At 39.3% G+C, this 72,089-nt stretch overlaps 2 protein-coding genes and 1 long non-coding RNA gene across 3 annotated transcripts; 1 reads left to right on the top strand and 2 right to left on the bottom strand.

Annotated features, from left to right (window-relative positions):
* Window positions 1-17,234: 17,234 nt before the first annotated feature.
* On the bottom strand, window positions 17,235-20,692 carry LOC310923625. Its single transcript, XR_014592661.1, has 2 exons — window positions 19,878-20,692; window positions 17,235-19,783 (listed from the first exon to the last, which is right to left on the bottom strand). It is a non-coding gene; the product is annotated as an uncharacterized lncRNA (long non-coding RNA).
* Window positions 20,693-22,983: 2,291 nt separating this feature from the next.
* On the bottom strand, window positions 22,984-26,639 carry LOC310923627 (mitochondrial import inner membrane translocase subunit Tim21-like; the record flags this gene model as incomplete). The annotated part of the gene is made up of 4 exons (XM_083885551.1): window positions 22,984-23,221; window positions 23,322-23,384; window positions 24,550-24,737; window positions 26,539-26,639. 4 exons carry the CDS (start codon window positions 26,637-26,639, stop codon window positions 23,112-23,114), a joined length of 462 nt encoding a protein of 153 aa, XP_083741677.1. The 3' UTR covers window positions 22,984-23,111.
* LOC310923626 (F-box only protein 15-like) lies at window positions 26,126-50,931 on the top strand. Its single transcript, XM_083885550.1, has 10 exons — window positions 26,126-26,657; window positions 29,986-30,099; window positions 32,001-32,105; window positions 35,637-35,870; window positions 36,121-36,330; window positions 38,122-38,251; window positions 40,533-40,615; window positions 41,758-41,903; window positions 47,304-47,428; window positions 50,635-50,931. The coding sequence occupies exons 1-10, from the start codon at window positions 26,638-26,640 to the stop codon at window positions 50,902-50,904; spliced, it is 1,437 nt and encodes a 478-aa protein (XP_083741676.1). The 5' UTR covers window positions 26,126-26,637; the 3' UTR covers window positions 50,905-50,931.
* The last annotated feature ends 21,158 nt before the right edge of the window (window positions 50,932-72,089 follow it).

Below are 72,089 nucleotides of genomic sequence, written 5' to 3'. Positions count from 1 at the left end.
CAAAAAGAGGCCAACAATTCTTTTTCTTTGGGATTTATTCTCTTCTGAGGCTGTCATCCAGGCCTTGGCAGGAACTCAGAGTGAACTAGGACAACCCATCACCTCCCAGGGACATAGATGAGAAAAATACCATCCAACTTTCTTTCCAGTATGGCAGCAGATACTGCAGCAGTTCAGTCACACAAATGGCCCATTTGTAAGCTGCTGATCAATATGAGTTAATGGCAATTATGGGAGAGTGTTTCCTCTAAAACCCAGGGGGAGAACAGTCTGTACCTGCAGATGAAAAATATTTATAGTAAGAGCAATAAAAATACATGGGTTTTGTAGGAAGAATGAGTTGCCCTTATACTGATACCTAATTTTCATACACATAAAGAATTTTTGTATACATTTTTTACCATATCAGAAGTTGATACTGTACATGAAACCAAGCAGTGAGGTTGCTGACATTTGCAGAAGACAGTTTTTTTATGTTTGTTCCACATTATATATGTCCTAGAGAAGGTACAGCGTCACCCCTGCATTTCTTGCTTTCAAGTGTTTGAGTCTTTGCAGCAGCTTCTAATGCTGCTTCATGTAAACAATATGTATTCTTAGAATTTATCTGTATGTTTTGCATTCTTGTTCTCTGAGAGAGAACTTGACTGATGGTCATATTGACCAATGGAGTCAGGAGATTGTAACTTCTTTGGGCCAATTTTGGCTCTCTGTACAAAATGTATATAAGCCTTTGGAGTCAGATAATAAAGAGCCTTCCATGTTTCACCCTGCTACTGCCTGCTGTCCTCTGTGAGGGTCCACACCACGTCGCAACGTGTTGCCCCTCTAAGGGCAGGGGTAACAGTACAGAACAGCACCATTGTGCAGTTTCCTTCAGGTTTCTGCAGAAAATCTCTCTTGCAGCTTCGGAAAGTACTTATTTTACAACATTGCTGTGGCCTTTGCTATTGCAGCTGACAATCTACTGATTAATTTTAAATTAGTAGAATTTTAAAGCAAGAAGTTCTTCTCCTGTTAAACATGGCAGTTAATAATATGGTATGTGATGACAAATATGCAAGGGTAATTTTGGGTGAAAGATAACAACTTTCCCTCTGATGATAAAAATTATTTTTTCTTTGCATTCTAATTGAATAATTTCCAGTGGCATCTTGTGCATAAGAATCCTCCAGTGTTTCTCTGCCCTTGTTTACTAGTTTCTTCAGGAAAAAGACGATCCTGTTTTGCATCTCTGGGAAGTCCCTAACTGTTCCTTATAAACAGTCTGCAAATATTTCACTTACAACACACTTCCCTTTCATTTATTTCCATTTACCATTTGTTGGATATTGGCAGTGCTGGATGTGGGTGTGGGATGTGTTAGCTTCAGACTACTTTCATAAGAGTAGTCTGTCTCTCCCATGACTTCTCAGGTCCAAAAGCAGTTTGCAATATCAAGATACAGTGGAAGCTGAAAGGGTGGGTGTGCATGCATTGGCTTCCTCTAACAAACACTCTGTTGTGCAAGTATAGCAAAAGGTCTCTGGGTTTAAAATTCTTGGCAACCTGTGCAGCTAAATACACACTGAGAACAGCTGTTCAGGAGAGACTGACTAATTGTTGTGGCTGGTGCCTGCAAAGCAGAGGAGAAATGGGATATGGAGATGGGTATGATAACCTGAGCTCTGTGTGGGCAAGTCCCACTCATTTCCAGATTTTGTTGTGGGGCTGTGTATCCCGGTGAGTGCAAAGATGTGCTGGGTAGTTTTCCATATGTTTCTCTGACACAGTTCTCTTGCACTGACCTTGTGCTCTCCTGTGGGTGCTTTACCTGTAAATATGAGTTAAGAAAATGGGAGTCTAGACACTGAGGTCAAAGGTAGCATGAACAAGAGAGAAAAGTCAGCAGTGAAACTATGACAGGTTGTAGCAGTGGCGATTTGAGTCACAGACATTCAGGTTGTCCAGCCCACAGATTTAGGAAAGACTGTAGATTGTCCTCCCTGCACTGTGCAAAAGTGACAGGTCTCACACAGGGTCAGCACGGGCTTTTGGGCAAAGCTGGAGCAAAGCTTGCAAAGAAGCAAGAGTATGGAGCTGTACCCAGAGTGGTAGCCTCCAAGGATCCTGGAGCCAGGGGCAGCATGAACAGAAGCAAGAGACCAAACACTTCACTTTCCTGCACACTCCCTTTTCCCTCTGCCTCCTTTATCACAGATAAAGGCAAGTGGCTGCTGGCTGCATAGCTTCATTGTGGAAACCAATAGCAGTAAAAGTTGGGGGTGAAAAAAATGTGTTTGTGAAAATACTCCAATTAGTAAATACTTTAGGAAAGTATTTACTAATTTAAAAGATGGATGATCGTATTTCAGGAAATTAGCAGGGGAGTCTACAAGACCTAAAAGCTACTACGATTTCCTTTAATAGTCTTAACATTTTCTCCTTGCTGGCTAAGAATTGCATTAAGAACTATTGCAGAGCTTGTATATTCAGTATACGGTAATTTAAACTAGTATACACTTTCTTTTGAATTTTGTGATTATACACTACAATATTTTGCAGCTACACTAGAAAAAAGGTGCATTTTTTGAACTAATAGGCTACTTCTGCAGTACCAGCAAAATGGAGAAAGATTAAAAGTTGTTAACTCTCAATAGTTACTATGGTTTCATGCGTATGTTCTTTATGGTTATTGTGCAATGTAACACAATTTTATTATTATGCTTGCAGTACACAACATGTAGTCGATATAGCTATCACAAATTCCTCCGTGTTATTCAGGATCAGTGCCTGCAGGCTGACCTGTCAGGATGAACTCTGGGCAAGTCAGCAGTTAAATATCTGGGAACATCTATCCAGTCAGCAGTAGTTCAATCAAATCAGTAGGACTTTTGCCATGTCCTGCTGATTCTTTGGTAATACCCATAGGCTCTGAAAGACATTTCATCAGTTCTGAGAAACCATGAGGCATATCCAACCCAACAGCTCATTCCTCTGCCTGCTGTAGCCCCTTCATTGCTATGTTAATCTAACAAAAAATTGTGTTGAATCTGTTTCCTGGTCACACACAAAGACTTTGAGTTATTTGGCTTCAGCCAGAGTTAATATTATCCTCTTAGGGGCTGTGTGAATTTGGTATGAGTCATAGTTTGCTGACATATGGCATTGGAAAGAAAATCACTAAGCATCTAGCCAGATTTGCTGGTTATCAGGGAAAGTTTGTAAACCTGTGAGCATTGTTTGGAAGTTATCTTCCCATTTTATACTATGTCACTGTAGCTATGTAAAAAGAGATGCATGATGTACACAAAGTACTATGAAATCCTATACCTGCTCTTTGTAAAGATCAGCTGAACAAGTTAAGTTATGAATAGAGAAAAGAATTTTGATATTGTTCAGGAAAAAAACTCAAGAAACTGCATTTCCAGCTACCTTTCATCTATTTTTCATTCAGGGTAAAATGCCTGTCACTGCAACACTGCAATGTAGTGGGAAGCACAAAACATTTTTGAAGCAAAGACATAATTCACAGGACTGTTTTTTATGTGGTGATCAATCCCCCTCAAAATGGAGGATCAGCAGATCTGAGGCAGCAGACATCACTGTGTAGGGTTGATGTGATCCCTTCTGCTGTCATTAAACTCAAGCCTTCTTCTGAATGTCATAAATCCTAAAAAAACAACCAAAGGGAAGAGGTTTTCCCATTTCCAGAGAAGTGAGCTTAGGCTTTCTGTACTTCTATATGAAGTAAGAAGCCTTGCTTTACTTTTTTAGGAATTGTCATTTGTTTTGCCAAATTTTCATTGTCCTATGTGCCCTCCAAGACACTCATGTTCCATGGCCAACACATGTGACTAGGAACTCTCAGTGGAACCACAACAGTGAAGATTAAACAATTAAATTATACTTTCAGTTATAAATAATCCTCATCTTGTCTACCAAGAGTTCTTATGGAAAAAAGAAATACTTAAATTACCTAATCTAGTTTTCCTACTTCGTCTTCTTGTCCTTCAATTTGATTAGAAATAGGTTATAAACTTCTCTTTCCCTTTAGTTTATAGGCTTTTACTTGCAACACTGCATTTTAAAAACAGATCCACATAAATCTTCAATTTCTAGAGTCAAGTGATTTATCCAAGATTCTCAGTTTATGAGTTTGTAGGCTTTGTGACTGTGATGAAAATCAGAGCACATTGACATGTAATTCAAAGCCTAAAGAGATATATAAGTAAAACAAAAGGATTAGAAATGTTTTTCAAGAGCCCTGATCCATGATTAGTGAATAGGCAGTGTTTGGTTGCGATACAACAAAACAATCACATCATAAAAACTGTGGTTGATAAAGCTCCATTTTCCTAAAAGTGTAATGTTTTTTCAAAGTCTTAAATTCTGGGGTTGTTAAATCTAGAAATGTCCTTTGAAATGTAACATTTATTCCTTATGAAGAATCTTCTTTTTTGGAGTTTTCATTGAAACATCTGAAGACAAGAAGAGTTCTTTTATGCATCACGTCTCTAAGAGTCATCAGGGACCCAAGGATGACAGAAAGACATATAGGGACACAAAGATTGTTGGAATAGGTAAGGTTGGACCTAAGAATTCTACTGACACTTTCAAAGTCTCAGGAGAGCAGATAATGAGAGATCCATTTACATTTATTAAAAATATTACTGAATTACTGGTCTTCTAGAGTAGATAGAAAATAGAAACACTTAGTTTTTATATTTCACAGTTCTTCAGTAAGTTCTGAAGTGCTAATCAGAGGTAATAACTTTAGAAGTAATAATGTAAATATTAATAATTTTAATACCTACCAAGAATATTATTTACAGAAGCCTGAAACTAAGTTGTCACAGGCCACAGAAGTTCAGGTAGTAGCAGAAAGACAAATAGTTGTATCACTGAAATAATTAAAAAGCATTTATTTTTATATATGAGTGAGCATGTCAGGTCCTGAGTATTGCCACTGGTCACCCAGGCAAGGAATGCTGGCACTTAGCAGTTCTGCATGGAAGTAATAACAGGGCAAGTCAGAGCAGATGACAGAAAAAAGTGGGGAAAACAGTTACTCAGGGTGTGTGTTAGTCTGTTTCAAATTTTACACTGAAAATGTTCACAGCCTTCAGCATCCATCTTCATCTAATGGATGAAGACTTCATTAACACATACATCATACGTACTGCTGCTGCTCATGAAGGATAATAAATGCTGAATATGGCAGGACCTGTTTCCAGTAAAGCAATAAATTGTATTTTTTGTTGATCACTCTATTGCAGACTGGCACCAGGAGGACCAAAAAGACAGAAGCTGGCAGAATAGGATAAAAATTTTATGAGATAAAACCTCTAATTCTTTACTTTCAAGTCCCTCTAACACCTGTATTTGTACATCTTGACCTAGCTTGAGTGGGGACCTTGGACATGGTGACCTCCAGAGGTCCCTTCCAACCTCAACTGTCATCTCAGAGCTTTTTACTTCAGGGACAAGGGTCAGGCACTTCTACCTCCAGTGAAGCCCTTGGAAGAGCTAAGTTGGGGTGCTCCTTCCATTGGCTCACCAGGGCTCCCCCACTGTAGTGTGGGGTGCCTATTTTCTGGGTCTCCATCTTTAGTACACTGGACCCACATGACACATAGACCCCGAGGTTCAAACCCACTTCCAGCACTTCTTGCTCCTCTATTCAGCTGTGTAGGCCTGTGTAGAATCCTTGTTGCCTGCCCTGGGACCAGACATACCACGAGAGCACCAGGGATTTCAGCCATGCCAAACATTGCCCAGATTTTCTGACCACCTCCTGAAGGCACACGCCCTGTGCTAATCCAGCTGGTGTCTGGTGAAGAGCACGGTGCTCTGGGGGCTTGGAGGCTCCAGCTCTCCCCTCATGTCCCCCCAACAGCTCTCCACAGTTTGCCCCAGGCATCTTGCCTGAGGGGGCTTGAAAGCTGAGGAATTGCTGAGGAGATCCATCTGGGTGTCCTCCACAGCTCTCTGGGCTTTTATCTGCTCCTCTTTTCTCAGCACCAGAAAAGCTCCAGCACTTTGCATGTCTCTCTTGGCAGGACATGACATTGGGCACCATTGAGCCAGACCTGCAGGAGCAAAGAACAGCAGCATGAGGCAGGTGCCACAGGCAGGCCTGGAGGAGCCCATCAATGCCCCCTCTCCCTGGAAGATGTCAAGGACTCGGCCTGTGTGCCCTTCTGCCTCCACGGGCTCTGCTCTGCCTGCATCCAGCACTGGGCCAGACAGAGTGCGATGTGCTCGCTCTGCAGGCAGCTGTTCCAGCTGCTCGTGTGCTCGGTGCCAGCAGATGGCCACTCTAAAGAGTACACGGTCCCCTCACATGACCCCTGCCACAGCACCAGGCCCAGAGGGGAGCCCCAGTGCCCAGCTGGAAGCTGCACTGGCAGAGCACATTGGCAGAGTGCTGCAGCCAGCTTGGCGTTTTGCTGGCTCCCGCCCTCAATAAACACTCAAATGCCTTCCAAGAGTTGTTTTTTGTTTTATTTTCAACACCAGAGACCTACCTATTCTAGGCAATGCTTTCCAACACAGTGAGCTGCCCCAGGGTGTGTATTTTGCAAATGGAGAGCGAGCATTAGGAGCAGAAAGGTTGCACTCCTCCCTGCCACCAGTAGACACATATTAGGGCAGAGCACAGTACATAGGTCTGACTAAACTTATCTGGCTCCTTGAATTCCTGGAAGATGTCATCCCCATAACTGTGGGTGCTCTGGGGCCCTCTGCATCCAAAAAGATATAGCATTCCATTGGGTTCTTCACTTCTTAGCTTAGCTCCACTTTGGGGAATGGACTATTCTTGCAATATTTTTATATTGTGTCTAAATAGCTGTGGACACAGAAAGCCATGGAGCTAAAACTGCCACTAAGACAAGAATCAGATTTATTCAGATATTGTAGAAATACTATGGCATTTTAATTCTATCCTTAGAATCACTCTGAAATGAATGTGTAGTCCAAAGCAGCCACAGTACAACCTCTCTTTCTGCCACCACTCACCATAAGTCAGAAGATGACTATAATGCTTTTTACAGCTTGAAGGAATGACCCAAAGCCACATTTAGATTTTGTTGTGACAGACCAGGAGAGACAAAGAGCATGTCTCCAGCATCTTACTGCAACTGGCTCTTTTCTGATGTAGTTTTCTGACACTTGTTTTATAGCTGTTCAGCACTTTTGTTGCCCTCCAGTTCACAGAAAGGCTATTCCCTGTTGCTTGCTCTAAATGCTGTAGGAAAGGGTGAGATGCTGGAGAAAGGCTATTTACAAAGCTCCAGGGGATCTTCTGCTGCCCAGCAGGACATCTACATGGATATGACCCAGCAGCATGGGGCATGGTCACCCAGAGGTGCTTGGGTGCCCCAAGGCATTTGGTCTGTGCAAAGCAGACAAGTGCAATCATCACTTTTTTATTTATTGGAAAAGTTTACCTGGATTTTCATGAGAATAAAAGGGCAGATTTCTGCTGCACAAACTGTCTGCAGGCAAGTCCAAATCCCTACTTCAAATCTGAGGTTGCTGGAGCTGATAGAAGGTCTTGGTACTTTACATCAGGCAGAGGAAAAGCAGTGACATATTTTTTCCTCAGCCTTGGCCCCAAAAATGGGCAAACTATCTTGACTGAAGCTTTTGGAGTACGGGGGAAAATCAACTGATAACAGATGCTCATTGTGTAAAATTTAATTCCAAGTTGTTAAGCAACTGTAAGCACAACTTTTTCAGCTTTTATAGCTGGCGCTATTACTTTGTATTCATCAAACAATAATTGCTAATTCTGTTTGCCTTCTGTTCTCTCTGTATGCTTTTTGTTCTATTCCAATTTCTAACAACACACAATGCCATCAAATTTGAAGTGCAGCAGCTGGAGACAAAGAGAGTGTCGTTAATGGAACGATTTTCATACAAATACCATGCTCAGGAGCTAATTGGGAAGTTCACTTACCTGAAAGATGGAAAACTGCTTGGCAAACAAATGTCTTCACCAGACATATCTCCCTGCTCACAATAGTTTGACTTCCTCATCTGTCACTTACGAGAAGAGATAGACTATACTGAAGAAAAGCATTAAATCAAAGTGACTGAGGTCCATAACTCCTGCTCATGGGCAACCCACAGATCCTTCTCCAGGCTCCTTTTTCACAATACCTCAGAGTCCCCAGGTGCTGCTGGCCTCTGGCACTGCCAGCAATGCTACATGTGAAGGAAGATGGGGAGGAAGAAGAAGCGCTATCGGCCCAGGGCGACTGCCTACTTGGCTGGCTGTGCTTGTGACTTTTGTTGGACCACAGCTGTAAAGGGCTTTTTTGTCCAGTGCTAATACTTCTGAGACACCTGCTGACTCACTTACAGAGCTAATGTTTTACAAAGAGAAGCCAGAGCCTACCAAAATCAGCTTCATGAACAGGAGATATAAATATTGTGACTGGAAAATGCCATGATGCCCTGAGTCCACCCCACGGCTTTTCTGACTAAACTACCTGTCCTACACTGTGGCTGGGCTGCATCTGATACTGGAGAATCTCAGAGAGGTTTTAGAGATAATGATTGGTGTCTGAGAAGGTCTGGACAGCCAGGGAATTACAGACAACTAAAACCAGTTTCCCTGCTGAATAGGAGCTAATCTGTTTACACTTGGCAAGTTTGCATAAAAATGAGTAGCTCCTGTGAAGGTAAATATCATATATGATATTTATATCATATATGATATATGTGTTATATAAGAATACTCTTATATAACACATTTTTCTATGCAAACTCCAGGCACAATTATAGTAAAATTCAAATTTTAACAGAAGCATAAAAAATATGTGCCATATGAACATACAGTTGCATGTGCTCATGCAGTTGCCTCTGTTGAGTAGCAGTGTATGTGGAAATATTTGTAGAATCCATTAAATAGGACAAAAATTAATATATATTTGTTTAGCATTGCACACTATCGTGACACTCTTCCCAGTAATGTATTTGTTATTTGGCTTCTCAGGGCTGCACTGGAAATGCAGCCCCAGGAAATTAAAGATGTGAATTGAAAAGTCAAGAATTAAACCTCATTTAAAAACATAACACAGACGCTCCTACCCAGAATTTCAGTTTCCTTAATACAATCTGCTTTAGTTCTCCTTGGAAATTAAATAAATTAAATTAGGGCCACTTTAGGATTTTTTTTTTAAATTCTGAATGAGCATATCCAGATAAAAGTGTAAAGAAATTAAACTAATACACCTTAAAAGACTCATTCACATGCATTTTCTTGAGGTTGCTTGAAGCAACCTTACCTGATTCACATGTGGAACTCAGGGAAGATTTTAAAGACTGACACCTACAGCTCCTTTCTTATCATTTATTTTTCTCTGTGTGTTTTTGCCCACAGTCAGCAGATGTTAAATGAGTGCCCATTTCTCAACTCACTGACTTAATTAAAACTGCAATAATTTGCCACTGAGGTACTGATTTTGGGAAAGTGTGATATAAGGCTGGATACCTAGCAGGGAAAATGTTGCTTAATATGTAATATCATGGGGTTTTTTCTTCCCTCAAAGACACAAAAATGAGGTGTTGTTTTATATTCACAGTGTATATATACTCGTGTATATATACACTTGAGTAATTTCACAGGCAAAGAAATGAAGGAACAAAATGCCAAAAAGGTCTCCCCAACAACAGAAGTGTTTTCTAGTTGGTGAATAAAGTAGAGGGAAGCAAAGGCTTAAGAGGGGATGGAGCTTCAGTGTCCAACATGGCAGTGAGCGGCTTAGCCACTGGACTGTCCAGAGAATCATAGGGAGGATTGCTGGAGTCCAGGGCATCCCCTTGGATGACCTGGGATCCGAGGAAAGGAGCTTGAACCCTGGACAGGAGGGTGTGGAGCCAGTCCACAGGGGTTGGAGACCTTGGCACAGAGCCCAGGAAGACACTGGCTTTGATTTTAGTCCATGGGAGAGGCTTCCAACACTGAGAGAGGAATTACAAACCACAAAAGTGTGAAAACAATAATTTAGCACATCACAAGATGAAAAATTTAGTAGTTTTGGGGTTCTTAGAATAGAGGTAAGTGGAGGGACAAAATGGAGGAATTAGGGTGGTTCCTTGAGTTCCTCTCCTTCTTCCTCTTCCTCCATCTTCTGAGGTGATGATGACAAAAAGTAGTCTGAGACGATTGGGTCAAAGTAGAAATGACCCTTCTAGTATAGGCACTAGGCATTGGTATGAAATTGTAAATAACCAACATGTAGTTATCTGTATAAAAGCAAAGCGACACTCCATCAGCAGTCAGTCGCCTGGTGTCCCAGTCACTGTTCAGATCTTGGCTGGTGTGGAGAAAAATTTTGAGATATCAAATAATAAACAACACGAGAAACCTGAAAACGAGACCTTGAAGACTCCGCTTTTTTCCTTGTGACGCGACTCGGGGCTTTTAGAGGGCCAAGGACTTTTAATCATTTAATCACCTGAATCACCCAAACTGAGAGAGGATGGTGATGTGCCACCCAGAATTTTGTGACAACGTACTAGGGAGCACCTTCTGGGACTTCCTCATACAGTGCTGATGGGAAGCACCAAGCCAATTACCAAGCACACAGACCTCTAGCTTGTTTTCAGGGATCAATATGTGAGAATTTTGCAAAACAGGTCATGTCATGGTGGGTATTTGCAGCTTCTGGGTCACAAGATAAGGAGCTCAGTGTAGAAGGAGGTTTTGCAGGGGGTGACTGTAAGGTAATTTTGTGATTAAGCTTATTCTTGGGTAGCTGATCCTGGTCATACCCCATGCAAGTGAGGACATGCTGGGGAAACACACAGAAAGGGAAAATTGAATAATGAATTTTTAAAAAAATCTACATGCTTTGCATGAATGTTCTTTGAGGTATGGGTTTGTCTTTGACACCACAGCAGGTCAGTTACCCATGTGTCTGTCACCTTTACCATTTTTCTTACCAACTCCTCGGATTATGGAAGAAAATATTTATATTTTGTACTATGAGGCTACAGACTACCATTGTCAATCCTGTTTTTCAATGAGACATCAAAACTCTCTCCTTAACAGCTATTTATCATGAACTGCAGAAAAGAAGTTGAAATTTGTTGTCTGTGAATGTTGAGTGAAAATACCATGTTCACATCAAGCATTCACAAGCTCATTTTTAAACGTTAAAACACACTATATTCAGCATAAAATACAGTTTACATTAGAAACTTCAGTTTTCATTACTTGGAAACAAAAGCGATGGGCCCTGAAATTATGACAGCATAGAGCCGCAGCTATAGGGCCATAAATGAAGTGCTACAGGGAGCACTGGTCTGTGGGATGGTTTCTGAAAACTGATGAACTGCAAAAGTTGATGAGGACAGAGGATGCTATCTTGTTAAAAAGGTCTAATAATTAAAACAGATATGGAAATAACCACTGTGGGTTTGCCTCACACTCTGAGGGTCCAGCCTGGCAGAAAAGTGCCTGTAATTAATTTCAGTGAGACTGCTTCTCGAAGGTGTTTTGTAAACCAAAAGGTTTAATAAAGAAAAAATAACAAAATAACAAACTTTGCAGAAAACAAATAATAAGTTGTGCATAGGCACCTGAGAAACCTCAGACACCCTGCTAACACACCTTGAAAAGCCTAGAGTTCCCTTTTGTGCTCTTTCTTAAATTCTTAATATTTTAGGAGGGATAACCTGGCTTAGAGCCAATAGAGAGGGATAGAGGGTTTGAAGAACAGTGACAAGATCCAATAGATGCTTCTTTCTTGGCCCTCAGCCAACCCTTGTCAGAAGGGTAGGGAACAATCTGGGCTCTTTACCTTAAGGGGTGAGCCTTAAACTTTCCCTGTATGGAAAACACTTGCTGGGTGTGAGAAATGCTTTACTACAAACTACCTTTCTTTGCACTTTCCTTTTTGTTCTAAGGCTTTCAAGCCAAATGTTCTGGCAGTGCAAAGCTGCAATTCTTTGGTGTCTAGGAAGGTGGTGCTAAACTACAAATTATGGAAAAAGCTGAGGGAGCTGCATACCCTGCAGCTAAAGGACTTAGTGATGGTTGTTGCCGTTTCTTAAAATCCAGAAAGATTGCAGAAGGAATGCTGTAGGAAGAAAAAAAAAAAAAAAAAAAAAAAAAAAAAAAGGAGAAGGTGAATAAGCTTAGGATACTATTATTTATTATCTCCTGATAAGTTCCCAGTCCAGTGTCAGGAAAGCTCAATCCTTCCTGCAGCATCTCTTACTTTTATTATGTGAGAATCAAGATCTGCTTTCAACTTTGTGGCTTTTAGGCTGTTTATAATGTAGAGTGATGTATGTGCACATAGGACTGTGCCTGCTGTTTGCATCATAAGCAAGCTGCATCCAGCTCAGGATAAAATATATTTTATTCTTCATATGCATAAAGAATTTCATTCTGTCCTCAAGTGATGAGTTTTGTTCTGCTATGCATAAAATTCTTCTGTTTGCTGTTTTTAACCTGAGTTTAAAACTGAGCTTCTGCTTCTGGTCACGTTCTTTTTCAAGTCTGAAGATGTTTTCACTAAAACCAGAGATTAATTGCAGTGCAGGCATGTGGGATGTCCAGGAATACCAGGCTTGGGCTACTGGACACTTCCACCCTTCATCATCAGTGCTAATATTCTCAGTTTACTATGAAACTTCCTACATAACAATGGATTTTTTGGAGGAATGGCTTGAGATAAAGGTCAATAGTGTTTGTTTCCCTAATGTTGTGACACGTTATCAAACAATTTCTTTACTCATCATTTTGATAGACAGAAGTGATGAAATCTTCTTCCTGGAAAAATGGTTTCAGGTACTGACTTGAAATGTGTTTAGAAATCAAGGGTTTCTGAAAATTGATCCTTCTGGGGTCCTCAGACTCGTTGTTTTCTCCTGCTTACCTGACCAGGCTGTCTGCAGCTTCAGTTCCTTACCTGATTCTCACAACATTTGCAAGAAGTGATTATTATAGCAGAGAAAAAGACAACAATACTCACTCCTGGTCCACAGAAGAGAAGGGTGATAGAATTTATCATACAATCAGTATTTTCTGAGTGCCATCTGTGCTCACTACCTATCTGTGTGACGAAAAAAAAATAAATCTGTATCATTACTAATATGTCCTTATTTCTACTAAGGAAATTATTTCAGTGTGAAAGTGTGATTTGCACATAACCCTGTATGAAGCACTGGTAATGTACAGGCTGTTCCAAAAATACCCATGTTATTTCTGGTCTTTAAAATCCAGTGACATCTGCATGGAATTGCTTCAGAAAGCATGGCCTGAGGGACATGTGTGGTATGCAGAGGTCTGAAAGACCTGCCTGCAGTTGGTCGCTTAATAAGAGGCCAACCAGCAAACGGCTTCTTATTCCTTAAGAAGAGATGAATTAGAGAAGAATTAGACAAGAACCATTCCTGGGGCTCCAAGGGTGAGGAGAATGTATTTTTAGAAAGCATCAGATGTCTGCCATTTGAAAGCTGGAGACTCCCATGAGCAGGACACCAGCTGGCACAGCAGCAAAACCCTTTATAAAAACCATCACAATCACCTCAACATGGATATGTATGTGCTGGTTGCTCCTGAACTCTGTGACAAGGGACAGCAATGTAACCACATCCAAATGGGCACATAGCAGAGTATTTAATCCTCTCACAGAGCAAGATTGCTCACTGATTACAGCATTACCTGGTAATGTTCACAGAAGTGTGCTAAATGTAAAAACATTGATTTCAGTCCATGGAATCCATCTTGTTTTCTTCATGTTTCATTTTTTAAAGCATTAGTTTTCCCTTGATTTTGTGTATGCATTGGTATTTATGTTGAGGTGTACAGTTATTTTAGAGGCATTATGCAGGAACACTGTTTAGGACGCACAGAGCTTGTCCTCTGGGAAAAGGAAGTCCCTATGTCACATCCCTTGTGGGAGCAGTACAGCATGACAGCTATAGCCTGTGGATAAATGGGGCTGACTGTGACATTGATGGTTGCTTTAGGATACTTCCCACACGAAAAATGCATGTTTTTACAAAAGCACAAAAGCCATGTTCACATACTTCCACTTCTAATCCCATCCCAAAGGCTGACAAGCTGACAACTACCAGCAAGGCAGGACAACTTTACTGGCCTTTACCATTATAATGCAGGATGGCTTATCAAGAAGGAATTGCCATCATGATTCACTCAGTACAGAAGAGATTAGAATTGACTGGCTCTAATCTTAGCACAACTCACATCCTTTTGCTTATCTAATTTCTTCATAACTCACCTTGAAGTATTTGCCACTGAGAGATACCTGGAGCTTTTGTAGCTGTCAGTCATCCAACGCTTGGATGGGGTGCGGGATATCAGCTAAAAATGAAGGTGTCAATCGGACCCACCACCCAGAATTCAAGAGTTGTTTGTTCCATTCCTATGAGGATCACAGTGCTCTCAGGACCATCTCTGGAGACCAGCTCTGCAACATGACTTGGTCAGTAATGGGAAGCGTCTGTTTTGGAATGGCCCTAGAAGCTGGTTTATTTTGATGTTACCTGAAAAGCTTTCGAGATGAAGTCAGGAACATAAATATATACATATATGGAGATATGTATTTTTTTAAAATCTGTGTAATATATATTATGCAACATATATGCTCTACATTATATATTTATAATGTTTTTATGCATGGGTCTATATATGTATAAGGGCAATGAAGCTGACAAAGGGTCTAGAAAATATCTTACGATGAGAAGTTGAGGGAGATTAGCTTTTATTCTGCTAAATTAAATATAGGTAAAGGAGAGACATGCAGACACACAAGTTAAACACAGTAATTTGAAGGAAAAGAGAAATACATGCAGATGCTGGAAGGAGTCCCCACAAAAAAAGGTGTTAAAAGAGAAATTCAAGGAAAATAAGTGTGAAAAATACAAAAAAGTTAGCACAGCAGGACACTTTGCATAGATGTTTTCAGGGAAAAATAGTTGTAGATTATGAGGCTTTTATGCTCAAGGCAGTTGATAGAAAGCTGCTGTTTTAAATCTTGAGATGTCTCAGTTATTTCTCCCCAACACTATTATCCTAACTCCAGTGTCAGACCCCTGAATGTGGTTCTTTGCAGCCACACAGAGGAGACAAGGGCATCTGTACCTCACCAGGTATCACACCAAAAAGCAACTGGTGGCATTTTGCAAATCTGCACTCCGACACTGGGATTTGTCTCTGTTTTATTAAAACACAGGAAAATGCATGGTCCCAGACAGCATACAAGATAGCAATTCACTTCCAGCTCCTCTACAGAGGTTGTAGCACTAATGAAGCAAATCACATCTCAGGGAATATAGCCATGATTTAGTACGTGTATAACTGTAATAAAATGTTGTTATGGCTGAGATTGTTATGTTTTTAATGGAAAAAAAGAAGAATTAGGATTGAAATTGAAAAACAACCCAGTTCCCATAAAGGGTAAAAATGTGCTTGGATAAAAGGTTAATAGAGTTAATTGTGGGGAGTAATACAAGACAGCAACTCGTGCTAGAGAAGATAATTGTGATTCTGATAAAGGGGAATTGTAATTAAATAGAGGTTGGATAAACACGATTATCCTGAAAAGGTTTCCCAGCACAGTACGGGAAGGTTTTAAGATGTGGAGGCAGACGCCTGTACGTGATCTGGAAGTCGAGACACCACTGCTGCCAGCCCTGCTAAGTGCTCACCACTGCGGCACACTGCCCACGCTGCTGCTCTGGCCAGCAAAAGGCAATAAATTGAGCTCATTTTGAAGTTTAGTTCACCTGCAACACTTAACTGGCAAGTGATGTCCCTGTCTTGCTCACAACCCCCAAGATTTCTCATTTCTGCTGGTCCCCATTTCCACCCCCATCCTGCTGTGGGGGGAGCAGCTCTGGGTGCTGGCCAAGGTTGATCTGCTGCAGGGTGGCTGCGGGCTGGAGCAGGTGAGGGCATCCCTCCCATACTACGCTTTTTCCAGAACTGACAGAATTTTTTTACATGGATATTAAAACGAAATGCAGTAGTTTGATACTGAACCCTGAGAGGCAAACAGAGGCTTTCCACACTGATCTCTTTTACTGAAATGGGTATTTGTGATAAATATTTTTGATTAGCTGAGTTACAAATGTTCTACAATAACCTATATAGAGGAAGGGAATCAAATACAGCATATTTCTCCCAAGAAGAACAAAATTCCAAAAAGCTTTTTTGTTTCCTTTGTTTCCTTTAAATTGCAAAACATTTTCGCTACATTTTCAACTTTTAAGTATATATCATTAAAAAATATAAATAGACTGAATTTGAATACAGGATGGTATTAATTCACATTTTTCTAGAATTCCTATACATTATTTTACAGAACACATACACAATAAAAAACCCTGAGAATTTACTAAGAAAAACTATCAAATACTTCTGCTGTTCAATTATTTATTGTACTGTTTGGAATCACTGTATACCATAACAACATACATTCCCAGATGCCTAAGGAAAATTTCTACTGGAGTTCTATTATTTCCTATTTGGAGCAAGTGAACATCTCTCTAGGGACTCTCTAGGGCCTTTTTTCCCCCCTCTCAAAAAAAGAGGGTGAAGATCTTTTTGCTTTCAAATTTTTTGGCTTTGCTTTCAAACTTTTGTTTTTCCAGTGCCAACTGTACCCCAGATCTTCAGACAGACTTCACAACCCCATACGCAGAGACCAGTTGTGAGCCCTGTCACCTTTAAGCTTGACTTCTGTCAGTTTACAAGCTGGAGTGAATCATAAAAGTGGGCTTGGGTTCAAAATGTGTCCTTGATGATTTTTGGGCATAATCTGCAATGTTTGGTTGCTGACAATATACACAGTGGAATAATCCTGTAAGTATTAGGGTGGATAGCATCTGTTGTGATAGTGAATGAGACTGAGAGCAAAGTGAAAGCTGAAAGCAAACTCCCAGCACATTTTCTTTGGCTTTTTATCTCTGCATCTGGCACGTGATACAGTAATTGTCTTACTCACATTCCTGTCTTGTTTGTTTCTTCGCTTGTTAAATGAGTTTGTTGAAGTTTCTTGTATCAGATATGCATTTATTCACAACCATTTCTAAGATCATGACTCCATTGCCTAAATCAGTTGCTGAAACTTGAATTCTGTGCAAGAAATATTTAGGTAACAAGGTTATTTTTAAACTCAGTCATGCACAACAACACCTTTGCTTCCCAATCTACATTCATCTTTTTTTACAAGAGCTTCTGTTTATCAAAGCTTATTGAGTGGTTTTTTTTGTTATTGGTTTTTTAAATTCATTTATTTATTTAATTTTCTTATTTATTTATTTATTTATTGTTTGCTGCTGTTGTTGCTGTTTGGATTTTTTTTAATATATATATTTTAAAGTTTCCACTCAGTTCATTTCCTAGAGGGATTTTCTTTTTGTTGCTATACAGCAAGTATACACAGGATCTAGAATCAAACACAGGTCATAGAGATGACACAGTAACATTATTCCCATAAACCACCTCTAAGGATATTGGCTGCCTATGAAGCATACATAGGGTTTGGCATCCACAAAAATGAATGTAGAGATGGGAAACTTAAGACCAAGTTGTACACCTACTTAAAACACATTTTGAATAGTCTGCCACACAGTGTTTCTGGAAAAACAACCTTTCACTGGTGAGTAACATATTTCCGATTCCTAAAGGAGGGGTTTTAAGAATACTACTTTTATTTATTCTGCAACAATCAAAACTGAACTCTGAAAAATGTGTTTAATTTCTATGAAAACTTAATTTCTTTGGCTCTGACTTGCTAGCAGTGATTTTTTCCCCCAATACTTGAGTAACAATAACATGACACATTTACTTCAGAAAGTAACTGGCAGATGCTGTAATTTTGTTTTCCCAAGGGAAAAAGAAGTGAGAGCTTTAAAAAGGAAATAGTGAAATGGTTACTGCTTGTGTTTACCGACAACTGAAGGTGAATCTTTCAGTTATTTTGCTGTCTCCCCAGCCTAACAGCCTCCAGTGAGAGGATGGAACACTGAGCTCTGCCATGGAGAAGGATCTCTGCACGACTTTCTGGTAGTACAATGATCCAGTGAGGCAGGGGCAGCTCCATATGGAAAACTGAGGCTAACACTCTTTGGAATTACCAAAGCGGTGTTCTAAAACATTGTTTAAACTCAGTGAACACAGCTATTCCCCTCCAGTGCAAACTACCACCAGGAAAGATGATACTGCACAAGAGATCAATGTTCAGTATTCCAAATGTCTTGTTCAACTAATCTTCACCTAATTTTGATTACAGTGTCTCCATAGATGCATTTGTATGAAACAGAATTTAAGAAAGCTTTGTAAGCATGGGTGCCAGCCAAGTCCACAAAGAGAACTTCAGCCTCAGGAGAAATATGGAAAGAAGTAATCAGTTCACATAAGACTTCTGTTAGCAAAAAATGTTTGACTTTTATTTCTGCAGACAATCTATATTTCTAAAAAGCTTTAACACTCCTGAAGTTTCAAGAGGCTTAAATAATCTTGCTGGTGATAGGTATCCAGCTAGTAGAAAGTTGACAAACAAAGCTATGAAGTGTTTTTTTTTTTTCTTCACTGATGAGATGTTCCTAGAAAAAAGATTACAAAAAGCTTCCTGCAATGAGATTGGAAAGCATTTGAGCCTTGTATTTGTAATTCATTCAAATTAAGAACATTAAGGTCAGATAAAGGTGGATTTCTTCTGCTACTTTTTCTGTCTTAATTTTATCAAGAATATTCTCAGCTTTTTCACAACACAGGAGAAATTATGTCCTTCACAGCTGTGTCCCTCATTCATGAAATATAAAGAAGCATCCTGGTAAATCTCAGCTAGCAAGGTGATGCAGGCAGTAAAAGAAAATAATGTGGAACATTTTACGGATCAAAGATGCCATGATAAACACCACAGGTGTTTATCAGATGTAGATACAGACAAGGTGGCAAAGAGAAGTTTAAATTAAATATTGTGGTTTTCAAAACATTTTGAAGGTGATGTCCAACCCAAATCTCCCCTGACAGAGGTTGAGGCCATGTCCTCTTGTCCTGTCACTAGTTGCCTGGGAGAAAAGGCCAACCCCCACCTTGCTACAACCATGCAGAGCAGCATGGCAAACACCGGAAAGAGCAGATGGTAGTGATGTTCTGCTTGCTGGTAATTTATTTAGAAGACACCAATATTAAAGTGTTTATCTTCAGTTGTTTGCCATGGGTGTGTGTGCCTCCACCATTCCTACCCTTACATGCCTAGATCTCTTTTGCATCACTAACATTCTTACTTTACCTTTTTACTACAAAGGTATCCAAAATGAAAACAGTAGAGTTCTGTCTACAGTTAAACTACCTCTTTCTTTATTGCAGTGGTAGTGGGAAATCCAAGCCAAGGAAGACAAAAAACTCCCCATCCAAACCTAAATCCTTGAAAAACTCAGGTTTTGGGTGTGCAGAAGTATTATCGATCATTAGACTGTTCATTAGGAGGCATTATTTTCCTATGTCAAGAATATCTTCCATGATAGTTCTGCTATATTTCATTGGTTTCACTTTAAATCCCTTATCTGTTAGTGGAGGTCCTGAGAGGCTACTTCCCATAACACAGCCCTGAAGCTGTGAGACACAATTGGCAACACCACACAATTCATGTGTAGCCTGGCTACAACATCATTATCCAATGTGAGATAAGGCAGCAGCTTTGATCGTTGGCTATCTGTTGTCTTCTATAACAATGGTTCTTCTTGGATAGGTCTCAACGTCCACAATAATATAGTGAACCTTGAATTTTCCTGTTTCAAGATTCTGCAAAGAAAAAAATTCAGAGTGTTTTTTTCTCTTTGGTAGTTTAAATTCATGACTTGTCAGGTTGTCAGGTGTATCAAGCAATTGTACATACCTCTTTGACTTCCACACGGACCGTTCCCTGTTTCCCTGATTCAATGCCCTCAATATAGAACTTCAAACGCATATGTTTCAGTCCGTCCTTTACGTATTCAATGTGACTAAAAACAGCAACAGAAAACAAAAACCCAACCACCCAGCAAGAATACAGATTATATGCTAGTTAAGACTTCAAATTTAAACTTACTTAGAGGAGTTGCTTACTTATTTTGTAAGAAAGTGTATTCCAGTGGTGTCCTTACTCTACCTTGGGTTCCTTCTCTACTGCTCCTCTCAAGCTTTACTGTCAGTGCCTAAGGACTAGTGGAGTTAGAAGAGCTAATTAGCTGCTGAGGATTAAGAGATGAAATGCTTAAATGTCCTCACCCCAGTCCTCCCCTCAAAACTGAAAAGCAATCCAGTGCTGAAGACTATGGAAATGCCTTGTATTAATTCTAAAAAACCCCAGATTTGAAGCCTGACATCTAGAAAGGGACCCCACATCACCAAGAATTCCAGAGTTATTTTAGGCACCTAAACTAAGTTATCAAACCGAAACACACACAGCATATTTTTTCAAATTAATTATTAGGTTGGTTAAACCACATCAAAACAAACAGTTTACTATGTGCAAAGTTACTTTGGCAATAATTTTGTTCTGCTGAAATTGTGTAACTTTGGCACTGATATGAGATCTCCAACCTAAATGCTGGTATTCAGACTGGAGTTGGGTTGCGCTCAAGTATTAAATAAATAGCACATCACTTTCAAAGTGACCACTTTGGGAAACTAATGACCCCATTAGAGTTCTGGTTTATGTTTCCTACTGAAAATATTAACTGCTGCTTAGCACCAATCTCTTATGTCCATCAGTCATGCCCAGGTACACACTGTGAAATAAACTTCCAATATAGTTTAAAGTGACATGATGGTAGAGAGAACAAATATGAAAGAAGAGCCTTACTGCAGTAAATTTACATTCAGGGTATTCATACACAAAAAAAACCTGTAGATTTTTGAGACATTTAAGGTCATTCTTATACTGCAGATGCAAACTCTACAATCTTACACAGTTCTCATCTCAAAAATTTATTTAAGATACTAGTCATTCAAAATAATGGAAATTAAATACTAGGAAAGCTGATTCATAGTACATTTACTTATTTACAGACAGGTGCTCAAGATGTTTGTGCACGTTGATTTCATTTAGCAGCTTTACTTTAAACATTTTTTCACTGAGTCTGGTGAAGAGATAGAGCTTCAATGATTAAAAGCCACTTTCCTCAGACCTAACAAGGAATCTCAATTTCATGGTTCAACCTCTGTCTGGGCTTATGTGTCTCATCCTATATGAAACCTCACTGAATATATTCCTGCCAAATAACCCAATAAAGGCAAAGCAGGGAGGACTTACGTTTTGTAAGAAATAGTTTTCTTGTTTCTTTTAAAAGGAAAGTAATAAAAAGACACACTCATGAGAGGTTAAGGTGATAGACGTTCTGTTAAATATGCAGTAGAGATGCTGCTTCAAGTACCAAAAAGCATCCTGTGTATCAGCTCAGTATAGTTTCAGACTGTAAACTTCTGTCAGATTACTGCTCTCCTCATGCAAGCCTAGGCCTCTGCACTACTGTTTTCAGGCTCATCCCATTTTCTGGAGAGCTCTATGTTTACCATGATGACCATTGCTTGTTCTGAGGCATTCAGAATTGGCATTTTATATTATATGTACACTGTACTTAGTGATATATGGCACACAAGAGGCACTGCAAAAAAACTTCTATGTTTGATCAAAAGTGACAGGATATGTTACATACAGTTCATCACTCTAGAACTAACTTGTGATCCAAAAATATCTTTGCTGTGCAGAAACTGATGTCTTTATGGGGCAAACACCAAGGGGTATCTGACATGCTGTCGTCTTCCTCTTCTTGTTGCCTCTCCGTAACCTTTGATAGGTTCACCAAAAACACCAATTACCTACAAGAGAAAAGAGGTTTGAGCTGTCAGAAGGGATAACATACAAACAGGTATTCCAGTATCAGCTCACGCCTCTGCTGTGAATACACCCTCTTTTAACAAAATGCCCCTGGAGAATCTAACATGTCAAGAATAGGAGTGTTTATGAAAAAAAAAGAATTTAAGAAAAATGCCTCTGTATTCCAGTCTTTTTTTTACAGTTCTGTATTAAATGCCTAAAATAAATCCTATTGATATCTTCTATTTGTACTGTTCTCTGAGATGAAGATGTGGAAATTGACATTTTGTGTAAAAAGAAAAAAAAAAAAAAGCACAAAATATTTGCCTATGTCTCCTCCAAGAGAATGTTTCAAAGTTTAAAATGCAAATGCATTCCCCTTCCTATTATCTAAAAACCACGACTGAATAAGAAATTCAGTAATTTTTTTTTTTCAGATCTATAAAATCAGAGTAGATCAACATAGTCTTAAACTTACTTTAAATTTGGTTAGAAGAAGAGAAGTTTTACTGTGCAAGTACTGCAAAGAAATATTAATTCTACAAACTTGTTCCAAAGCAGTCTTTTTATTGTTACTAGAGCAACGACTTGTCACTTCATTTCTAGGTTACCTTCAAAGGCATCTGCTACAATCTTTTCTGAAGGATGTTTTGTCTGAAGTAGTGTTTTTTAAAATCTAGTTTCACACTGATTTTTTTGTTTACACCTAGCTATGATGACTGTGTGATCCCATGACTGTTCTCTGCCTGTTTTCCTGTTAGCCAAAGGAATGCTAACTGTGCTTCAAATGAAGAATTTCAATTCCTGGGTATCAGTGCAGTGCTTCACAGAATGACAGAACCATAGGGAAGTGTCACAATAGAGTAAGAGTGTTGAGAAAAGGCAGCAGGTTAGATCTACACAACTTAGTGGGACTAGTTGCCTCTCTGACATGGAGAATTCAAGTTCTATATTTAGCAGGCACTTAGGTAAGTCCCTAAGAGTTTCTGTATGGTGACACAAGCCCAGGCTCTGAAAGACAGACTGTATTTCCATCAGTTTTTATGCTGTGGCACACTCACTTGGCTTCTAGCAGGCTAGTTCAATGCTTGCACTGACCTGTCCTGATGAAGGCTCTGCTCTGGAGCTGACCCAGCCAATCCCAGCTAAAAGCACTGGCAGAACTGCTAAAGCACCACACGGGTCTTCAAGTAGCTTGTGAGATTCCTAGTGTGAAGTTTTGACTTGAAGAAAGGCAGTAACTACTGAGAAACACAAACTGATGACTGAAGTTCAAAAACCAACCTCGGGGTGAGATCTGCATTTCTCCAAGGCATCTCCATAGATCTTATTTGGACTAGAAGAAGAGAATAGCTCTTTAAAAATCACATAGAACAAGCCACCTGTAACAGAGACAACAGCAGATGAAATGAAAACTTATGAAACCAGATGGAATTAACGAGAAGTGTCTTCTGATAAAGAATGTAATTTAAAAAAAATAACCTGTAACACCAATTCCAACAAGCACCACAATAAAATAGGTAAAGTCTCTTCCAGCTTCTTTCACTGAAATAAAAAAGATAATAACACATAAGTTGCAGCCTTGGATAACACTTGTATGCCTTTCTTACATAAATGCTCTTCTGTTAGTCTGTAGTTCAAACAACGTTTTACCAGAAGAAAAAATTCCAGTAACAGTTTCCATAATGCCACATTGCTGTAAAACAGGCCAAGGAACATCTCTTACATTGTACAGGTCATGTTTACATGTCAGTGTTAAGCCTTATTACTTTCGGTTTGCCAGATGTTTGCAAGATCCAAAGTAGCAATGACTGCTACTTCTTGGGTACATGAGAGCTAGATTTTTTAGGAACTAATGAGGCATTTAGCACTGCAGTATTCACACTACCACCTAAACGCACAATCACTGCAATCCTTATGCAAAGAAAAGAAGTAAAAATAAAAAAGTGAAAGCTTAAAAGTCACACACACTGAAAATAACCGGTTTTATGAATTAGCAATCAATAGAACAGTAAAAGGGGCAATATTAGCCCCAAAACAATATTTTATTTATTAACAAAACTAACTGCTGTTTGATTAGTTTTTATCTTTCAATTTTGATCTAAAGTACAAGTGTCAGTATATACTTCAAAGTAAGTCATATGAGAGTCTCTCTTTCAAAATATTTGAGTATTTGGAAAGAGACTACTATCTTTTAGTGGCAGTGTGCATTTTAGTGGAGTACAAGTTAAGGAGGAAACGTTAGTAACTATTTCTCCTGCAGTCTTCTAATTAGTTGAAGGCGTTTTTTGTAAATCATTTCAAAGTACTTAAACTTTCTGAGGCTAATTATGCAGTAATCACTTTTCACTGAAGTGAATGAGTGAAGGCAATCCATCACGTGTAGTGACGATTTGGTTGGAGGTGAATTTATCCCAACAGCCCTACAGTCAGGCTGCATGTGATAGGTTTTCCTTCTGAAAAGGAAAATGAGAGTCTGCTACACCTTGTGCCTGATAATTACTTAAATCCACAGATTATTTAGAAGAAATCACATAATTTGTTCTGATTGTGCAACGCATATATAGAAATGTAATAGCTGCTCCAAACAATATGATGCGAAAAGAAACCGGCTCGGTGTGCTGAGATTTATTTTTTTTTTTTTCCTAGATACTTGATGTTTGGAACTACAAAACTTTAGCTGAGCAGCGTACAGCATCCTGCGCCTTACCTTTCTGAGCCGCCGACACCAGCGTCTCCTCGTTCAGTGCCCTTTGCACGGACACATCTTTGCTATCGCCGCCAGGCTTTGCAGCTTTCAGCCCTCCTGCCTGGGTCCCGATTCCCCGACGGGCGGCCCTGAGCAGCAGCTGTCCAGGAGGTCCAAGGTGGGCGGCGCCTTCCCGTCTCGGTCCTCTTCTGGGCGTGGCCAATCCCGGACGAGCCCCCAGTTGTTATGAATAAAAATGGGCGGAGAAAATACTAATCTCCATAAACGCCTTTATTAATCAGCTCTTATTGATATTTGCCCGAGGGGTTTGGTCGCCGTGGAGGAGGAGGGCTTTATCAGCTCTGCTGCATGCAATTCAACAGAGCTGGAGGACTGGCCCTCGCCTGGGGAGCAACCCCAGAGTCCTGACAGTTCTTTGTTTTCTCCTGTGGTCTCATCTCCGGTTTGGTCTTTTTAACTTACGGCTAGTAAGCAAAACCGGAGAAATTAGCTCTTCTGATTCCTCAGGGTCCACACGGCTGAGTATTAGTTCTTATCTGTTTTAATTTTACTTGGTTTTTATTTGATAAGGGTTTTTTTATGTCAGATTTCATCCCGAGACTCTTTTGGAGTCTTTAATTTGCATGCGGGATCACCGGGGCGGGCACTTGAAGCTCTTTGCGGCCACGTGGTAGTCTTTGCCGCAGCAATGGCGTTTCGGTCTCACGCTGCTTCACAGCGGCGGCAACGTTGTGGGGGTTTGGACCGGGCTTGTGCGGTGGGAGGTGGAACGTGGCGGGTGTGGGGTTTTTCTCTTGAAGCGGGGCAGCGGTCCGGCCAGCTCGGGGACGCTTCATCTGGCCGAGGCGGCTGACCGCGTGGCGGCTGCGGGCGGCTCGTACGGGGAGCATGGCAACTGCGGGCAGACGGGGCGGCCGGGGCTCTTTTCTCCGCTCCGGCACGGGGAGCGGCTGCAGTCAGGCTGCTCTTCGGCTGGAACTCTTTGTGCTGAGCCTGGGGGGGGGAAAGCGGCCGGCTCCTTTCCGCTCCGGCGGTGGCGGCGGGGGTCGGAACCTCCCCGTGCCAGACGGCCGACTGCTCCGCGGCTGGAGCTCCACTGAGGCGGGCGGCTCCGCTGCGGCTCCCTCGCCCCATCTCTGACCCGGGGTGGGGGCGCGGCGCCTGAGAGTTCCTTGATGGGAACGGGTTCTCCGTTTTTAAGGTGGTCTGGGAGGAAAGGTGCCACGTGCCACTGAGGTGGCTTTCCACTGTTACATTGTAGGATAAACATTTTATTTTTATCAGGCACTGTTGAGGCCACACCACTGAGAGTACTGTGTTCGGTTTTGACACCCTCGATTTAAGAAGGACATTGAGTTGCTGGAGTGTGTCCAGGGAAAGGCAGTGGAGCTGGTGAAGAGTCTGGAGCACAAGTCTGAGGAGTGGCCGAGGGAGCTGGGGATGTTTAGCCTGGAGAACAGGAGGCTCAGGGGGACTTGATCACTCTGCACAAATGCCTGAAGGTGGGACTCGGCCTGTTCTCCAAGAGGAAATGGCCTCAAGCTGTACTAGGGAGGTCTGGGTTGGATATTAGGAAGAATTTCTTCACAGAAAAGGCAATTAGACATTGGAATGGGCTGCTCAGGGAGGTGGTGGAGCCACCGGGTCTGGAGGTGTTTAAGGAAAGACTGGAATCTGCACTTAGTGCTGTGGTCTAACTGCCGTGGTGGTGTTTGGTCATAAATTGTAAAGTAATCTCAGAGGTATTTTCCAGCCTAATTAATTATGTGATTCTGAGACCCGAGCCCACAGTGCCCGAGAGCTCGGAGCTCGCCGTGGAGCCGGGGCGAGGCTCAGGCACCTCCGCCGTCCCCGTTACCGCCTCCCCCGTGCCCGCCCGGCCCCGCTCCAGCCCCGCCCGCCCTCAGCCAGCGCTCCCGGCCCCGCTCGGCCCCGCCTCGGCCCCGCCCGCCCTCAGCCAGCGCTCCGGGCGCCGCCGTTCCGGCCCACCCCGCCCCAGGGCGTGCCCCGGGGGGTGGCTGCCCTTGTTCCTTCCCTGCCCTCCCCGCGGGCGGTGCGAGGCCGGCGCTGTCCCGTGCTGGAGCGGCCATGGCGACGGGCCGGGGCAGGTAACCGTGGGCTCTGCCGGCCCGGGGCCGCCCGCTCGGCCTTCTTCACCTTTAACGGGGAGGGGGGTTTAATTGTTTTCCCTCAGCTCCCATTGCTCCTCTGAAAAACTTATTTCACGTGTTGCACGGCTCTGGTTTCCAGCTCTCGAGTCTTCGTGGCGAGGGCTGTGGGCATGGTACTCTCCTCTCCTGGCCCAGTGGACGCCTTGCAGTGGAGAACGCTGGTGTTGCCAGGTGCACAGAGGCCTGGGGTTAACACTTTTTTTCCTGCCTGGGGAGCCTAAACTTCTGTGTCCTTCAGCTTGGAGGAGATGCTGTAATGGGTACCCACAAAGTTAGTTTAGTGGCTGCTTTATACGTCCAGGGTAGTTTGGGTTTTGTGATAAATAGGAGGGTTTCGCTGTGGAAGGTGTGATTACCATAATTCTTACAGTACAGGGTAGGCTTTCAAAATTTTAAAGCATCAGTCTTAGAGGCAAAGTTGAGAAAACAGATTTTTCTGCTAACCCATTTCTACAGCCTTAGGTTTCATAGCAGTTTCATTCCCCCTGCTGTTTTTTGGGTGGGTTTTTTTGCCTTTTTTCAACCTGCTAATGGATTGGGGTAATATCCACCCTTTAAAAATTAAATTGAAATAGACAGCTGAAGGAAAAAAAAAAACCCACAACCAACCCATCCAAAACATCATTGTAATTTTTCTTTTTCCCTGCATACGCTTACAGAGGTGGAGGAGACACGTTTTTTCACTACTTAAAACTTTGTGTACATCATTTGAAATGTTTCTCAGAAGACAATTGTTTGCTGACCATCAAAAAACCAAGGCACATTGCAAGTATTATAGGGTATGAAAATGAAAATACTGGAAAAGTGAGCCCCACAGGTTGAAAGCTAATGAAAAAGCAATTGAAGTTGTGCCTCTTGAGTAAGATCATCTCAGTTCTAGAAGTCTCTAAAGAGGGGGTGTAACAGCTGTCATTGACTTTCATCTTAGGCTAATCTGCCCAAACTGTGTCAATGCAACCTAAAAGCATTTTGTTAATGCTAATTTAAAATCTTAGCACACGCAGTACTTGAAAAGTAATTTATGGATTCGGTTGCTGTTTGTTTCTTCACACCTTGAGAATATTTTTGTTTTGGCGAATACAAAAGTTCAGCAGATTTTTTTTAAAATTGAAGCTTACAAAAACAATAGCTATTACATTAAAGTTTTCAAGGCACCCATGGGCAAAGTGTTTCTTCCCTCAGATATTTCTCCCTGGAGTGAAGAAGGGAGAGGTTAGTGGTTAAAATGAGCAAGAAGGACAGTCTGTGCAGTTTATGCTTGTCCAAGGTAGCTTATTTTAAAATCCAGAATCCAGCTTCGTATCTGAATTATTTCTGTGCCTGGAGTTTGTGAAATTGCGTCCCTAGAGAGTATGCCCAAACTCTCTGCTTTCAGCATGGATTTAGGGCAGAATAGCCTGGGATGTGCTGCCCTGGAACATACAGAAGTGATGGCTCTGCTGCTGTTGAACACAACTTGTGTCTCTAAATCCCTTTAACAGCAGTTTGTTACTGCTTCATCATCTAAGTGTTTAGGGCCTCATCATCTAAGTGTTTTTGATAATGATACATTAGTAAGACCCTTTGTTTGATCTCCAGATTGTATTTATTACAAGACTACTTTTTTGTAGTTGTTAATGTAGTTGGTTAGCACCCAAGCTCAAATGTGCATGTCTTTTTGTTAAGCTTGTAACAATTCTTAGTAAAGTGTCTTGGATATTTTTGTTTTGTTTTACATAGCACAGTTGACAATGTAGGCCAGCGCTGTTAATTTATTTTGATTTTTTTTTTCTTTAAGCATAAATCAATCTTAAATCAAGAACTTATTAAATGTATATGATAACCATATACTTCAAAATTAGCTATTTCCCCCCCATATGGATTGGTTGCCTAGAAACCCCGAGCTGGTTTGACCAGGTGTTGGAAATCTGCTGGCAATTTAAAGCGTCAGTAATGCAGTGAATGGGGAGCTCTGCTTGTTCAGTGGCATCCGAGGGTATGAAGTGTAAGGATTTGGTTTAAGATTGAAACTCTGTCCCCATCTTTCTCTGTGGATTAATGATAGGATTTGTTTGCAATTACAGCTGACAAAGACCTTTCTATCAGAAAACTTGGAAAAATCTGTGAGCAGTTGGATTGTAAGAATTTGTGTTAGAAATATGCAAAGTTTCTTCCTTTTCTATCCCAACTGTGATGTGGAAATGTTGCCAGAGCAGGTTCTTTCACCATGGTGTGCAAGAGACCAATCCAGACATGGAGTTATTTGATGTATTTACAGTTCTGCACAGTGCTGGGTGGCATTTAGCAAAGGAAGGAATTAGTTCCTTGGCTACAAGCTACATAATTCTCTTATTAATTAATTTTCTATCTTCTGTTGGTTAACAATTCTCTTGCTTCTCATGCTGATTAGTTTGCATGCTCAGTCTTTCTCTTTTTTGAGTCAGTGGTGGCAGTCTCACATTTCTGGAAGCTGTAGCTGATTTCAGCACAATTGCTGAGTTGGCTTTAATAGTTTCTTCCTTATCTTGGGAGTTGTTCCAGGTATCCCTCTGGCCTGTAAATTCTGCATTCTTTGTGTCCACTCTCAGTGGTCATCCTTCTTCCCAAGCTTTGTTAACCTCTCACTACATCTGAAATCTTTGAAGCGTGTCAAGCTATAAACCTTACTAAAGCAATTCTACCGACAAGTAATTTGTCTGTCTAACACCTAGACATCCCTTAGACCTTGTTAGCTGCTCTCTGTTTCATGGGTTAAATCTCCTTTCTTTTTGTTTATGCTTGAAAGGATACAAATTCTTTTTGAACCTCAGCAGTTTCTGAGGAAGTTTCAACGTATTGTTTTTATCTGGTATCTTTTAATCGCTTAGCAAAGTTGAGTGGCTCAAAAATGTCTCTGGAGTAATGTTGTGAAACAGAAGAATAATCAGTGAGTTTGACTTGCTGCAGGGGCCTCAGTGGAGCTTGGCTGTAGTGGCCACAGGGGTGCAGCTGTCTAAGGGTAATAAACCTCTACCAGATTCAAACTGATTTGGGGGAGCAGCAACACTATTATTGCCTTTGCCTGCTGTGAGAGATCAATCACAGGGTTGACAGCTGTGAGTTTAAATCTGAATCTTCCTGATGCCAGGTATTTTAACTTGGGTGTAATTGTTCAAATCATAATGATTGCCACGTGGTGTATTCCCTGCATCCTGCCTTGGTTGAAGTGTTGTGTCTAGGTGTGCGCAATATGCGTATTTCTTCATTTTGTGAATATGTGTTAACAGCTTTTCCTTCTTACAAGTAGGTTAAGGACCTTTGCTGCCAGGCCTGGGGAATGTTCTGAAAGTGTAAATGCTGGCATTGAAAGTCTGTATTTGACACCTCCCAGAAAACTGAAACGAAACATGAGCTTTGAGAGGTGAGTATGTCTGTGAGTAAGTCACCCTGTAAACTGCCTTTTGACTGCTTGCAGTAATTGTATTCATATCTTGGAGATTTCTATGTCAAATATTCTGAGTTGAAAAGATTTTCTTTCCTGGCCTGCTTTGGGATCCTGTGTTCACCTTCTAATGTTTTCTGGCATGGTTCTCCTTTGTGTTATTTGCTAGGTTCATAAGGATTATGTAGGTTTTCCAAGCCATGTGAAGCCTTCAGCAACTTCTTTGGAAGTCATGGGCAGTGTTGTTCCTTGAGAATAAAAATTGTTATTTTATTACTTCAATAAAAGCCAGATTGGAATTAAACTTCATGTGTTTCTCTTGGTTATTGGTTGTCATCAAGTGTATCTTAGTGTATGGAGAGGCTGAGAATGGTGGATTGGGATAAAAGGAGGGAGGAATTACTGGCTGCTGCATATTTACTGCAAGGTAAATGTTTCTCTTGCTGTTTGGCAGTGAAAGAGTAGTTTCAATATAATTATGAGTTGTTTTCTTTTTGAAAATTAGTTACATTTTTACAAAAAATATTCTAAGACTATGTTACCTGAAAAAGCAATTAGTTTTATACATTTGATCACTACTGTGTAGTGATTTCTCTGTTTTGCATTGGATGGCCAGTTCAGCACCTCTATGCTGTCTGACTGGTGTGATAGTGAGAGAAAAAAGAAAAAAAAATCAGCTTCCTTCAAAGGAGAAAGAATACAGCTGTAAAAACTGCTGTTGAAAATTCTGGATCAAGTATATTATTTTAGCTAATTTGCAGCTTTTTAAGGTATCACTTCTAAATTGTCTCTGGAATGAGTGCACTAATTGCTTTGGACTTAGAGTTTATGAGTTATTTCACATAATAACAGTGCAAGTTTTTGCATGTTATTTCTATGTCAATGTAACTAAGATTGTGAGTTTAATACAAACATTGAGGTATTGGCATTGTTGTGCTACCCTTTAAAGCTCTCTGCTTCTGAAACAGTGTCATAAATCAACAAGTGTTGCAAATAACCCCTTAGTAAAAGGACAAGAGGCACAGATGGGGTGTTGACTTTCACAGCACCTTTTATTTTCAGCAGTGATTTTGATGTGGCCATACTCAATGCTCAAAAAAATTAAGAGTATAAAATGCGTGTATTTTAAACTCTGCAGCTATGAGCTACTGCTCAAATTGTATGAGGTTCATGTCTGCTAATGCAAAAATCACTTTGGCTCAATCCCAGGGTATGTTCTGCTTGTCATGCCTAGACTGGCTCCTGCATTTCAGGCAGCCTTCCAGATGCAGAGACATTGGCATTTTCAGGATATCACTTGGCTCTTACTTTGAAGTTCACATCTTTCTGCTGACATAAATGAAAACTGCACAAGACCCCTGAGCACGTACAGTTTGGAGATGATGATGAGGTAGAGCATGATCTTGCTGTTAGACTAGGACATTTCTGTCCTGGTGCGTTCTCAGGCCAGACGCGGCAGTCAAAAGGGAGAGTGAATGTATCTGCAGTTTTGCAAATGCTGGTGATTGTGGAATTGTGGTTAAAATCATGGTACAAGCAGTAAGGAACTGAAGCTAAATGAGATAGTTTCATATCAAACATAGTTAAAGTTAACAAAGTCTAATAAAACCTCAAACTTACAACTTTTTGTGTAATCGTGCTGTGCCACTGGAATAAGTTGTGATGAATTATTTTAGGCAAATGCCACATACCAAAGAGTGAAGTTACAGCCCAAACTCCACAATTTAACTCTTTAGGTGATTTTTTGTTTCATCTGTTTACAACCTGCTGCTTTCCACCTCTTCTGTTTTTGTCTGGTTTGAAATTAAAATTCTCTGCCATTGTAATTTCTGGAGTTTGCAGGCAAGTCTAACAGAATTCCTCTTTCTCTTCTTTTCTAGCATGCCATCAGAAATGCTGCTGAAGATATTTTCCTATTTAGATGCTGTGTCCCTACTGTCTCTTGGTTGTGTGAATAGACGCTTCTATGAGTTGGCCAATGACAAGTAAGGAAGAGAGAAGGTCTCAGTTTGTGCCCTAGTTGTGTTTACCTGAATTATGAGTCTTTCCAGTTCAGTTTCTCTGATGCCAGAGCACCTCTGGGCAGTTACTCTGCTGAAATTGCCCTGCACAGCGTACAGTACATGTTGCATGCAATTCTAGCTGTGCAGGGCCTGTTGTTTATTGGGGGTTATGAGGCAAAAACTAAATCCAGTGCTTTGAAATGTTGGTGTTAGCACTTTTTTAATTTTAAAATTTCTATATATTTATTTGTATTCACATGGACCTGCAGAAACTTTTCGGTTCAGGTGATCCTTAATGGTGTGTTGCCAGTAGCTTTATGGAATTGTAGCTTTGACAATTTTGAAGTCCTGCATACTTTATTCTTTCATTAGATTTTTGAAGAGGAATTGATTCAATCAAATGATCCACTAGTGGTTTTTATCTGTTGCTCTGTTTGTGACTCTTTGGTGACGTCTAAATGAGAACAAAAGAGACAAAGATAAATACCGACACGTTTTTTAATAAGGATTGCTTATACAGAGTTCATAAATTGCTCCAACCAATATCATGATAATTTTGTGAAAGGGTAAAGAGGAGACACTTGGGTTGGTGTGTGATAACTAGGATCTGGGCATCCTTTTCTTTGTAGGATTCTACTGCATTAGTGTTGTTTGAATGAGAAAATGTCTTCCTCTATAGGAAGTTGCTGTACCAGGTATGAATCTATTTCTCCCTTATTTACTAAAAATTGTGTGGTGAATTAGTTGGTTTACCTTGGCATTAATACCTTTAGAACTGATGAGTTTAAAGGGAAGATCTGTAATCCAGATTTAGGTTTTGAGGGTAGATAAAAATTGCATAGTTGACACAAATTATCAATCTTGGTATGTGTTTTCCACTTCAGGATGGTGAAGCAGGATAAAATCACTGTGGCTGTCCAGGGGAAGATGATTCATCTGTCTCCATCTCGACAATGTCTGTTTCCATTTTCTAATCTCAATAGAGATTAGTGTGCGTGCACAAATGAGACTTTGGAAAGAGTTAGTTTCTCTTATCTAGGAGCCTGACTGGTTCAGGGGGGACCAGGTAATTTCTTCCTGATGGATTTTCCTGGACCTTCTCAAGACCCTGAATCTTGCAGTGAATGAACAGAAGTTTTAATGGGAGTCACTGCATATTTCTGTGACAAATCTGACTGTGGTTTTTAGGATATTTCTGGTGTCCTGGATGTACAGGGAGCTGTCCTTGTTGCAACAGGACCATCAGTCTTTCATTGTGCTATGTCTGTGCTGCCTAATGCAGTGATTTGTCTTTGGGCTGTTCACTTGAACAGTTCTTGGCACTGATGTCTCTCCAGTGTAACTATTGAGGACAAGGAAATGTTTATGACCCTCCCTTTCTGTACCCTCCTTGTCACAGCATGGGATATTCCAGCCTTCCTACCATGCAGTGTGGGAAGTTCATGGGTATGGTCTGCCTGTGAAGGCCTGAGGATTCTGATCACCAGCAGAACGTGCTTGTGTGAGAGGAAGTGAGAGCACAGGGCAAAGTCTTTGCCACTGTGGTCAAGTGATGACTGATGATGATGTGTCTGATTCTGGCATCTGAGTTAGCAGTAGAAGATTTGTTTGGTTTGTTGTAGTCATGTTCAGTAAGAGACCTTGAGATGAGTATTAACAATTTGAGGCAAGAAGGGCAGGGCATGTATTCTGCTGTGAAAGAGGCAAACTTGTGCTTCCCTGTTGGATGCCTTTTTGATTTATCTGCCCTGACTTCTTCAGAAGTTGAGGATGAAGGGGAAGTGATACCTTCCTAAACACTTGTGATTCCAAGTCCTCCTTCATCTTCTTCTCTGTCTCCCTGCCCTAGCTGAATTTTTGAGTTTCTTGAACTAATTTCTTTGCTTGCCCAACACTGTTTTGGGAAAGGAAGATGCAATATGTTTCTGAGAGTGAGGATGAACATGGTAGGTATTTGTCCTTAGTCTATCTTCAGTCAACTAAATTGCCTGAGCCTGCAACTTCAAAATGCAGGAAATGCCTAGTACTAAGCCCTGTCTTTTCAGCATCATACAGTAAGGTGCAGAGTATCTCTCTCCATCAAAGGATATCTTTTTTTGGGAAGGAGTTTCTAGTTATCAGGAAAGTTTTATAGGAGGTTATTTTACTGGGTGTTTTAGGCTGGTGAAGACCAATTGGATGATACACAGCTCAAATTCCCCATGTGATGTTATGTTAAGGACATCTCTCCTTTTTTCATGACTGGACAGTTCTAAACTGCTTTGGAGTTAAAAAAAGAACTTTCCCCCTCCATCAGAAATGTTTTTATACTGTCTGGTAACTTGGCTACCCTTTATGGTCTTAAAGTAGAAGGATTTTAAAACTTTGTTTCAGTTATGGGGATTGTTCTTTATGTTACCCTTCCCACTCTGCTTTTGGTGAATGGAAGGTTGAAAACTCATGTTGACTGTGAACCCACCTTTACCAGTTATGGTAACTTATTGGTCTGTGTGTTTTAGACACTTTTGTCTTAAAAAATGGCAGTGGGGAATTCTGTCTATATCTGCAGAGCAGCAGGCTGGAAGGTTTTTGCGAAATTCCTGGGTCTGCTTGCATCAATAACCAGAGCTGGCTCTCAATATGTGGGGAGTTATTCTCAGTAGCTAATGAATTGAGAATGCTTTTGATGGGTAGGAGGCAGTGTGGGATGGATCTAGTCCTTGAATACTTTAAGGAGAAGGGAAGATGCCATACCATACATGCTAGTGTAAGTTTGCCTGAGGATAAGTGAGAACTGGTAGCCTTGCCGATAAATGGTAGAAAATGTCTCAACTATTTGTTGCCCTCACTAGTAATTTTCTTCAGTGCAGTTATGTACACTGTGTGTCTAGCATTTCAAAATTAGAAAACTTATTGGCAACCTATATTCACAGATTATTGATTGAATTTTTGTAGGTTCCTGGACTCAATGTTCTGTGAATTGTCCTAGAGATACTGGGGTGTGCTAGAGATACTGGGGTGTGAGGGGCTGAAATGTGAACTAATAGTTTTCCTGGCATGAAAGAGATGAACCCATCATTACAGTCACATATTTCTTTGACTTCAGAAAGTCATGTCTTCTCTGGGCTTTTCCAAAGAGAGTGCAGAAAGGATTGAAATTACATTAGTACCACCAAACAAAGGTGATTCTAATTGTCCTCCTCAGCTGAACTGAGAAACTTGAAGTCTACAGATGGTCTTTCTTGAATAGGAGATATTAAACCACTTTTTCCACTAGCTGATTTTCTATGAGGAGGACACATCATTGTTTTAGGGTGGAATTTTCAAAAATTTCTGCTTAACCTTTATCAGTTTTCACTTACTTGCTGACTGACTGTGCTGTCACAGAGCTTCATCCTGGATCCCATATTTTTGAGAAGACAGACAAGACTGGTTTTTTGCTAACACTGTGCTCAGTGGTAGCTGAGATGTGCATGTAAAAATGAAGTGACTATTCTTGAAATTTACTCCTCTTTATTCTATTTTTATTTTCAGTGGAATTTGGCTGAAACTTTATTCCAATTATTTGCAACCAAAATGGAAAATGAAGTCTAAACAAACAGAAGCTGTTTCTTTGGGCCGTGCTGCTCTACATGATAAAAAGCCTGGGTACTGGAAGAAAGAATACATCTTCAAACAAACGTGTGCCTTCAAGACTAGAGTAATGCGACTCGTTAAATTTCTAGATCCTTACACAGGTCTTCCATGTAAAACCAAAGAAGCTATGAAGTAAGCAATGCCTTGTCACAAAGATTTACTTCAGAACAATGTACAAAACATTAATGGCTTGGAGTAGTATAGAATTAGAGCTATAAAATGTATATCATAATGGAATGATGCAATGATAATCTATAAATGACTGAAACTGAGTCGCAGTTAGTAGAAATGTAAAAATTCTGTTGAAAGCATAGTTTAAATTTTATCACTTTGAGAATTTGTTTTTAAACACTCCTCTCCCCTCTCAATTCCTAAATAACAGAGTCTCTGGCTTGAGTTGGATAATTGTTCTAAAGGACAAAAATGGAAAAGAACATGTAGTAGAGAATCCAAAACTATCATTTAAGGACACATCTGTTACCATACTTTGGTATGGTACAGACTGGCCATGCTTGGACATCCTGTCAACCCTAAAACTGTTTGGAGTTACACCATTGCTTCCTGACCAAAACAGACCTCCCAGCAAGAATGGGTGAGTTTTAATATAGGATTTTTGAGGACTTTTTGGGTGTAACTGATTGATAATATGTCTGTAGGACCTATCTGACATTTGTTTGATTCAATAAGTTAACCCTTCATTTGAAAGCCTCCCCGCAGTAGTTCTTTCTATGTTCTTCTCTTTGGTAGAGCTTTTTAGAGAGGAATAGTAGAAATAGTATAATCCAGCAAGCTATGGCATTAATTCATAGGTTAATTGGCATGTGATATGCAGGCTGATAGGTCCTGACTTGGAAAGCTGAATCTAAGCCCTAGAGCATGAAAGAAAAATGTAAATCTAGAAGACTTTATTGTGAGAAATTTAGCTTGGAAGAGTTAATCAGTATTTATGTGGCTACAGTCAGGTATTCTATGTTGTTAAAATTTATTTTCTGTCTGGTAGGTGTGTATATGAATTTAGGGAACTTGATGTTTAACTATGTGTGCAGTCTTCAGTACATGCATATGAAGTCACACAGTCCACAGCATGTCCCTTGTTTTTTAATTTACATGTGTACAGTGGTTTTTGTCATTATATTCTAAAAAATAAATGAAAAGTGTTTATTTGAGGTATTTGGTTGCTGTCAAGGAGTTTTGCCCACATCTGGGCCTGTGTGTATAGTAGGTACAGAGTCAGCTGCCTGCTTCTTACACAAAGCCCCTGGCCATAGAGCTCTGAAAAGAGGGAATTGGTCACCTACAAAACATCTGGTTCTTCAACCATGAGCAGAGTATATACTTATAAAACAAATAAATCAAGAGAAGCCTTTTGTATAAAGTTAACTGAACAAGTCTTGCAGTCAAATTATGTGGGAAATGTAGTTGTTTTACCGAGATGATGATTCATATGTAGAAAATAAAAAAGCTTGCAGGCAGTTGATGTGTTTATTTCACAGAGTTACAAGTTTTAGAAATTGTGACTAGAGATGAAGTCAGTGGTTTCACCAATTTCAGTATGTCATTGTTTAGACTATAAGGCAGTAGTGCAGGGACAGGCCTGATTGACTTAAAGATGGAAAAGGTTGATGTTGATCAAGAAGAAATGTTTTACTGTAAGGGTGGTGTGACACTGGAATGGGTTGTCCAGGGAGGTTGTGGATGCCCCATCCCAGACAGTGTTCAGTGTTTGATTGTAGGTGGTATTACAGTGATACTATGTGGAAGTCTAGGAACTGTTTTGAATATAGTAAGAGCCTGAGTCTGAAAAGGATTTGAGGAAGACTTCTTCATTCTGAGTAGGTAATGCAAACTCTTACTTACTGCCCTTTTTTAAAATGCATCATTAGTTAATAAGAGTGTTCATGAACTTATATTTAAGATTTTTTTGGAGCTAATGGCTTTAATTATAGGTAAAATATAGAAAAAAATCTAAAAAAGGAAAGCTTCCTGTAGCACATACTTTTAATTTATTATATGTACAGTTTGATACTTTCCTTTGAATTTTGCTTCTCAGTGATTTCATCTAGTATCAATAGAGTATGAAAAACAAGTTATAAAGTAATTCTGTATCTTGAAAAATTGGGCAAGTACGTAAGTTCTTTTTTTAAGCATGTTTTAGAAGATCATAGTGTTTTTTATTTCTTTTCTTGTTAGGGGTTGAGATCCTGCTAGTACACTGTGGTTGTTCAAATGTATGGTTTATGATTCTGCATGGCAAATGCTTTCAAAACCATTTTCATCATGTGCTGCTGGTCAGACTTTACAGTTAAAAATGAAATTAAACTGAACTTTTACATGAATAAGGAGACACAGCCTTTTTACTTCATTCTGTATGTTCTTTTCAAAGACCTCGTCGATTTTCCTTGATTGCTGAATACCCTCTTGGCAACCTGACTGAAAGTAGTGTCGCAGTTGGTGCTGATGAGCTTGTCCAGCTCTTCAGTCTGAGTCCAGGACTCTTAGTAGGAATTTGGAAGGTAAGATAACATTTTGTTTCTGTATTTTATTATGATTTGAATGAAAAAAAAAAAAAAATTGGCTTGTAGTTTGGGTTTGAGGAGGGCTTTTTTTTTTTTAATCTTCCTTTTTTTTCCCCTTTGGATTTTGAAAGATCTTGTCTAAACTAGTAACCACAAAACACATGTAGGGACAGTAAGTGGAAGATTTATTGTATCCTGAAGAGCTGTCACAGGAGTATATATACTTTTTTTAAAAATCCACTTCTAATTAAGAGATCAGTTATCTATCATTCCATATTAGATGCTGTGTTCAATTTTATTTATTTTACAGTCTTCACATGCCCAAGTTTGATATGCTAGAATAATTTTAAATGGAATGGTTTGAGAAAAGAAGTGCTTCTTCCTCTGATTCGTGCCATTACCTGCCCATGCCACTCAAAGTGATGAGTTCCCACATAGCAACTTAATTTTAATCTACATCACCAGGTAGCTGTATCCTGCTCCAGCAGCAGGAATGCTGTAAATGGTGCCCTTTTGGAGGTATTAAATTCTTGGTATTAAGAGTCTAGGTTAAGCAGTTAGCCTCTGTAGGGTAAGTGTAGACATGAATGTCTTTAGAGGGCAGTGCCGAACATCTGAAGTCGACTTCAGAAGGAATCTGCATCTTTGCATGGGATGCACTGGCACCTCTGTGTCTGCCTGTGGCTATGTAGCTCTGGGTGCTATGGAGGCCTGTTTCAGGTGTTCTGCTCTTGGTCTGAATTGAGAGGTGGTAGCCCTTTTTTCCTCCCCTCAGCCATGCTCTTGATGTAGACTTAGGTTATTTGGAACTTTCCTAAGGGAGGCTGTGAGCAGTTCCTCAAAGTTGTGTCTAATCTCCAGCTGCAAACATGCTGCCTCAAATGTACACAATCGCCAGAGGCAATGTTTAAAAGTGCAGAAGGACTATTTCTTTCACTCCTACTTAAAGGTAAGAGTGAAAATCCATTTCCTGGAAAACTTGAAAACCTGACTGGCATAAACCCATTATTGGTTGTTTCAGTCTGTGAAAATCTCTGCTAAGTGAACAGCCATTTCTCTCTTATCTTCAGACGTTTTGTAGATGGGTGCCCCTGTATTGTTGGCTCTCTGGTCTTGCTCATGCATTGGCCCCATCCACACTCAGAAAGAGAGATCTTTCAGCACCTGGAAATGGTTCAGTCATAACCAAGTTTCACATCATTGTTAAGAATCGAGTGCCTCACTCCAGTATATTTTCCCTGCTTGCTTTTCTGAACAGCAGTTCTTATTCTCTGTGTAGGCAGAGTAATATGAGGTAGTTAAGTGTCAGTGGGTGTAATAATTGTAAATGCCACACGTCTTGTTTTTTGCACATATCTGCATAACAGAAACCAAGGGCAGGTTACGTGGGCCTTCTGGTATTTGGACAGAGAAAGACTGAGAAATTATGAGATTGATAGATCTCCCTAGTTAAATCTTTTATAGCTGTAATTTTGCACTTTGAAAATACAGGAGCAGTTAAAAAGCCAAAAGTCTGAATAGAGGATGTCATTTTCTGGTAACCCAGAGAGATGAAAACAGTAGTTGCCCACATTTCAGGAGAGTAATAGACTTCTGGCAGGGAATTATTTTCCTATTGACTTCTGTGTTTGGAAATGCAGGATTTAAAAAAATGCATTTAAAGAGAAAAAAAACTTGATATCCTAGTATTGTGTTCTTGAAGTAAATATATACCTCTGTCTCTAGTTTTCGCATTGATGTTTTCTCTGTATAGACATCTGTAGAAGGTTATGTTTTTAATGTTTTCCTAGGACTAAATAGTCTGGTGAAGACATGTTTTTTACTTTGAAATTCACAGTTTCTATTGAATAATTCTGTATTCCTCACTGATGTTAGCCCTCTTTGGAAATAGTTCTTTACATGGGAAAATAATCTTGATGTTTCAGCAGTTGGGAGTAAGTGCAGTTTGATTTTGTTTAGGTATCTTTTTAAAAGTGGTTATTAGAAGCTAGGGGCAATTCTTGGAGCTCTCATAATTTTTGCCTAGACATAGGTAGTTTCCCTCTCTTTCCCTGTAATACAGAAATTCTGTAATCTTTTATGTATATTCTGTACTCTTGTGAAAAAACAGTAAAGGTTTTAGGAGTCCAAGTATTAAAGCAAGCCATTACTAACATTATTACAGTAACTGGCAGAGTAATAAGCGGCAGCATTTATCTATGAATTTTAATGCTCAGAAAGACCTTGTGAAAAAAAGAATTTCCAGATAAAAATACATATACTTTAATTAACTTTTCAGGAGAAAAATGAAATTGCTTTTGTTATGGCGAATCTTCATTATAATCAACTTCTTGAGAGAAGCATTTTGGGTTCTGCTACTGTGTAAGTTTGGTTTTCCTTTGTGGGAAGTAAAGATAACCTTTTGAATAAAGCTTTGAGTTTTACAATTAAAATTGCCTGCTGGTAAGATGCTTATGTTTAGGCAGTAATTAACTATTCTTGTGTAATATAAACAACAGTTACAGTAAATACAAAAATGTAGAAGCATTTTCATACTAAAATATTGCCATCGTTATGCTATTGTGGAGATAATTTAGTTAAAAAAGTGTACTAGTACTGGCTGTATTGAGAAAGTTAGAAATACACTGCCCATACTTTCTCCCTTTTCATAAGCAGTCTTTTTATTTCCTCTTCCTATCTGAAACAGTGATAGAAAAGAGGGAGACATTTCAGGAAGTAGAGAAGTAATCTTTGGCTGTGTAAGAGGGGAGAAAAATTCTGGTAAACTGGTGAGGTGCTTGCAATTATCTTTTAGTCCTATTCAGAGAGTAGCAGGGTTTCCTATTAAGTGTTTGTATATGTGTATATTGCAGTGTATAATGTAATACCTGTTTATACATTATAAACTGTTTAAAAATACAATTTTTTTTTTTTTTTAGCTTTAGAACAGTATTTGGGGAATTTATTTGCCACTCCGCTTTCTAGTCAGATACTTTTGTATCTACCAGTAGTCTTAAATGCCCACTATAACTCAGTGTGGCTCTTCTCTCACAGAATGTAAGATTTAACACCTTCTCTCTTAGTACCAGATTGGATCCTGTGTAGAAGTTGCTCAGTTGCCTCTGGCATGTGGTCACTTCAGGTCATTTATGTGCAGTAGTTATTTAGTTAGGCACAGGCAAAATAATTTCAATATTTGCTATTTCAGAGAAGTCTCTAGAGCTAGTGGGCTTTTAGATTTGTAGTTAAGCTGATGCTTTTTTCTTTGTTGAAGACAAATCCGTGTTTTGAAGTTTAACAGATGTACCTTTTAAAGTTGACTGCCATATTTTCTCCCTTTGGCTGGGCTGAACAGCTGATCAGCAGTTTTAGACACTGTATTAGTTTAAAAGAAGTGTGATGAACTAGAGATGTTTGATTTCAAAACTGTCTTAAGATGACAGTCTCAGTGTAGGGCTGTATGTTACATCTCTATTAAGTCATGTTCCCCCTTGCTAAATTCTATTATTTTTCTTTTTTTCAAGTCAATATACTCCTCCACCTAATCAACCTTTACTGGATGATATTGACTCAGAGTATGGACTGCATGAGTACAACCTGCATCTTGACCTTCATGGCAGAACCTGCATGTACCTGTGTGGATCATTCAAGTGCCTCTTCTGCAGAAAACGTAAAGTTGACAGAACAATAATGTTTGTTTTAGAAATGATCCCTGTCTTTCCTTCTTGTATCCAGTTTCTCTCTTTTAAGGGGTGAAACTGAAATGGAATTTTAAGAGTAAGATGTCTGTTAGTTGTGTGGTTTCTTTATATCTGCATGGTGCTTTGTGTGGCATCCTAAGGCTGCTCTGTAAGAAGTCTGCCCATTGTTACATTTTTATAGTGTCAGGCCTGGGACTGAATTCTTCAGATTGTCAGGGTCTTTTCTTTTAGTTCTCTGCTGCATTAATAATGCGGTGGCATAGCTCTTGGTGCAGGCTGATGTTTCTTTCAGTTGTATTTTATAAAGGAGAGACAGTTTGTCCTCGTACAATTTGGAAGCTTATTTCTGTAGAATTCGCCTTGAGTATACTTTGGATGCACAGACAGATTGAAAATATAGATAAATTTGTAGAAGTTACTGTGAACTTTAAGATCTATAGTTTTTTTTTTGGTGAGCTTGAGGTTGCCTGTTCTGGCATCTCGTCATTGTGTGGTAAACAATTTCAGTCATTTTTTTTAACTGCTGCTTCATTCTGTTTTCAGCACTTCTTTCCATGAGACGTGATTGACCATCCCTGTTATTCTCATACAGCCCAAATTCATAATTGTACTGAGGTTTTGAAAAATACATGTGTGATCTCTCTTTTGACATAACTTCAGCATAAATTCCTACAGCTACATAGCTGTCTTTCTGTAAGCAGAGACAGATTAAAATATTAAAATTAGACATTGTCATGAATTTAATTTAGAATTAAGTACTGTAAATTAATTATTGCTCCCAAATAATTTTTTTTTGTATCGGCAGTAATTTTTTTTATCCACACTCCTGAGCAGTGCGGATTGCAGAACATGTTGTTTTTCGGTCAGTAGAGGGCACTGTTGTCAGACGTGAGCGCTTTTACCGGGCTACAGAATTTCCCCGTGATTTGGTTTGGTTTTTCTCGTTGGTGTTTGGTGATTCCAAGAGCTGTCATTTAGATGGCAGCCTTGTGCAGTGTGGAGTGTAGTAGTCCTTGAACCTGAAATATACCTGAAATACATTTTTCAGATTCCAGAAAAGTTGCAAGCTTAAACTAAATGAATAATTCTACGGCTAAAACTTCAGTGAAAGTCTACGCATGTAGCAAGAAATCTTACCTGAAGTGTTGTGTAGTACAAGAATCCTCTTTATATTATCAGAAAAAACCCCAAAACGTCTCAAAATTGGCAAGAGGATTGAGTTTTTGGAATTGTGTTGGTTGTTCTGGTTTAGCTGAATGTCATATTTTGTTTTCTAAAATGAAAATGTTATGCTCCTAGCAATACAGTTGCACAAGAAAAAGTATTATGTGGCATACTTCCTTTCTTGATACCACTTTCTTGCTGCTTAGAAGCTACTTCCACAAAAGATTAAGCTGATAAGCTGATCTTTATGCAAATTTTAGGAAATGTCCCTGAGCTACAGTTGTGATGCCATCTCACTTTGCAAGTTACAGAATCTGTTTTATGCTCACGAGTGTTTTCTGAATTACTGGTTTTGTGACCTTCAGCAGTGTGACAGCCACCAGATTCTGGTCTCACAGGACATCAGGCAGCTGAAGCCATGGTTCTGCAGACAATAAGCTCATTTGTCAACTTGTCCCTTCCATGTGCTCACACAATAATTCCTTGTGGAAAATGCTTGACTTCCTCCTGAAATGGTGTAGTGATGCAGCATATGGTTGTCTGCTCTCACATTTTTCATTCTAAGTTGTTGTTCATTTTTCTCATTTTGGTGAACATGGTGTTGCTGAATGTGGTGGCCAGGTTTGTCCAGACTGGTTGTGTTTGCTGGTTTGTGTTTTGGTTTTAGGCTCCCTTCTAATAATATTCTTTGTCCCTTCCTCTGGGAGGACTCTGAAGCATGGAAGTCTGCAATGTTCTTGTCTTGCTATTTTTGAAAATTCTCTACTGAGTCCAGTTTTATTTTAAATTATAGACATGCCCATGGCAATTTCTACAACTTGAGGCACAGATCAGTTGTCAGCTATTATACTGTTCTTTTACTTATTTATTGGTTTTCGTTAGGGAGCTCTAGGCCTTCCTAGGTTACCAGAGAATGCCCATTTGTATTTTGCAGAATAACTGATTTATTTGTTCAATATTAATATTTATCTGCTTTTTGTTAGTGTCTATTAGTATTGAGCTTCATTTTGCTACTCTGTTTGCAATTCTTTTTGCAGAATTCTTAATATTAAATTTAAAAAGTTATGTCACACTTCATTGAACCAAGTAGATGGAGTGTATATGGCTTCAGATTTTTTTTCTGTTATTAATACTTACATTACAGTAATTAGCTGGTTTGCCTCTGTTTGGGCTGGGGTTTAGCATTTTGTTTTATTCTCCTTTTCATGTAAACAGAATTGGCAATATGGTCTCACTGGCAGATAGTGTAGGGTGAATATGCTAAATACTTTGTAACTGAATTGAAAATATTTAGAAAACTTTCCTTGTTTTCAGGAAGGTATGACAGGCTTTTCTCCCAGAAGACTCCCAGAAGCTATGAATCCAGCTTCTTAATAAATACTTTTGAAGTGTATTTACCTAGGTTTTCAACTTTTTAAGCACAGCTTTGTACCCACATGGTAGTTTAAGCTTTGACTTTTCAATGTCATTTCTTGTTGATGTAAACTGATGTGATGTGCTTGCAAAATGTGAGAGTTGATTTTTGTGTATTTAGAGAGCTTTTAAGATTTGTTTGTAAAATTTCATATCAAGCTTTTGAAATGTTTTGCTTGACCTTGAAGTTGAAAGTTTTTTTTAAACTTGAATTTGCAAGTTTAAATAACCATTTCAGTGTCTTAAGGCTGGTTGTTGGCACCAGAATTAGTGTTAAGCACAGCTTTTCCTCTGAAAATACCAATCAAATGACAATTTGCAACAAAGGCTTGGTTAGCAAAACAAACTTCCTTGGCTTTTAGCTAAAAAAAGTACTCCGGAACTATTGGTCTATTTGTTTCTTTCCCCTGAAGTTTGTCTACATGATATATGTTCTTTATTACCTTTACTTGGAAATATTTGTTCCCTATAACTTACTCTGCTGCTTTGCTGCTATGCGTGTCTTGCATAAACCAAGGACTAGAGATGTTATAAGGGGACAATGAAACAAAGTCTGGATCAGGCTGAAGAAAGCCCTGTCCAATTTGCTTTCTCTGTGTTTCTCTTCATATGTTTAACATAGCTTGTTCTGTCCTTTAATTTCATTTTCTTATGTGACTGGGGTGAGGAAGGGAAGACTTCAGTACTTAGCCTGCAGTTCCTTGCTTGTTTCTAGGCAGACTTTTCCCTCCTCTGGAATATAAAGACTGCAATGGAGCTTTTATATTAAAAAAACCCATATATAAAGACTGGATTAACCAGCCCATGAATAATTAGCCTTCAGATTCTTGATCTGTTGCCTATTTCCATTCTGGCTAAAGTTAAGAAGTAACTATAATACACCTTAGCCAGCTGATCTATCTAGCAGTGGTGTATTAATGTCATGCAGTGGCAGTGATGTCCTGGGCTTCATTAATTTATTAGCAGAATGCTTTTTTCAATCCATTTTTAATCCATTCAAACTTCATTTGATTTGAATGAGTAAGAGAAATGGCCACTTCCATTCAGACTGGAATTGTGGATAACCAAATAGTCATCTTAGAAAAAAATGCTTGTTGACTGATGTTTTCAAATCTTGTTCAAAAACTCAACTTTAAGTGTGGTCTTTCAGTGGTTAGTTAGTAAACTAAGTAAAATATTTTTACCTTGAATGACATTTTGTCATTGAATTTGATTTACTGAGGTTTTGGAACTGAACCATTTGGACAGGTATCAAGTTAATGCCCTTTTTCTACTTTGAGCTGGGTCCTGGAAACGAATTCTGCTTACATTTTTCTCACTGATTTCTTTTGCACTTCACTGCAAAGACAGTGGGTATCATGGTCCGGACGATTGCATTTTCCTTCAACCATACAAAGTATTTCCTACAAAATATTTCCTGGGCATGGTCACGTTGGTTACTGTATTCACACTCCTATTCCAGACAGTGTCTGTATTGAAAAACCTGCAGCTGCTGTTCTCTGTCATGTGCTGGGCTGCTTCCTCCCCAGAGTAAGTATTCTCTGGACTCCCCACTGGTGAGTGATGCCTTTCCAGCATTGGTTTGTGCCTTGGCTCTACAGCACCAGTTCAGAGAAGTTTTTGGCCTCTGTGTTGAAGTGTGGGCTTTCTTTCTCCTTCACTGCCTCTAACGATCTGCTTCAAGCAGCCACCAAGCAGAGGTTTTGCTGGCACTGCCTGCTGGATGCAGCCATTTAACTCACAGCCAGCCTTTCTGATGTTGCTTCTTCTGTCTGTGGCCTCATGCTGCTACTTCAGCTTGATCAAAGGAGAATCACAGGCAAAACACTTCCTTTTTCACTCTGTCACTTCCATCTTAAACCTCTGCAAGTCCCTTAGCTTGTTACCTTACCATCCAGGACCTGCTACTGGATCCTGACAGGCATTATATTCCTGGGAATTCCTTCTCGCCCTTCTCATTTGTCTCCTGCAAGTCCTAGATATTTTCTTTTTTGTACTGAGGTCTCTAGTGCTTTTGTTTTGCTCTTTTGAGAGAGAATCTCTTGTTCAAGGAAACTTGTCTAAGGGATGTCCTACCAAGAAATCTGCTTGTGTCATGTGATGCTTTTATTTTCACTTTTCTTTGTAGTCAGATTGTGTTCATTATAATGTTCCCAAACTTATAATTAGAATGTTGGAGTCCCTGGTTCCTCCTCTGATAGCAAAGGAAAAAAAAAAAAAAAGTCAATCTCTTCTGAGAGAAGAGATACCAAAGAAATATGGATATACGTAGTAATAAAAAAATCACAAATCATAGTAGTTCTGCCAAAAAAACCCCAAGAACCAGGAGTTTTGGAAAGCTACTTTAAAAAAAATTAAATTCATAATTTAAAAACTTGATTCAAATCAAATCATAATGCATGTCAATTTAAATGATGCAATATCCTTTCTAAGGAGAAATTGTTACCTGTATACCCTTTTTGTTGGGTTGAGTTTCCAGTTAGAGATGGAAGTGTTGAATATGAAATTTACTCCTTGCATCCTTGTGTAAGTTCTTTAGGTGCCATTCCTATTTTTATGCTAAAAAATACAAAAGAATTTTTAGCTGCTATTTCTGCTGTGGATCACAGAATCAAACTTCGAACTGCAACTTAATTCCTCTATGAAGTGCTTGATATTTAGCTGTTGGTGTATGGCAGGGTTTCTTATTGGTGAGTGAGATGAAAAAGACATGAAAAGGAGAACATTTACAGCGTACTTGGACTGAATTTGATTTATACTGCTGTAATGTTGTATATTGTTTATATTTTCAGGTGACATTGAAAATGGATACCTGAGGCTCAGAGTTGTAAACTTGAAGGATAATAGGAAGCACTTTCCTATTACTGGGACACTTGGCATATGCTGGGAAACAGATGTGTTTAAAGGCAATGTAAAGGTCAGAAATATTTTTTTGTTTGTGGAAATGCTTATCTCAAAACAGAATTATGTTTGTGCATCTTAAATATGCTAATTTTAAAACAATTTTTTGATATGTAGAAGGTGTCTGTTACTAGACAAAGACCTGTGTTCCAATATTTTAAAAAATAAGTGAATTTTGAGGAAAAACATTTTCTGCTTTCTCTCATAGTGTGTGGATTGCATGCTAGACTCATTCATGTAATGTGTGTTATCACTCCAGTGCTTTCCACTCAGCAAAGATGCTGTGGCTGACCAGCCTTGCTTGTAAATGCTGGACAAAAAAAAAAAAAAAAGAAAAAATACTGCAGATGTACTTTTTGTGAGGGCTTTTTTTGGGTTTGATGTGAGGGTGGGTTGGTTTTTTTTGTTTTGTTTTGTGGTTTTTTGTTTGTTTTGGGTTGGTTGGTTGGTTGGGGTTTGTTTGTGAGCAATAAGCCTTGAACCTCTGGGGAAATACTCTGCAGTTCTGTGGTGTGTATGCAGTGAAAGTTAGGAACTGCTGGGGAATGTTAAAATGCCAGTGGCCACAGGGAGAAACTACAGACCACATCCACACAGTCAGCACCTAGCTCCAGTCAGGTACATCAGTCAGCTGGATTAACTTTTTATTTTTTTAGAGGAATGCTCACACATTCTGTTGGATAAAATTCCTGAAAGAGTTACTTCAAACAAAGCTTCAGATTATTTCTGTACCTTTTGCAATAGTGGTGAAGGCACATATTTTTAAATGTACTTTATCGGCGTGAATGTTTCAGAAGTTGTAAAAATTCTGATGAATGTAGTTTAAGCACTACTGAAAAATCACTTAGTTCAACACTTGATTTCAAATTTGGCACGTCTTTTGAAAAGACCCTCAAAATTAATAAAACTGCTGTTTCTGCCAATCATGTATAGATGTGGAATGAAATATTGTTTGATAAGGTGAGACTTTTTTACTGAGGCATGTGTTGACAAAACAAGGGACAATATTTTTAAACTGAAAGAGGGTAGATTTAAATTGGACATTGACAAAAAAAGGCAAAAAAATTCTTTCGCCCATGATGAGCATGGTGAGGCAGGGGAGTTGGAATTAGATGACTTATGTAAGTCCCTTCTAACCCAAATCATTCTGTGATTTTAACCCGAGTCTAATCTGTGATTCAGCTGCTTGGCAGGATTTTTTTTTTCCATGAAAATACTCCTGAGTAGTATATAAGAATTTAGGAAGTTATCTGACAGAGGAAACAGCTGTGGCTGTAGTCTTTAGTTTTTCAGTTTTAGTCTCCCTCCTATGTGCATACGGCATAAATTATATTGAGTGTTTGTTTCTACGACAAAATAAAGAATACAATTTTTTTAAATGCCTCATTTTGGGGTGACAGATAGAATTTGTCAGCATATAGCCATGGGTTGAATTCACTGTGGTCTTTACCATAAGTGTCTAAAATTCTTAAAATGTGTGGAGGCCGAATAACATCAGCCACAGAAGTAGGACATTCCAGTACTTGGAATTTATTTGAATTTTGTTTAATACTCTTAAGGAAAACCAAAAAACCCAAAAGCTTTCTTGGCACTTCTGGGTTTTTTAGTAAAAAATTTAATTGCTGAAGTACAGATAGTTGGAAATTGTCATGGCTTAGGAATGGTATTCTCCAATTTAATGTTCTCACTGTAACCACTCCAAATCACACTCTCTACTGGCTCTCTCCCCTTCCTCTGCTCTGTGCTGAGCTGGAGGGGAGAACTGGAGGCACAAAGGTAAAGGTTGAGATAAGAGCAGTTTACTGGAAACAGCAATGGGAGAAGAAAATGGAGAGTAGCAGCAACAAAATTAATAATAAGAAGGTACAAGAGAGGCGAGTGATTAACATGCAAACATGCATGTGAAGGGAGGAACTCAACCTGACCATGCCACAATAGCCTGACTGAGAAGAAAACCTTTTCCTTGCTCCTGGAAATGAGATGAGGTGGTATAGAACAATGTCACTGTGTTAGCCACGCTACCTCCTGGCTGCTGCAAAAATTAACCTGATCCTGACTAGAACCAGGAAGGAAATGCATGGAAACCTCACCATCCCACCACCCAACACCATCCCACTTTACATTTTGTAATTGGCCTTATATATGCAAGTTGTCAGACCAGAAAATTGTAATTCTTTCTGGTTTCCAGTGATTCTGTAGCTCATATAAGTTTATGATACCATCATTATCAGGTTTGGTTTGAATTTTGTATTTTCAGCATAGTCTGCATTAAAAGGCTTAGGGAAACTGTGTGTATCATACTGCCTCATGTTTGTGCCATCTGCCCTTATGTTGTTTGATTGAAGTAAAGTAATAGTGAAAGCAATGTTAGAGCAACAGAAACACAACTATGTAGTACAGAGAAATAAAGCATTCCAAATGAATTTTTTTGGCATGGAATATGTTGGTTTTGGTTTATTTCTGCTTTTGGACCACAGATACAACATAATTAAGATAATTTGATTCATTTAGTGATTCAGAACTCAAGAGAATAAGGAACAGCTGATACTAACCATGACAGACAACTCCTGTGCTTCTAAGGGATATGGGAAACTATCAGTTTGCAAAGACAAAAGAATTGGCATTAACATTTTTAAATTATCTAGTTGTGTAATCTTGTAAAGAAATATTTTCAAGAATTTGTAAGAGGAGGAATTACATCAGGATTATTACTATTACCTTTTTGGGAACTGAAGCTGTGAGCCTTTCAAAAAGTACTGTATACAGCTGGCTTGGAAGGGTAATTTTGCGTGCTCTGCCTTGAGTGGTCCCTGAGTATCTTTGCAAACATTGCTACATTCACACAAGTTTAGCAACTGACATTAAGCTTAGGTTGCTTACTCATATTGAAGGGACTATAATCATTTGAATGGTAAAGTAACTAATAATTGAGAAAAACAGATGTTAAGGGCTGAAAAATGTTCAAGAAATAATGTCTGATTTGGTTTGGCAGTGGTACCTTCTGTACTGCAGTGTTTCATGTCTGTGGGTTGCAATTTTGATTTCTGTAGAAAACCTCTAAGTAAGTATTTCTTGCAATAGGTCAGTGAACCATTATCAATTTTATTTTGAGGTTTTAACCTTTGTACAAAACCCTCTGAACCCTTTATATTTCTTCTAACATCAGGGACAGATCTACTTACTGGGCCATGGGGAAATAATCTCTTCTGCTTGTGTTTGTAGGACTGCTTTGTGATGGATCTGACTCTCTTGGATGAAACTGGAAAGCCCTTCTGGTGTTTTAGTGCTCCAGTCCACATGGGATTGTCTACCAAGTCATCTGGCCTTTATGACTACATGGGTCATATTTATACTGCAGACTATGCAGATTCAGAGGGTAAAGTCTGTGTTGAGTTTGTGTGGTTGGAAGAAACCAAGGAATATATTGTGGTCAGTTTGGTGCTTTATGTAAGCACCAAAAAGGTAAATAGCTGGTATGGAACAAATTACTGACTTAATTAGGTCACTAATTTCCTTGCTTTAAAAACCAAACAAACAACTCTCCCACAATAAAAAAAACACAAACTGATATTTAAGATTGACACCAACGAGCAAGACTGCAAATTTTCCAGTAATAAGCGCAATTGCCTAAATTTTTTTAATAGGCAACTGAGGGATCAAAGAGACATATTGATTTATGTGAGAGGCTTTCTTCTCTGTTGAACATTAGTCTGTTTCTCGCTGGCTATATTTAAATTATTTTTAGGAAGTTTTTTTCTTTATAGACACATGTTACTGTCATTAAGGAATTGCTTCTTTTGAGAGCCATACGGTGGAGATGCCTTACCTTACATAAGCTGCACTGGTTTTGAGAACGTTGACTTTTAATGCTTAGTAATAAAACAGCATGTGTGCTGTTTGCTCCAGGTTTGTTGGAGTATTACTGGTAAATTACAGGCTTTGTTAAATGCTTTTTCCAGAAAAACGTCACTTAAATATATTTTAGTAAAAGATTGAAAGGGTAGATGGGAAGTCAGGTTTGAAAAATATGTCAGTCAAGGCATTTGTTAAGGAAGTAATGTGTAAAACCTATTTATGACGTTTCTTTAAATTCCTGTTTGTTCTGTTTTCCCATGTTCTAACCTTGTCTGATTTGAGCCTAGATACTTGCCTCACATATTGGCCTCTGAGTAAGTGTCCCAATTATAAGCTAACCTCAGCTGGTGTTTGTTCATACTGAATTTATGTAACATCCAGTTGTTTTGGAAACAATGTATATCTGATAGTTTATCTAACAATATGAATACAATTGAAAATTGAATATATGTGCCTGGTCTTTCCAGTTCCTTGGAGTAAGTTTAGGATCAAATTTTCTACTTCCTGTATTTAAAAAACAAAAAAACCAACCAACCAACCAAACAAACAAACAAACAAAAAAAAAAACAAACAAAAAAAACCCAAAACAAAACAAAAAATTACACGATACTGAGAGTCCAATGTCATTACCTGTCAGGGACAATTACATAGCTGACTGCTCTGACTTTATTATGGTAATGATTTCCTTAAAAATAAATACTCTTTATTTGTTTACATACGTTAATTGGTTTGTACAATGTTTATATGTAAGCATGTCTTCCATGCTACAGAGGTAGATAGATGTTACAGCCACAGAGTTGTATGTTAATTTGACTTTCAAAGGCAATAAGCTGAGGCTGTTACCGTTCTAGTTCACCTTGTTAACTTTACCCAAAGAGACAGTGGAAATGTTTCTACCTTTGGTCGTTAGCCAGAAAAAGAATGATCAGCTGCATTTTGTTGTCTTTCTTACTGGATGCTGATGGGAACAGGGATCCCTTGAAGTGATATAAAGGTTTTAACATGTGGGCTGGGTGTGATGAATGCCAGAACGACGGACACTGAAAGTGATCTGCACAGACAAGCAGCCAGTCTGGATATTTGGTTTTGCCCAAATTTAACGTTTGAGATACCAGTTTTAGCAAGGAAATGGTAGCTCAGTCCTAAAGTTTTCTTAGGCATTGGCCTTCCTGCTAAGCTTGTAAACAAAAATGTAGAATTATTCTGGCTATATTGTTCCTTTGAAATGTGCAAGTATGTTCTCTTCCCTGCTGTGAAGCTATCAAAGTCAATGGGCACCCAGCAGCCATCAAATGGTGAGAGGTCTGTCACTGTTCATTCCAGCTGAATTTTTATTGTATTGCCAATGTTTCTGGGTTTAGAGGTTTTTTAATAAAAGTAAAATACTTCCTTTAATAAGCAATTTCAATTTATAAAGTATTTGAGTATTTTATACAATTGAATGTTTTATAGAAAATTCTGGCATCACTATTGGAAGTGAAAAAAGAGAATGTGCTGTCCCTACCCCTGACAGGCTAATCTAGTAGCCTGAAAGCTTACTAACTGAATTGATTGGGATGAGAATAAGTCTTTAGCAGCTCTGTCAACCTAAAAGGTGATACAAGGCAGAGCAGTTTCCTCAGGTTATTGCTGGGCTGGCTTATTTCTGCTGTTCAACAACGTGTATTCAGCAAAACCCAGGCAAACTGTTCCAAGATCTTAAAAAATGGACCCAACTGTTGCAGAGCTATTCTCCTGTATCTTCACTGACTATAATTATATGAAGGATGAAGGATGTGTCCTGAAACAGGCCTCAGATGGACCTAAACTTGATACCATATTTATGCCACTTCTTTGATTTCAGTTGGTTTTAACTTGCACAAATTCAGTAGGTACCACCTGTATGATCAAACCTAGTAAGTTACATATGCCTTAACTGAAGCTTCCATTTCTTCAATTTGCATCTTCTTTTCATTATATAGGTAAGGATATACACTCCACAACCTCCACAAAGGATAAGAACCTCCACAGAGGAAAGGGTTTACATTAGGTCAACTGCAGTGGTCCGTTTCGTGAAAGAAAGCATCTCTTCCAAAAACTGATGCTTTGATAAAATCATCTAGTCTTCTAAGTTCCTTTTTATATACCTGGTACAAAAGGTGATAAGAGTGAGTTGCACTCTACAGTAAAAGATTCTTGTTGTATAAAAGACAATTATTAGAACAAGCAGGAAAGATGGAAACACCAGTTGAAATCTGGTCATGTCACAACTGGTTGTGACAATAAGCCTTATAGCACGTTTTTTCTTTAATGCCTCAGGATTTCTTGCAGCTGCTTTTAATAATTTTGTGTTACGTACTGAAGACGGAACAATGTGTTTGTTGTAGTTTTATCCTTTATACAAGTAGTAAGACAATTTCTGTGAGAGGAAGTATGAACACCTGCAGTTAAAGATTTTACTTGTATCTGTACACTTCAGGTACCAACTCATCCAATTAAAAATAGAGCAGCCCCTACCAACATCTAAATGTGTATGTTTAAGTACTCTGCAACAGATAGAAATGTGATATTTTTAGAAGGTGATTTGCATGGTAGGCAAGCATATAAACAGTACTTATGTTTATTTTAGTGCAAATATAATAGTGCTCATTTAACATAAGGAGTTCAAATTGCATTGAAAAGGAATCAGTGTGAAAGAGTGATTTAGTGAAAGGGCTTTCATTAGATTATTGTAACAGTAAAGGAGTTGTCATTTAATAGAGTTACATCTAAATGTTAATCCTGCCATTTATCCTTGTTTTGCCAGATGTCTACTGTGTACCTAAATGCTTTTGTATTCTTTTTTTTTACAAAAATATTTTTAGGAGGTGTTTCTAAAGAGAAAATGTCTTCAATGAGCAATTCATTAATATTTTTTGGCATTTAATGTGATCTTCCATTGATACAAGCTGGAACTGTTGGTTTATATCATCTGAACAATTGTCTTTAATTTTAAGAGTGCCACTCTGGAATCAGAGTGTTCTTTACTGCAGTTGGCTTACTATAGTGGGAAGCTAATGGCAGCTGTATATTCTGAAGTCTTTGTAGCATAGGCAAGTAATCGCAGTATTTTTCTTCCAACTGGCCTTTCAGTTGCTTTGTTTTTTCTTCCCTTTTTTTGCAATTGCTTTTATAATACATTTCAGTTCCAATGTGCTTTTTGGTACCTTTGATTTAATGTGGAAAGCAACTGTATGGTGGATAGTTGCATTGACTTTGCTTTTCCCTGCTTGGCCTCTCTCCCTCTTTAGGAAGTGTGTTTTGATTTGCATTCATCTCACTTCGTGTTTAGGTATAGTCTTGATTTTGTTGAAATCAACACCATGTTTTGTTCTCATTGTCAGTTCTTGCCTCAAAAAGCAAGTACATATCTTCCTTTTTTTTTTTTTTTTTTTTTTTTTTTTTTTCCCCCCCAGGTACATGGCTACCTGATACTAGGGATTGGGTGCTCAACAGAAATTCTGGAACAGGATACCATCGGCTGAAATGCTTTAATTCTGTTTCACATTAAGAACCTAGGCAAGTGATCAAGTTTTATATGTTAGGTATATTTGAATGATTTACTGCCTGGCAACAGTTATGTAGTAGCCTACCTTGTATTTACCAGACTGTTCAATGTATTCAAACAGTTGGAAGGAGATTTAGGTAAAAGCATTTGGTCTTTTGCCTTTGTTGTGTATTATTATGGCTCAGTTGATCTGCTGTATCTAAGTTTTGATAACTGGATCTGAGCTCAAAAGTAATTGCATTAGAAACTGTACAGAAAAATAGTGTTTCAAGAAGTTAAAATGAGAACAAGTGATGTGTTTTAATGTCTGTTTGTGTGTAGTGAGTTGGAAGGACATTAGTATGAAAAGTTAATTCCTGTCTCTTGCATCCATCATAAATTAGAGGGAGAAATGGTGGCAACAAGGATGACTAGGGAGTTGAGTGTGGTGAGGAATTTAGCATTCTGAATGTCAAAGCACTGCTTATTCTATTCTTTCTCAGACTCTAAAATGGCTTAAATTTTTTTTCTCAGTCTGTGCCTCTAAAAATGTTAGTGAAAAAGGAGTAATGACACTTTGCATTAATGCCACTCCAGTTGTAGAAGGGTTTGTAATGAAGTTTAAAACTGTAAGGCTTTTAAATATATTGAAGAAAATTAAAATGGAAGTTATTTTTCTGGGTTTAAGTTGAAGAGAGATGAACCTATTGAAGGGAAATGTGCTTCTGAGTCAGACACTGATCATCTCTTGATAGGTGGAATTACTTTTGTTCTGCATATAAGCCACTTAGAATATGTGTTTACAATTATTTCCATCCTGAATGAGTCATAAAGTTAAATTCAGCTGTCTTGATGAAATGTTACCCTAAAAATGCAAGGTAGAGAAAAATATGTAATCATCCTGTTATGCCCTGTTTATTCACTGAAATACTATAAAACAGTTTAATCTGCAGGGATTGGAAAGTATTTAACCATTGAACAAAAGATACCACCATTAAACCCCTCAAGCTAATGCAAATGCTTAGCATATCAGAGCTCAGAATCATCAATATCTCCTCTGTACCAAAGAAACAATATACTTAGAAATAGGGCAGAAAACCCCCTCTTGATTATTGTAATAAGTTAGCTGAGACTCCATTTTCTTCATGTGGGAAAGGACAATTCTTTATTCACATCACTTATTTCATACAGTTTTCACAGACCTCGTGTGCAACACCTGTTGGCTGGTTGTTTTCTTACTACATTTCTTGGTCAGAAGGTGATTTGTGTGTACATGCTAAGATTCAGGTTGTTTACTTTTTTCCTTTATCTGTTTCCTCATGGAACAGATCTTATTGCTTACACAGATGCACTTACTTTGCAACCCAATAATACGTAGTCGTGTTAAAGAACTTTTCATACCAAGATTGTTTTCTAGTGGGAACTTGAAAATTGCCTAATTACGATTAGAAGAGATGACAGGCTAGCTATTAATTTAATAGAGCAGGCCTGATTTTATGAAGCCTTTCTTTTATAGTTCTTCTACCTCTCAGAACACTTGATGTTTGGAAGAATCTGAAAATAAAGATTATAGATTAAAACAAAACAAAACAAAACAAACCACCAAAAAAACCAAAACAAACCAAAACAAAAAAACCCCCAAAGCCTTAGTATACTGAAAACTCTCCATGTTTGGAAAAACCTGGAAATAATGAAGTTAGCTATTCTTATTTGTGATTGTCAGTGCTGCTTTGTTCGTTGTTTTCTCATTTGTTTTTGATACCTTGGTTTACAAATTCACCTTTTCTGATAGAAATGTGCAAAGACAGGTGCACATGTGTACCTGGTGAAAATGTTCAAGAAAAACTTTGAAAGAATAGTAAAGTACTCTGTAACTAAAAAAAATTTATTCTGGGCTTGCTACCTGGATGAGATGGTAAATAAAACAAATTTTTTGAGAAAAAACCCTCATCAGCGCAACTATACCACATGTCCACCATGCTTTGTTCTAATGACATGTATATAAGGATCTTAAAATTTCAGTTTTAATTCTACTGCAGCGTAATTAATGGAATACTTGTGTGTGAGGAAAGGCAGAACTTTGTAAGACTAGTCTTCTGCCATCCTGAAGAGACATGTAATGAACAAGTAATGGTGTAATACAATTACTTAGTAATTTTTTAATTTCAAGTTTTGCACCTGCTTTCACATATTTTAGGACACATGGTAAAGACTGAATTGGAAATAAGACTGTCTTTAAAAAACAGTAGAAGTAATTGATAGTGTGCTCTTTTTTAGAAACTCAGAATTTCGTGTTTACAACTTACATACTCAAAGCATAAGCAGAAGGCAGTTATTTTAGCCTTCAATTTTCACTAGTTTTTGTAACTATGTAGGAATTTGTGGAGCACACGGATTCTTACCCATATTCCTCAGTATTTCTGAAGGATCATAACTGGAGTCCCAATCATAAGGACTGGGACTCCAGTTTCATGCAGCTGGAGACTTCTGTCTGTGGGTTGGTTACCTCTGTCTGTGGGTTGGTTTAGGGTATTCTTTTTGATTGAGGTGGTAGTTAACCTATTTGTTGTTAAACAGTATGTGATCAAGTTTGCTGCATTATTTTATGCAGCTCTGTTCTGTTAAGAGCCAACCTGCAGTGAATTCTTTCTAAAAAACATGGATTCAGAATGTATCCATTACTGATAAGTACATTGCCTCATTCTCATTAGCCAGCAAGCAGAACTGGAAAAAAACTGTCACAAAGTTTATCACTTTCGAGAGGCAGAAGCTTTTTTCTGGCGTCTCCCCACAATCACTGTTTGCAAGTAGAGCATAATTGCTGATGTATGTGGGGCTTTCCATTTTAGCTACTCGGTGCACTTATATGTGGAATTTAAATTTACAGTCACAGAGCTCTCCTTTATTTCTTCTGTTATGCCTTGGTCCCTCATTTTGCACCTGCAGTGATTTTGTGCAAATTGTGTACTGTGATATTACAGTGCAAAGAGGAAAATGTCTGCAAATTTTGAAATCCAAAGAGAGTCCCATCTGCAAGTCAGACTGCACATCCATATTTGTGTTACATGGGACATTTATTCCAGGATTTATTAAAACTGGAGTCTTGGTTGGAGCTTTAGCTTAGCTCTTTATGTTTATTCCTACTAATTCAGCAGTAAGGATTTCCAGTGTAGATGCCCTTTATAATGGCCTATCTCTGTGAGAGCTCAAATAAATTGTCTTGAAGTGAAGCTGGAAAAATTACATTCAGGAAGAATAAGCTTAAAATTTTTGATTTCTGTTGATAGTTTTGTCTTGACTGTTGAAAATTCTATTTAAGCAAATGGTTTGTTTCCAAATAATACATGGATAGCCAAATAAAAACAGTCTTGATTTTTGCTTTTTTTTTTTTGCCCAGAATCTCTGTAGAAACTTACTAGACTACCTCAAATTTATTACTTAGTCTACTGAAAGCATTGTATACCATCCAAATGTTGTAGCAGCTACTGTAGCTTTCTTTGAGATTCCTCTTCAAAAAAGTAATTTATTCTGTTCTAAAAAGAATAATAACAGAAGTTGATTTATCCCTAATGAATAATTATAAAGTATTTCTGTCAAGCACTTGTTAGATTAATATTCTCATAGTGTAGACATTCTTATTTAGGTAGAGCATAGATGTGTGTATCTGTTTGTGAAAACTGATGAACAGGTAATATTAACTTTTTCTCTCTGTAAATAATTTGCTGCCTCCTTTAAATCTTCAATTTGAATCTTTTTCTAAGGACCGAGTTTTTGGAAGTTGTTTTTTTTTTTTCAAAACCCCAATGTGATTTTAAGCTACAAGATGTCTATGTCTCCTGCCTACTTCCCACATTTTCTCTCTCTCTTTTGTTTCGTTTGTTTGTTTGGTGGGGTTTTTTTTGGTGTGTTTTTTTTCGTTGTTTGTTTGTTTGTTTGTTGGGTTTTTTGGGGGTTTTTTCGTTCTCTCTCTGGAGGCCTATGTCACATCATTGTAGCAAACAATTCTTAGTTTATTCCCTTTGTGATTTTTTATTCTAGCCCTGTGGAAGCACCAAGCATTAGACATTCCCGGCATGTCAGTGTAGAGCAATCTAATCCTTTCATTCCCCTTTTCTTGTTTCAATGTGGTGCAGAACATACACTGGTGTGCACACAAAGCCTTGCTCATAGAAAATGGCCCATGACGGTTCACTCTATTTCTGTCACAGGCAGCAGCTGGCACCTGTATAAGGTCACCTGCAGGTTAAGCATTCATTTTTTCTACTATTAGGGTGCTTTGTAAGACACCTAAATAGCTGGTCTAAGATAAGATGGTCTGGCCATCTGTAATCTCTTTCTGTTGAATGACTTTGTCTTGCAGATGCTTGCTTGCTACTTTCATTTCCTCCTATTTCCTGTAAAGATGGTGTGAGAATGCAAAGACCTTCTTTGTAACTAAGGGGTTATAGTGTAGGCAAAACCTAAGAACTTTTAGACACAGGTTACCAATGTTTCCTGTGGTATGCTGAGACTTACTTCATCTGAAGAGCTCAAGTTCCAAAGTTTTGCTCTTGGAGGAAAAGGAATGTTTCCCCCCGCCTTGGCTTCCTTCAGGTATCTCTTTCCCATGAAGGTGGCAAAGGACTGTAGTAACAGGGAACTCCGCTAAGGTTCATGGCAGCAGGTGAGATACATCTAAGGTTTTTGAGCCTTAGACATGAACTTTCTTGGATCAAGGTAGAGTAAAGAGCTTGTTGTGGGACAAGTCCCAAAAGAGTGAAGGAGTTTGAGTAGAAGCAGAAAGTAATTTTGGATAGCCCATGGAACACACTGGTCTGTTGTAATCCTTATGGAGGGGTGAATTTCTTTTATTTCCAGCATATCTCTCAGAATGCAAAGTTTGCCGAGAAGCAGTTTACTGAGCAGTAATTTGATGGATTTTTTTGACAAGCCTTTCTGTGATTTGTGTTGCTAACAACCCATCTCCTTTGCTGTGAGCCACTCATAAGAATTCAGGGAATGTGATGTAGGACTGGTACAACAAATGTAGCCAACATATGCTACTCTTTGCAGCTTGGAAACCGCAGCAGGACTCTGCAAGATACAGATCACTGTATGTAACAACATGGATAAGGGCTGCAGCTGAAGGTGGAAAAAAGTTCTGCACTTCAATCCCTACCTCTTCTCTCTTATTTTGTTCTACTACTTTTGCTTCTTTACCTGTTTCTTCCTACACTTACATCAGATTCTGCCTTTGTCTTATCATAATCCTGGTGGTATTCATAGAGGGGATTCATGGAGGGGTTAGTTTATCTGCTGAATTATTTGGCAGGTTTGCTGCTGGGAGCTGCCTTATCTCTTTTAGCCTCATCAGTGTCAGGCAAATTGTCTTGCCATATAGCAACTACCATAAATCTTGTTTGATCTCTTCCCACAAGCGTGGAGCTGTCTTAAGCAGTTGTGGGGGCAATTCCAGATGTCCTTGATGAAAACAACGGTAGCTGCCCAGTAGATTACAGCAACTGAGAGACGGAAGATTGCAGTATAATATAAACTTTTAAAACAGTAAAATTTATACAGGGTATGTCACTTGGGTAGCATCTTCTTACTACTGGCGGAATTGGACAGGTTATGGAACAGATTTCAACCATTTGTAAGGAACATGTGAACTGAAACATTAATTTAATATATAGCTGCAATCTGGCAACAGTGATACAGTGAACTTTCTAGTCATCTGTTCTCTAAAGAACATAAATCATAAACCATCACTTTTCCCCTGAAACTTCAACTAATGCTCATTTTCACATTGTACTCCATAACTTTGAGAGGCAGCAAGAGAAGTCACACAGGCATGTGAGATTTATCTCATCTAGCAGAACAGGGGAGAGAGAGAAATAGGGAAGGAATAAAAGATGGGATGCTTTTGTGAAGAAGTTCTATTTAGCTTCTGTGGCACCTTCCTGATTGTCATGGAGGTACACAAAAGCAGTAACATTCCCCCTTCTGTTCCCCAAGCCCCTCTCACTCGGGGGTGCCTGGGTTTGCTTTGCCCAAAGGATCACTAAAAGGTATCCAGTAGGAAAATCATTTCCACAAGAGGAATGTCAAAGACACTCAGTCCCGGGAAAGTGACCTTGTCTGGCATCCCAGCCAGGATGGGTTTCCTCTCACAGACCCACTACTCCCAGGAAAAACCACACTCTGGGTGGGTTTCTGGCAGGGTGTATATAACCTGGTCAGACTGAAGCTTGTCATGCATGGTAACAGTCAAGAAACTTCTCTGAGACTCTCTGTGTCTGTGTCTGTGTGTTCCTGCCACTAAAAAAGGTTCGCATGAAGGGGAATTTAATGGGAGCACATAAGTGAGTTTAATGAGTTAGCTTAAAAGGAATTTTGTAATTGACACTGAAATTGGTTAATTTTATTCATTGGATTTAGAAAACTCCTGTTGATATTATAGGTGATGCTTTTCTTAGTTTGCATTTTGAGTGAATGTAAGGCTGTGGAAAGTACTTCCTTTAGGCAGAGATACTCTAAGTGGGTCAAGAATGGTGTGGGGTGTATCAGCAACTTCACCCTGGGAGTGTCACCTTCAGACACAGGCAAGTAGCTGCCCAGTGATGTCCTTTCAGCTTTGCTTTTAGAGATAGTAAGGATGATGAATCAAATTAGATCATCATCCAGAAATTCCACTCCACAGTAGTAGAAACCTGCAGGTTCATTACTTTCTTCAGTTAACTGTCGGGAGAGAGGTTTTGGCATGCAAGCAGTTCATGCCTGTGTTGCCTGCTTTTCAGTTATGTGGCCTATCTTATTCTGCTGCCTTGAAATTTTAGAAGTATTTTATATATATTTTAGCATATTTTATCTGATAATGAAAGAAATCTATATTGAATTTCTTTGACTAAATTTTAAACAGTGAATTGAAAGGTGTTTTCTACAAAATCTCTTTGAGTATCTATGCATACATCTCGTTTAGATTTTTGTGAATGAATTCACCATCTGCTTTTCCTCAGGACCCAGGGGTTTTTTCAGTGAGAATATTGACAGAAGCATATCTGTGGGAAAGGGTTTGATCCCAGCAGGGCTTAAGTGATAAGCATAGTTAAATATGTGAGCGCACATTTGAAATGTCTGAAGTTCAGTCAATACATAACTTACTTTCCGTGTTCACGTTTCCCTCATTGAGTTTTTGAGAAGGTGTATCCTTGTGTTCGTTGGAAATTTTTTTTATCTTTGTAGCATTACGTAGGATGCATTGATCTTGTCTTAAAGCACCTGCAGTTCATGTAATACAATGAATGGTAAAATACATCTCCTTGTAATGGTTACCTTCTCAGATTATTATGAGAAGGGTAATTTTGTGGAGTATCTCTGAAAAACACTTCTTTTCCCCTGAGCAGTGAAGTTTAATGATTGGAAATTGATGCTGAGAGGAATTCTAAAAGTAGCTGAACTGCTGCTCCAATTTTTCTGGGTTAGCTGGGCAAAGCAAAGTGTTAATGTCCTTTTCCATTTTCTTTTTTTCAGCCAATGTATCCTGAAACTGCAGCAGTAAACCCAGGGGTAGTCAGGCAAATGTCCTTTCTGCTCTCCCCATGTGGTTACGTAAATGCTCTCCCCGTAGGGTTGCACTGGTGAACAATCTTTAGTTTGTAGGTCAGGATTATTTGGTGATATGTGCTTGGTTATCACTGCCCTAGAGTCACTCATTGAAGAGCCACTTACTGAGTGTGCAGTTCTAGTGCACACTCATTGTTGACTCTGGGGATTTTGCATTTTTGTCTTGAATAATGTTTTCACAGATTTCAGTAAATATTCTGAGTTGGAAGGGACTCACAATGATCATCAAGTCCAACTCAAGTGAATGGCCTCTATTGGAATTGAACCTGTGATTGAGCCTGTGACTTTGGTGTTACTCAGCGCCATGCTCTAAACAGCTTTTTTATAGCAATCCATCTATCCTCTGGCAGTTCCTCTCTATTCCAGGCTCCCTATTTTCATTATACCTGAGTCAATGCCAGTGTTTCTATATCCTGCTGCATTAATTTTTATGGGATATATAATGAAACTTTCTTTGGGTGGAAGAGTTGAGGTGGTTCCACTGTAAAATGTTTAAGAGAGGTCAGAGTTGAACTTTGCTTCTAGGTATTGCATAGAAAGTGTTTTGTATTTCACTTCCTATTGTTTCATTATTATGGTTGCTCAGCTAATTTGAAGCAAGCGATTGCTTTGAAATGTTTCTTTTGCCAGCAGATCTTCATCTGAAGTGAACCAACAATTTGTATAAATTTTAAAACTCTTCATCATCCATGCTCTGCAAATGACTTAGATATTTGTCTTTGATATCATAACATTTTTTTTGTCTCGTTCACCCTTAGAACTGCTCAGTTTTCTGTACCACGTGAAGCTGGATAGATTCAGGAATTGTTCTGCTTCACTTAAAAATCTCAAAAAGGCAAAGTTTTGGGGGAGTAATCCCAAGTGTTATTTTTATTATGGATTTGGAAAATCTCATAATTTGTATTAAACTTTTGGCAGTGCAACCTTTGGCAAAGTGGTTCCTTAGTATGGATTTGTAGAACTGTGTGCAGCCTCGAGGAAAAGTATAGCTGTGGCAACACAGGGCTAATGTGTTGGTATAGGACTGTGTTGATACAATTCAGGAACTGGAAACAAAATGTTAATTTGGGTATTCTTCTAATGGATCTGCACAGTGCACAATGAAATGTTAAATAATTGGATTAAAAGAAAAAGCAGCCCCAAGGCTGAAAATTTGTAAACATTCTGAGATGTTATTAAAAAGTCCTCCTCCAGAATTAAAAAAAAAAAAAAAAAAAAGGAATTAAATCTACAGGCTACACTGATTCTGAAATTGATATGCAGCATCTGAAGGTAGCCAAGGGACAGGGTATTATGTATGTGATGAGGTTAAATGAGGCACAGCAGTAATGTGACAGAATTATACAATATTTCATATATGTGATGGACAAGAATAGTCCAGTTTATGTTGAAGCCCAATAATATGGCATAATGGATGTAACTTGCAGTAAGCAGATTAACCTTAAGTAGTATGCAATGCTTGTGATAGCTTAAAGATGATTCTAACAGGTAGTAAGAAATAAATTATTTTCTGAAATAAAAAGCGAGATGTGCACTGCAGCAGCAAATTTCTGATAAGATGGAAACGTCATAAATCATTATGGTGCTAGAGAAAATGCTCAAGAATAGATTATAAATATTACTGTAAATAGTAGTAGTAGTAGTCATAGTTGTAGTAGCAGTACTGAATTATGATAGTTGTTTGGCTGCACTGCTTCCAAAAAGTGACATACTCAGTGTTCCAGTGTTAGGGAGTCTCTCCATGCTGTATACTTCACTCAATCAGGCATTTGCATGGCTTGATTTGTTTCAGATGTTCTCTGTTGTGCATATGAGAGTAATTTATTTTGGCAGCTGGAAAATACACTGAAATCTGTGGTGTACATTGATTTGTAATTTTCTATTTTCTCACATGCTGATGGCATTTAAAGACTTTGAATTGTTCACAGCAGTAGATGTTTATTCTAGGGGAATTATAATAACATTCTTACACACTCAGTTGGATCTCGTTAGTGCACCCTACTGCTTTTGGTATGTGTTTGAATAAATGGATAGATATGGACAACATAGACTTGTGCAAACTCAGAATTACTGCGCTACGTGAGACGTTTTAAACAATATTGTCTCAAAAACCCATTGTCAGGCACTGCAGGGAATAAAGATAAAACTGCAACACAAAAGAGACTGCTTTTGGCCAGCAGGAAAAAGGTGCATTTGTAGAAAACAAAAAAACTGCATCAGAGTTAGGGGGATGACTCAATGAAAATACAGTCATCTGTCAGCCAAAAATCACAGCTCTAAAGGAGATAATCTAATAATGTCTCTTATGCAGTCATTGTGTTTCAGAATGTGACTGCGTAGTGCATCTTTCTCAGTTTACTTTGTAATCTTTTCCCTGTCTGGCAAAATCTAGAGAGGGGAAGAAGAATTGCTTTCTTGTTTTATATTAATAATATCCCATTTCCACTGTCTGGACAGCTTTATTTACCTAGGTAGCTGTGTTTAGTCATGTTTACCTCTAAAAGCATAGGGAATATGCTGTTACATCACACATTGAGTACAGATGATTATTTTGCCACTTCCTGAGGTATATCTCTGTTCTGGGATCCACAGGACAAAACCACCCCTTTAAGAGGAATGATGAAGCTGGAGGTGACTGGAAATTGTTTTATAAAAGCTGATCTGAAGTTAACTCCAAGAAAGTAGTTATAAGCATGGTTCAAGGCTGTGATAACTGCAGTGTTTACATCCAGTCACCCTATCAAGTGACCAGGCTCTGTTGTAAGCTAACTTTTCCTGTGTCACTGTGCTTCTGATGCTCATGCCTTCAAGATGTTATGGAGTCCTCACAGAAAATACTTGAGTTATCCTGAATCTTTAAAATAAGTAGCTTTGTAAGGAGTAGTTGAGGGTGATGGTTGTCACGTCTTAAAATTTGCCATTTTCTGAAATGTCAAGACAGAATTTTATCTTGCAGGGTTTCATTTAACATTTTTCAACCCTACCTTTTTGTTTTTGCAAGGTACTGCTTTACACTAAAATGGCTAACATAATTGCTCCTTTGCCTATCCAAAAAAAAAAAAAAAAAGCCATTGTCATGCAGGTGCTTTTGACATTTTAAAAATATAGGTGGTCAGAATGAAAAAATACTTTGATGTAAGTAGATCAACTTAATTTAACCTGTTCAGCTATTCAATTCTGCCTTGTTAAGATAAATAGATTCTGAGAAGTCTGACTTGGAGGAGAAAAAAAAAGATATTGATGTCTAGTACAATGTACATGACATCAGTGCAACTAATCTTTTCTTGGCGCTTGTATTTGTCACCCTCTATTTGCATTGGCAACAATTCTCTCCAATTAAAATGAGTATTTTAGCATGGGCAAAGAAAAAAACATCTTTGTATTGAGGTAGATTTCTCATAGTGCTTAATACCTTGTGGTTTTAGAACCTAATTGCAGGAGTTGTGCAGTGACAGGCAGATGACATGTATTTTTCTGTTTGTCATTCTTATGTTATGATAGTTGAGGAAAAAGAGTGAACTTGTGGAAATGTTTGTTGATAAGAGGTACATATTTTAGTCCAGTATTTTGTGCAGAGCCTTTTAGAATGTAAATATATTAAAAGTAGCTGCAATGATTAAAAGTAGTTCTTCCTCTTTATGGCAATTACTCACCTTTTCAGAATGACTTCTATGACTTTCACCTCAGCATTAATACTTTAGCTGGAGGATATTTTATACTACATTTCCCAGAACACTTATGTGGGTCACATCTGAATATTCTCCAAATAAATGATAATCCCTCATTTTGATGCCAGATTGATGGCTTACGACTTTCTCATGTAGTGTCATGATCAATTCTTCTACAAAGTGCCTTGTTGTATAAAGCTGCATAATAATGTATAAAATTGTGTATTATTTATTATTTCCATCCTGAGGCTCTATTATTTCATTAGCTCTTTGACCTTTCCTGTCAGATCTTATTGTTTAAGCAGAATATTTCTGCAGAATTAGAATTTTGATCTCAATATTGATATGTGTTCCTACATTATCCTATTTTTATGCAAATGGAGTTTCTTTAGTGTTTTTAGTAGGAACTACTTTTTTTTTCAGTTCTTTCAATTTCTGGTACTATTCCCTTGCTCACACCACTGAGACTGACAGAAGCTTTGATGTTTAACAAATAAAAGTTCTTGATAAGCAAGGAGTGAAGGTCTGCTTAAAGTTTGTCTTTAACAAAACAAGCAAAATAAAATTGTTGTAGTTTAGGACTTAAAATCTTCTAGCACAAACCAGTATTTTAGTCTCAAAAATGCTGTGCTAATTCTAGAAGTTTTGATTTCTGAGCAGATTCATAATTTAGGCATCATGACTTTTTCCTTCAATAATTCTTAGTTTATACTAAAAATACAGTAATTTGTGTATAAATGTTTTAAGGTGGCACTGATATATCGTTACTTAGGACAATGTAGATTATGTTGATAATATAGTAGTCTCAGTGTGTCAGGGAAATGAAGTGCTAGGCCACTGTATTCTTGAGTTCTTGTACTGCACAAAAGTACTGATGTTACACATGCTAAATTGTCCTTCAGACTGAAATTACAGCCATGATCTGCACAGTTCATTGGATAGTGCTTGTCTGTGTTGTATTTTAATCTGTAGTCACTTCTGGGAGTATTTGAAAGCTTTAAGCTGGACCTGAGGTTCACTGGAGACCCAGTCTTTGGCAAAAGAAAAAAAGCTGTACTGCAACCAGGCTCTGCAGTGCCATAGTATTTGCACATTCCTATTGAATCAGATTCTATAAACATCTGAGTCCAGTCACAGCTGATAATATAGAAGCTACAGTTGCTTACTTTGGTCTTATCAGATATAGCTCATTAACAAAGTTGGAGTGGGAAATAAACACCAAGTATCCTCAAGAAAATACTAAACTTTACTCTGAGGAAAGTGGAACGAATTTTGATTTTTAAATGAGAATATTAGCAGAGCTAGACTTTCTTACAGACTTCCTGTTTTCTATAAAGTTTTGCTCAAAGCAATATACTGTAGCTGCTATTTAACTATTTGTTACTTTGACTATAATCTCTCATACTTTATAATGTGAGTATGACAAGCTTTGTCTTTTCTTTGGTGATCACAGAATGAACTTCATTGCAAAAAGGCATTTGAGATCATCAGATCCAACCTAAGACCTGACACCTCCTGATCAACTAAACCATGGCACTGAGTGCCGTGTCCAGTCTTGTTCTAAATGTGTCCAGGGATGGTGACTCCACCACCTCCTAGGGTAGATGATTCCAGTGCCCAATTACTCTTTCACTGAGGAATTTTTTTCCTGATGTCCAATCTAAACTTCCCGTGGGTAAGCTTCCCACAGCTTAAGGCTGTGTCCTCTCGTTCTGTCAGCTGTTGCCTGTGAGAAGAGACCAACCCCCACCTGATTACAGCCACCTTTCAGGGAGTTGTACAGAGTGATAAGGTCATCTCTGAATCTCCTTTTCTCCAGGCTAAATAACCCCAGCTCCCTCAGTCGTTCCTCACAGGGTTTGTGTTCCAAGCCCCTCACCAGCCTCGTTGCCTCCTCTGGACACTTTCAAGCATCTCAAGGTCCTTCCTAAACTGAGGGGCCAGAACTGGACACAGCACTCAAGGTGTGGCCTCACCAGTGCCGAGTACAGTGAAAGAATGAGCTCCCTGCTCCTGCTGGCCACACTATTCCTGATCCAGGCCAGGATGCCATTGGCCTTCCTGGCCACCAGGGCACACTGCTGCTCATGTTCAGCTGCTATCACTAGTACCCCCAGGTCCCTTTCCTCCTGGGCACTATCCAGTCACTCTGTCCCAGTGTAGCACTGCAGGGGTTGTTGTGGCCAAAGTGCAGGACTCGGCACTTGGACTTGTTAAACTTAATTTTACTGGACTCTGCACATCTCTCCAGCCTGTCCAGGTCCCTTTACAAGAGCCCTCTTGCCCTCCAACAGATTGACACATGCTCTCAGCTTGGTGTCATCTGCAAATTTACTGATGGTGGACTCAATCCTCTTATCCAGGTCATCAGTGAAGATATTAAACAGAACTGGCCCCAGCACAGACCCCTGAGGAACACCCCTGGTGACTGTCCCCAGCTGGATGCAGCACCATTCACCACCACTCTCTGGGCCCGGCCCTCCAGCCAGTTCTTAACCCAGCAAAGAGTGCTCCTGTCCAAGCTGTGGGCTGCCAGCTTTTCTAGGAGTATGCTGTGGGAGACAGCGTCAAAGGATTTGCTTGAGTCCAGGTAGACAACATCCACAGCCTTTCCCACATCCAGACCACCTGGTCATAAAAGGAGATCAGGTTGGTTAAAGCATGATATCCCCCTCCTAAATCCATGCTGGCTGAGTCTGATTCCCTCGGTGTCAGAGACTGAAATAGTTCATGCCTTAAACATTGGTAGAAAATTTTGCTCATTATAGCAAAAACTGTATAAAGAATCTACAACCACAGAAACCTCCTTGAAGAACTTTGGACTGTAAGTCAAACTATTGAGATTAGATGAAGAGTTTTCTCTTCATCTCAGGCTTGGGGAGAAATGAACATGGCTGAGGGAAAGGAATGCATCTGCAAGAGAGCCAAATGCAACAGAAACTCTCTCCTGTCTGGTTTAGGGTGGGGGAAACCGCAGCCCACAAAAGGCAGGTTTACACTGCCTCCCCCTGAAACAGGCATGGGGGGAAGAGGTTGCGGGTGTAACTTCTGGTTAGAGTCAATGACCCATCCTCCCTTACTGTAAAACCCCCACCCCAGGAAGGCCACATCCATGGGACATTCATGTGAGAAGCAGCTGAGGGGGTATCATGATCCATCAGAGGCCCCCCAAAGCTTTCCCCAGAATCATTCCTGAAGCCTTGTGCCACAGAACTGCGTGTGATACAACAAACTCAGAGTCTGTTGTAAGAGACAATGACAAACTCCCCCTTCCCAGCGTGGTGCCTGGGTTTTCCTACCTGGCCTGAGTGTATATATACCCATCTAATTCTATGCTTCTTGGGGGGATCTTCACCAAGGGGAAGACCATCTGGAGAGGATTAATGGAAAATCGTTGGATCTACAGAGTGATGATATTTTCCTTATTCTGTCTTTGTCACTCTCTTTCTATCCCGCCCCCCCCCCCACCACCTCTTTTCTATTTTTTTTCTCTTGCTTTTTCTCTCTCTCTCTCATATTTCCTATTAAATAAAATCCATACTATTGTCACTGGCATATGGTCTCATTTTCACCTTAATTTGGGCAGAGGCATTTCTAATAACTTTAATAATTGGCACATGACACCTGGCCATCCTGTAGGTGCCATGTGATGGCACTCAAGATGATCTGTTCCATAATCTTCCTGGGCACCGAGGTCAGGCCGACAAGTGTGTAGTTTCCTGGATCCTCCTTCTGGCCCTTCTTGTGGATGGGTGTCACACTGGCCAGCTTCTGGTCATCTGGGTCCTCCCTGGTGAGCCAGGACTGATGATAAATGATGGAAAGAGGCTTTGCCAGCTCATCTGCCAGCTCCCTCATCACCCTAGGATAGATCCCATCTGGCCCCCTAGATTCATGAACACTCAAGCAGCTCAGCAGTTCTCTGACTGCCTTCTCCTGGGTAACAGGGGAACTGTTCTGCTCCCTGACATCATCTACCGGCCGAGGTGGACACCTGTCCTGGGGACAACCTGCCTCTGTTGAAAATTGAGGCAAAGAAGGTGTTAAGTACCTCTTCCTTTTCCTCATCTTTGGTTACTAAATTCCCTCCTGCATCTAATAGAGAATGGAGGTTGTCCTTGCTCTTCCTTTTTTCATTAATGTATTTAAAATAATATTTTTTTATTGTCCTTCACAGAAGTGGCCAGGCTGAGTTCTAACTGGGCTTTTGCCTCTCTTTTTTCCTACGTGACCTAGCAACTCTCTTAAGCATTTCCTGAGATACCTGACCCTCCTTCCAAAGGTGATACACCCTCTTTCTTTTCCTTAGTTCCTTCAAAAGCTCCTTGCCCATCCAGGCCAGTTGGTTCCTCATTGGTTCATCTTTCACCTCATAGGAACAGTCTGTTCCTGTGCCTTCAAGATTTCTGTTTTGAAGCACACCCATCTCTTCTGGAGTCCTTTGTTTTTAAGGGCTACTTCCCAAGGTACTCTCCAAATAAGTCTCTTGAACAGGCCAAAGTCTGCCCTCCAGAAGTCCAGTGTCTAAGTTTTATTGATGCCCCTCCTTGTTTCACCATATATTGAATGTTCTAGAATTTCATGATTCCTGTGCCCCAGATGGCCTCCAACCACCACATGTCCCACCAGTCCATCTCTGTTTGTAAACAGCAGGTCTGGTGCAGTCCCTCCCGGCAGGCTCGCTCACCAACTGTGACAAGAAGGTCTCCTCCACACACTCTAAGAACCGCCTGGACTGCCTCTTCTCTCTGTGTTGGGTTCCCAGCAGCTATTTGGCAGGTTAAGGTCACCTACAAGAATAAGGTGATCTTGAATCATCCTCCAGCTGTTTGTAGAATAAGTCATCCACCTCTTCATCATGGTTGGGTGGTCTGTAACAGATTCCCACCAGGATGTCAGCCTTGTTGGCCTTCCCCTTAATTCTTACCCATAGGCACTTGACCTCATCATCATTAATCTTAATTTTCATGGCATTGAGAGCTTCCCTAATAAAAAGAGCCACCCCTCCACCTCTTCCCCTCTCCTGTCTCTTCTGAAGAGCTTGCAGCCATCCAGTGCAGCACTCCAGTTATGTGAGTTGTCCCACCCCGTTCCTGTGATGATGACTGTGTCATAGCTTTCTTGCTGTACCATGGCTTCCAGCTCTTTTTCTTTGTTACCCACACTGCATGCATTAGTGTACATGCACTTCAGCTGGGCTGCTGATTTCACCCCTGCCTCTGGCTTACCACCCTTGGGCTTGTTTCTGGAGAACCTAGTTGCATATCCTTCCCCCTTTGAACCTTGTTTAAAGTCCTCTCTTAAACCTAAATTAAACCTGTCCTTCCAATTCTTGGGCTAGAATCCTTTTGCCCTGGATAGATAGCTAGCTAGCTAGCTAGCTAGCTAGCTAGCTAGATAGATGGAGCCCATCTAGCTTCAGGCTAGGTGCTATAAAAATTGCCCCATGATCAAAAGACCCCAAATTCTGCTGATGGCACCAGCCCTTAAGCCACTTGATGATAATGTGGGTTCTCTTGTTCCTTTCGTCATTTCTCCCTGCCACTGAAGGAATGGAGCAGAACACCACCTGTGGTCCTGCCCCATCAACCGCTCAACCCAGTGCCCAAAAGTCCCTTTTAATTGCCCTAGTGCTCTTCTTTTCAGTCTCATCGCTGTCAGCCTGGAGTTTCAGCAGTTGGTAATAATCAGAGGGCTAAATCAGCCCAGGAAGTTTCTCAGTAATATCCTGTACCTGGGCCCCAGGGAGGCAGCAGACCTTCCTGTGGGATGGGTCTGGGCAGCATATAGGGTCCTTTGTTCCCCTCAGAAGGGAGTCAGTTAGGTTAGTTATAGAGGTAGTGATCCATCTGACAGATGAAGTGTAATTGGGAGGCTCTCCATTATTTTCTTCAATGTCATCTGTCTGACCCTCAGGATCCAGGGCCTTATACATATTCTGAAGTGCACCTGGGTAGGTGATGGGGGCTAGGAGGAGTTTTTGTTACCTCTGTGAGTAGGGAGCCATTTCTACTCCCCTTCATCTACTAGGTCACGTCCTTCTGCCT

Source organism: Zosterops lateralis (genome assembly GCF_965231275.1).
Source record: "Zosterops lateralis genome assembly, contig: HAP1_HAP1_SCAFFOLD_148, whole genome shotgun sequence".
NCBI classification, from domain to species: domain Eukaryota; kingdom Metazoa; phylum Chordata; class Aves; order Passeriformes; family Zosteropidae; genus Zosterops; species Zosterops lateralis.
The sequence above is the reverse complement of the archived record's forward strand: the minus strand, read 5'-3'. Positions and strand labels throughout refer to the sequence as shown.

Bases quoted from the DNA above. Each gene is read 5' to 3' on its own strand.
- LOC310923626 (XM_083885550.1), top strand. From the start codon at position 26,638: ATGGCGACGGGCCGGGGCAG. The intron at 35,871-36,120 runs GTAAGCAATGCC...CCTAAATAACAG, and splicing joins AAAACCAAAGAAGCTATGAA to AGTCTCTGGCTTGAGTTGGA. The intron at 40,616-41,757 runs GTAAGTTTGGTT...CTTTTTTTCAAG, and splicing joins ATTTTGGGTTCTGCTACTGT to TCAATATACTCCTCCACCTA.